At 38.2% G+C, this 66,767-nt stretch overlaps 2 protein-coding genes and 1 non-coding gene across 3 annotated transcripts; 1 reads left to right on the top strand and 2 right to left on the bottom strand.

The window, feature by feature from the left end:
• Positions 1–6,967: 6,967 nt before the first annotated feature.
• On the bottom strand, positions 6,968–7,070 carry LOC145767726 (U6 spliceosomal RNA). Its single transcript, XR_014288877.1, has one exon. It is a non-coding gene; the product is annotated as a U6 spliceosomal RNA (small nuclear RNA).
• Positions 7,071–26,038: 18,968 nt separating this feature from the next.
• LOC145767076 (1-acyl-sn-glycerol-3-phosphate acyltransferase delta-like) lies at positions 26,039–33,361 on the bottom strand. Its single transcript, XM_082578823.1, has 8 exons — positions 32,930–33,361; positions 31,669–31,838; positions 30,062–30,223; positions 29,501–29,654; positions 28,523–28,698; positions 27,611–27,714; positions 26,892–27,016; positions 26,039–26,234 (listed from the first exon to the last, which is right to left on the bottom strand). The coding sequence occupies exons 1-8, from the start codon at positions 33,114–33,116 to the stop codon at positions 26,173–26,175; spliced, it is 1,140 nt and encodes a 379-aa protein (XP_082434949.1). The 5' UTR covers positions 33,117–33,361; the 3' UTR covers positions 26,039–26,172.
• An 18,906-nt stretch (positions 33,362–52,267) lies between these two features.
• On the top strand, positions 52,268–64,704 carry LOC145766838 (uncharacterized). The gene is made up of 10 exons (XM_082578541.1): positions 52,268–52,322; positions 52,783–52,962; positions 53,304–53,360; positions 54,733–54,840; positions 55,929–56,761; positions 57,270–57,420; positions 57,568–57,774; positions 58,431–58,564; positions 62,717–62,948; positions 64,099–64,704. Exons 1-10 carry the CDS (start codon positions 52,268–52,270, stop codon positions 64,119–64,121), a joined length of 1,980 nt encoding a protein of 659 aa, XP_082434667.1. The 3' UTR covers positions 64,122–64,704.
• The last annotated feature ends 2,063 nt before the right edge of the window (positions 64,705–66,767 follow it).

Raw genomic sequence — 66,767 nt, 5'->3', positions numbered from 1 at the left:
CAATTTTTTTGAAAAATTGAAGCAGTCGTTTATTATCATGTAAAACATATTTAGTGACTGATCATAGCCTAAATTATCCATAAATCATTTAAAAATCCAGCTTTCTAACAAATAGTTGTGTCTGTTGGTTGCTGTGATTGGTTTGATGGATGGAACCTTGTAATTCTCATTTTACCAGGTGCTGTTGAAAAAGATAAGATGTGAGTAAAGAAGAAGTCCATTTGCCAATTATTGTTCATGGTTACAGACGAGGTGCCTTTACGGCACCAACCAAGACACGCAGACCTTCCTTTTCGGGTAAATAATCAGTTATTCCAAATTATTTTATTGCTGCATGTGTTGCTTCTGGATTTACGACATGTCATAAAGTTGTCTTCTTACTTATAATGTTCACGTCTTTGTTATTGTCTTCTCCGTAATAAGTTGGTATTTTTCCTTTGCCAGGTCTCTTTTTGTTACCTGCCACGCATGAAAGATTGTTTGACAATAAGCCTATCAACTAATTTTATACAGCAAGTATATAAACCCGAAACGGCTTCAGTTTGTTCTATAGTGTGTCACTAACATATGAAGCAAGTAAAACATAGTTTGACGTACCATTTATTCAACTCAAAATGTACAAAAGCACAAAAAATATTTTTGATTTTTATGCAGCTTTGTGTGACTCTGTAATGTAGATGTAAGGCTGTTAAGAAGATAACTTAGGCCCGGTACCAATTAATGACATCCTCGGGCGCCAAATCAAAACTCGTCTAAAAAAGGCCCAAATCCAGAGAGTAAGGGGTGGTTTCTTCAAGTTTCGGGGCCTCTTGGGATGTTTATATGCCCTTAAAGTCATCCCGGTACCGAGTTGAACATTACCTACTAGACCCCTTTAACGCTACTGTGTAGATGTAAGTGTAACTTGACGTGTAGCTTGAAAAACATTTTGCGACTTACCTGGCCAGGTGGCAAAAGGGGGAACGTATACAGTGGTACGTTTGCGATCGTTTGTCACTGTGAGTGTGACTAAGTCTGGATCAGTTCGTTTCGTAGGCACAGACCCTGGAGGAATGAGGGAGGAACTAGGTATCACCACTGGCCTGAAAAGTAACTTTGCGATGAAGCTTAATTCGTCAACGGACTATCAAATTGGACTGCGTCCATTTTTGGTGTTTAACTAACTTTGCTTTGCCCTTTTACCAAAGGAGCTTGGCTATTTTCAAGAAGTTTGTCTTCAAAAGTCTATTGCATGTATTTTTTGCCTAATGCACACCTTACGTTGGTGCGAAAATAATGTTTTTAAAGCTTGCCTTTTGGAAAAAAATTATTTTGGTATTCCAACAATAATAAAATTTTCCTTTTTATACAAAATCTTTTTACCTTTAAATTATGTTCAAAAAAGCATAGTTAACTTACGAGCCAGGTGTTTCTGTAGTGGTCTTTGGAGTGGAAGGGGAAGTTGACGAGATGGGTGAAGCATCGGTCGGTCTCAAATTGCGTAATCGACGCGCTATCTCGCGGTTATCCAATGAATATTGGCCGTGATTGATCCAGTCGCTTGGTCGCACTATAGAGCAAAATAACAGTCAATAAAAAATGTTCTACTTAAATTTAATTATTTCATTTTTTTGACAGAAACGTGTCTGAGACAAACAAGATAGTAGCCTGCTAACTACAATAAACGTTGAACCAGCTCGTTAATGAATAAAAAAAGGAGCAAAATCATGAGGAGTTTACTTCTTCGAAGCGATAAAGTTGTGTCTGTATCTGTAGAGTATATAGACAACTGTGAAAAAACTAAGGTGATTGACAAAATTATTCCTACTGTTCAAGTTAAAGTAACTTTACAGTAAGATCACAGTGATAAGTTTAGTGCAATCAAACGCAAAGATAAACATTTAAGGACTTACTTTCTGGGTTTGGAGCTTCTAAAGTTTCTCGAAAAACGAAAGCAAATCCTCGGTAGTTTTCGGAAGATTGCGGAATCTCCGATTGTAATTGAACCATGACGAGATTACCTGAAGAACAAAAGTGTGATTGTATTGTCTTTTTAAATAGACGGGGTCCAGCCAAACACGTTTGCAGCTTTTTTTATTTTAACATAACAAATATCGTGTTATTGCTATGTTTCTGTTGCTTATGATTAAATAAGGTGATCTGATAAAACCAGCAACCCGGCAACGTTTGAAACAACAAGTAGATTATAGCCTATTGCAGTATTTTAAAAAAGGGCAATAAGATATGTGCCAAAGACCTTTTTAGACAAAGGCCATAATAGATTATCCAGTGGCGTTCTTACAAACAGTGGAGTTGACAGGAGGGTACAGGGGTATAATTGGACCGGACCCGGCATAATTTTATGATTTTGTAACTTTCCCAAATGGACCGGATACTTAAGAAACTAAAGCGTATTCATTGATTTTTGGATATAATGCGTTTTCCAATTTAAGCTTATTTGCAGTGTACCTGCAGATACAATTGTCGGGATTCCTGAATTTCCACAAAATCTTCCCATGGAATGGCCGGTTATGGGAGAGATGATTTTTACGTATTGATCCATACATTGCCCGGAAGGGCCAGGACCGATTAAGTAGAAGTCGCGGAACTCCAGCCGCACTTGGTAGCCAGGTCGACATTGGACGCTAAAATTGAATTGAAAAGCTTATTTGCATTGTCATAAGAATGCGGGAGCTCAAATGCTTTGTTCATACTCTCATTCATGGACCCAATTCGCTAGAATACTTTAACTAGTGTAATTTTGCGTGATATTCATGCTATTTAGACTATTGAAATACATCACAGTTGTATTTTAGTACTTAACGATGATTACCAGGTATTTATCCAAAAGTTGAAGACGTAGCTTTTTCTCTAAACCTTGAAAACAGGTCTCTGCCTTCATTATGGCTAAGTAAGCCTAAATAATTTTAATAACTATTTTTCACGTTAGGCTACATAGAAATGGGCAATGACCTCTACTCCTCCAGTATAAGTCAAATTACAACCCTTGAGTGTAATTGCCGTGCAGAAAGACCACACCCCTAAAGCAATGGTCCCCAACCTTTTTTAATCACGGGACCTTTTTCAAAGGCCTATGAATGTAAAACTTCCTTCGAGAAGTGACCATAAACGTATTTTTTAAAGTTATATTGTTTTTGTAAAGTTTTTTTAAAGCACAAATGGAATTTACTGCTTAATTTTATTATATTTTAAAAAGAAATTCATTCATGGACCATTTTTAAACTTTTTAAAAACTAGAAAAGAAGTTCTGTGGAATCCAGGTTGGAATCCACGTCCTTCAATGTACAGTACTCCGGGAGAGGTGCTTTAAATATTTTTTTCTATTTTGGATCTTTTCCATATGTGCCCAAGCCTTATCTCACCTCCACAAGCACATTCTTCCAATTGGAAAACGACTGGGAAAGCCTGGACTGAATGACAACTGGATTCGATTGGTTGCGTACAATGACGTCATGGCGCAATCAGTCCGCGATGCGAGGGGATCGAGAGCACAGCAAGTGTCAGGTTCTGAAATGCATTGGTTCAATATCGTTACTTGAAAAGCATTTGAGGTCAGAAAAATGCAATAGAACTGTTTGAAGAAAATTGTTAATCGTGAAACGTTCAAAAAATTTAAAATGGATTCTATTTAAATAAGCTTTACTGACGATATCATCATCATCAGGAAAAAATACGGAGATTTGTCTACGTGGCCGCTTCTTTAGAAGGTTTGCCCGTGGTGGAAAAAGAAGAACAATTTGTCAAGATTTCCACAAAATAAATAAATTAACCGCACAAGGCTACTTTTGGACAGTGCATGACAATGGGAACGCTGGCAGAATTGGCGAGCTTAGCATATAGTTTCTCACTGGCCGCATCGGTTATGATACTTAGCCTAGGATGTCGACGACTGACGATGGTCCCATTAATTGAAATCGATTTATGACTTGACATTATGAACAAAGTAGCCACAAAGAAAACAAATTGGTTTGTGTTGGAAGGTTAGTTGGTCTTTTTAAATCTTTATCCTCGGACTGACAAAGCCTAGAGCCGGGCGCGAGCTAACGAGACTCGGGGCGGACATGGTATGGTATGGCGCAGAGTCGCTTGTGTCGAGCCTACTGTAGCTTTCTGATGAGTTTTCTACTTTGAAACAATAATCCACTGCAGGGCCGTTGAGAAGATATCGTGAACCTGGTACCAATGAGATTATTGGGCCCAAATCAAGATACCTACTTCTCAGAAAAACGTACAATAACAAAAAAACGCGCTGAATTTTTCCAGTTTTTGAGCCCTTTAGAAAAGTTGCTCGAAATAAAACGTTCTATGCCGTATTGTTAAGTTCAGTTTATTTTTATTTCTGACCACCACAACGAGAAACGATATATGAGCAGAGGTCTAGAAAAAGGCAGAAGCGACAAAACGCAAACGCTATAAGCGTATGGTAGCACATCTTACTTTTCATGTAGGTGTTTCCAACCCTTGTATATGTAGCACGGCAAGATTCCGCAAACAAAAGTACAGACAAAATTAAGTGCAGCTTTTTAAGTTGCATTATTCTGCAGCAAGTGTGCAACTTCATCATAGCAATGTCTGCAAAATATGCTTTTAATGCTTCAATATAGGCTACTTTTTATTGTTATAAATAATAGGTTATGTAAGCTAAGTTTAGGTCTAATTTAAAAGACAGCTATTCTATTAGTTTCTTACAGGGATTTCTAGAAGTAGGCTAATAAAAATCCTTGGTGTCCTATTTTAGCAAAATTCAACTTTGAAGGTTTGCAACATTTTCTGAAAAAGTAAAAAAGATAATTTTTACCGTATAGGTCAAATGCAGTCGGTTAAGTGCCGACGAAGTGACGGCAAGATTAAGCAACAGGGGTTCGACTCTCGGGGTGTGCGCTTGAGCAACGCACTTCCAGGACAGCTTTCTGTTGAGCGGCACCTCGTGGATGTGCATTAGCAGTATGCGTAATTGCGTAGTGCGACAAAAATAAAAAACAATAGCCCAATAGAAAAAAAAGCATGGAATATCACATGGATGAAAACAAGTTTATCACAGAGCACTCACCTAACATGTGTGAAGTAGGCTAAAAGCTCTATATTATAAACTTGTTTTCATCAATTAATTGTGTGACATACTCTATTTCAACATTTCACTCTGGCAGAGTGGTAAAAACTACTGACAGATGTTCTAAAGTCATTCGGTTTGACACCCTCCGAAAGCATGTGCCCGTGTCTTGGCAAGCTACTAAATCAGTAGTTATCCAAAAAGCAGGTCCAGAGAGTAGGTTTACATTAGGACACGATATTTATTTGAGAGGTCGGAATATTTCTCGGGGGCCGGGAACGAAAAAAATGCGTAGTGTATTGTTTATTGTCTCATTGTTTTCCTTTGAGATGCCTATTGTTTGGGGCTTCAAGAAAATGAAGTATCTTCTGACAGGTGTCAAACCCACAACCCTTAACCACTTAACCCTTAACTGAACACTTAACCCTTAACTGAAGCAGTGGCGTATATTCAGGGTGTTTAAGATGTGCACTGAACACCCCAAGAAATCCAGAAAAAAAAGAAAACTTCCATCGGTTGTCGATGTTCTTTACTTTCATGATATTCTAACATCTTGGTGCATGCTGATTGCTTTCTTTTCAATTGCAAAGCTCGTCCCCTTCTAATTTTAATACTCCAACGTTTGAGGTCATTGCCTTTAATTTTTTTCGGTCATTACCTTTAAGCTGGGTGTGCACTGACAGCTTGGCGAGTGCTATTTAAAATAAACAATTAAGAAAAATGACGTCACAAGGCAGCGAAAACAGCAATGGTTTTAGGTCAGCCAGGCTGTGCACTCGCTGATCTGCACACCTTGGCGCGTCATTGGGGGAATCCCAGGCAATAGCAAGTTTTAGCTTGTTGGATTAGAGTTTGAGGTGATCAGAGTTGGAAACAAGATAAGATAAAATGTTTTTTATGCACCAAGTGCCAGTAAATTAGGACTAGCTTGTCTGAATCTGCAACAAAGCTTATGGCAACAGCCAATATCATTGATGCACCATTCTAAAACAACACATCTAATCGTTTTGTAATTAGAGTGTTTGTGTGTTACTGGTATTGTACCTTATTGCTGAAACACCTTAATTATGTAGCAGGTGCCAGCTGACTCAAAGTCGCTTTCTGTGTCTCCTGGTTTGTCTCACATTAATTATTGCCTATGTTTGTTTCGTCTTGGGTGTACCACCGGTACGGTATATAATATATTATATATATTAAAATGTGAAGCCAATGAACAAAATGATACCGGTACTGATAATAAAAAAATTGGCTAGTGACTAAAGCTGCGTTTAGACTACATCCGTTTTTACTACATGTTTGTTTTTAATTCGCTTGTACATTTCTCAAGGTGTTGCGACCGTGCCTAATCCTCGCATGAAGTAAAATTCAGGGGTCACCAAATGGCGGCCCGCGGGCCGCATGCGGCCCGCCACGCTGTATCGCTGCGGCCCGCGGAAGGTATCAGCGTACAACTATAACCAAAAATACTTTTCTTGAGGAGTTAAAGAGCACGAAGGCAAAAAATACTTTTCGGGAAGCATATTTTCGCTTTGCATACGATTCCACCGACCGACCAAGCAAATTATAGTTCTAGGTGGGGGTTGCTTAAAGCTATTCCAATGCGATGTCCAGCCACACTGTCCCAGTGGTTGATTAAAACGTCTGTTCTCGAATTTCGAAAATGTCGAGCATAGGGTTGCTTATTTTAAGTTTGCAAATGTCATGTAAACACTAGTGTGCGCTTCACCGTTATTGTGTTTCACGATCAGTGTTCTCTTTATGCAAGTTTTTGTTGGCAAAATAGGTCGGTGTGCCAACTCAATTTATAATAAATTGGCAAAATATTATATATAAATTTAAAGACTTTTTCTGATTGTAGCCTATTATGAAAATATTTAGCTTAGTACTGCAAAATGTTTTTTTTTCTTCTTTTTTTAAAGAAATATAGAACGCTTCATGATTTCGCGTGTTATCCTTGCGCAGGGGCCATGCTAATCTTCTCTGTATCGTTCCAATTTTAGTATATCTACTGCCGAAGCAAGTTCTGCAAAATGTTATTAATCAACAAATTCTTGCCACGCTGATAAGCATCGCAAGTAACAGTTGTCTATAACAAAAGAAAGAAGGTTTTATAGACTCTCACAAAAAGGATGAAAAACCAACTCATTGCTTTTTTAAAGGGAAGACTGTTCATGAATTACGATAGAATTACGATTTTTGGGTGATTTCTACAAGCATTTGTTTCATGGTGCCTGGTTTCTTTTTCCCTGTTATTGGAGCCTATTTTTCGCTGATATGTTTGTAGGTCACTATTGTTGCCTGTATTGTAATGTGTCAAACATTTCCTTGTTTACTAAAATTGTTAATTGCAAGATATCATTTGTGAAGCAAAGTGACAACACCACTCTTGCTTGGCGATGAATATTCTGATGAAACCGCTCGCCTCGCTATAAGTGCGCAAAACAAGTGGCCTCGTTTATTAGGCATTGTTAAAAAAAGTCAAAAGTGTTATAAAAGGAGCTTGGCCTGGCAGTAGCGTTGTTCGATTCATTTTGTTGCTGCGGTATTCTAACATAAATATGAACAACATGTAACGCTGGATACTGGGTACGAAATACGTTCTTTTTTAGCATAAGAGTCAACCTACCTAACATTTTATTAGTGCGGCCCGCCACAGCTCTCCTTAGTGCCAAAGTGGCCCGCATGCAAAAAAGGTTGGTGACCCCTGAAGTAAATCATTTCCATCTCGAGCACGCTTTAACTTTCGCGTTTTTCAGACTCCTGCTGTGTTATGGCAAGTAATATTAATCGTTTTGATGGTCGGAAATAAAAACTGAACTGAAGTATGTGACTTTAGAAATGCAACTTAATGTTTGATATTATTAAGTCTTTCATTCAATAGGTGCTGTCAAATAAATATCTATTTTGTATTCTTCTCCATTCCGACAACATTATTTTTGTCAGTTCTGTTCATGTTCAGAATTTGTGCTGAAAATGCTCTCAGAACGCACCAAATTCAATGTTAATTTTAAAATTTTCTGGCAGAGGCCCCCCAGACCCCCCGCTGATGCTTTGCCGTCACTGAACACCCTGTCAAAGTGGTCACGGTACGCCACTGAACTGAAGATGATCTAGCTTCCAGCTGATCGAAATCGATTTTTAGCTATATATGATTGAACTGACTGGTAGCCACTTTAACAAGTCGAAATTCTGCCACTAAAAATGACTAGAATGAAAACGCCAACCAATCATAAGCCACGGTTTCCGTTTTTTTTATTGGCATCAGGCACAAATTATTCTCTTAACAGTTCTACACTTATTCATTCACTGAATTCACCAGAAGCAATAAAAAACTGTCTGTTTTATTCTAACGATAGATGAGAAACTCTTAATTGTAATTGCATTCTAGGTAACCATTTCCTACGAAGAAGATACACAAATTAGGAAAATGTGAAGTAAACCAATAATAATATCATGGCTTGTATATTGTAGTTCTACAACCGTTAAGGTTTCAGCAACAGAACTCATTTTAAATTTTGCTTCATATTTGAAATGTCATCACATTATTACCCGACTTATTCTTACTGCGTTATGCAAGGAAGAACACAATCGGTACCGTTTTTAAAGTCTTCGGTATGACCCGACTGAAATCGATTTTAGATCTACCCGCACCAGAGCCGAAGACAATAACCACTCGGCCACTGAGTTGGTCGTGAAACGCACCAGAGCACCACCAGAGCACCACCAGATGAAACACACCACACTATGCTATTCGCTCTGAAGATGACCATTGAAACGACTGCGAGGAATGAAGAAATTACAAGAGCAAACCAGGAGCAGTAATCGCAAGTGTGTCAACCAGCAATCTGCTGTACAGTTTTTTACATTGATTTAAAATCTGCAGACGTTAGACCAATACAAAAGATACAGATCCTGCTCGCTGACTTCAAACTTTTATTGCTCAGATGACATCAACTAACATCATTGAAAACCATCAGCCACGTAGAAGCACATGACTAGGAAACTGTGTTCCGAAAGCTAGTGCAATTTGCTATTACCACAGCATCAGGCTAAAACAGGTCGTTAATATCTTCATTGTAAAGTAAATAAGTGAAACCTTGTACTGCTCTGTTCCTAGCTGCTTCAAAGCGATCGGTCGCGACTCAGCATTGAAAGCCACTCACAGTTGAATTCCGAACAGCGCAATGCAACTACCATTGTGAAGCTGCAGAATACAATACAAGCATTATTATTAACAATGACTTGGTGTTTGCTTTAACGCTTTCGCTTTCTTCTGTTTCTTCGTTTCCTCTTTTGCGCTCCTGGGCGAGCGGTATTTCTACTCCTGCTGTGATGCGTGTAGCGCTGCTTCTTCCCAGGAAGCTCTTCATCAGAAGAATAACTGGACTCTTTGTATTCATATTCTGGAGCTGCGACTGGAAAATGATTTGGTGGGGGATTTGTATAAGGGGCTGGGCATGAGGGTTGAGTTGGTGATGCGAGGGATTGTTGTGGGGCAGGATTGAGGGGATGTTGATAGTATAACCCAGTATTTGGTTCACATAGAAACAAAGGGCTAACTGGTTGAGTGTAAGGTTGAGGCATGCACTGCCCAGAGTTAAAGTAAAATTGTTGATTAGGAAGCGCCACTGGATTAGGTCCATGAGTAGTCTCCATTGTTTCAAGTTGGGGTTGGCCGGCGTTGGGCATGGTAGCGTAAGCGGGTGGATAAGGAAATTCCTGCTGCACATAGTAACCAGGAATATATCCTTGATTAGTGTTTTGACCGTCATATCCTTGATTAGTGTACTGCTCAGGCAAAGGTTGGCTTTTCTCTGGCTTTTGCGTCACAGCCGTGGTTGGCGCCAAATCTACCATCTGTACTGGTTGACCTGAAACACCAAGTGGATACATAAACAGTGATAGAAGCGTTGCAGATAGCCGCTAGATGTCACTCAAATAATTTTAACATAATTCTTTTCAATTTGTTTTTATTCTTGAACATCATAGCAAAAACAATACATGCCAAAAGAGCAGATGTTAAGACAAAGGTAGAAGCAACAAAACGGATTGATATTTATAATTTTGTTTGGTTGATGGTTGTGTCGATCTCTAACCGAGTGTGAGTTTATTACATTTTTTACCTCCAGTAGTCGTTGCTTGAGTCAGATTTCTATGGTTGCGAATCCTCTTCTTTCTCCTTTGATGGATCTTACATCCGATGAGAATGCAAAGCAAGATGAAGCAAAATCCTCCTGCTGCAATCCCAACTAAAGCTTCGATGGAAAGAGGAAGATTTGATGTTTTCTTTGTGTCTGAAAAAGAATGTTGTTTTTATTTTAAAAAAATCATGCAATTTTTTTGAAAAATTGAAGCAGTCGTTTATTATCATGTAAAACATATTTAGTGACTGATCATAGCCTAAATTATCCATAAATCATTTAAAAATCCAGCTTTCTAACAAATAGTTGTGTCTGTTGGTTGCTGTGATTGGTTTGATGGATGGAACCTTGTAATTCTCATTTTACCAGGTGCTGTTGAAAAAGATAAGATGTGAGTAAAGGAGAAGTCCATTTGCCAATTATTGTTCATGCTTACAGACGAGGTACCTTTACGGCACCAACCAAAACACGCAGACCTTCCTTTTCGGGTAAATAATCAGTTATTCCAAATTATTTTATTGCTGCATGTGTTGCTTCTGGATTTACGACATGTCATAAAGTTGTCTTCTTACTTATAATGTTCACGTCTTTGTTATTGTCTTCTCCGTAATAAGTTGGTATTTTTCCTTTTCCAGGTCTCTTTTTGTTACCTGCCACGCATGAAAGATTGTTTGACAATAAGCCCATCAACTAATTTTATACAGCAAGTATATAAACCCGAAACGGCTTCAGTTTGTTGTATAGTGTGTCACTAACATATGAAGCAAGTAAAACATAGTTTGACGTACCATTCATTCAACTCAAAATGTACAAAAGCACAAAAAATATTTTTGATTTTTATGCAGCTTTGTGTGACTCTGTAATGTAGATGTAAGGCTGTTAAGAAGATTATTTAGGCCCGGTACCAATTAATGACATCCTCGGGCGCCAAATCAAAACTCGTCTAAAAAAGGCCCAAATCCAGAGAGTAAGGGGTGGTTTCTTCAAGTTCCCTGGCCTCTTGGGATGTTTATATGCCCTTAAAGTCATCCCGGTACCGAGTTGAACATTACCTACTAGACCCTCTTAACGCTACTGTGTAGATGTAAGTGTAACTTGACGTGTAGCTTGAAAAACATTTTGCGACTTACCTGGCCAGGTGGCAAAAGGGGGAACGTATACAGTGGGACGTTTGCGATCGTTTGTCACTGTGAGTGTGACTAAGTCTGGATCAGTTCGTTTCGTAGGCACAGACCCTGGAGGAATGAGGGAGGAACTAGGTATCACCACTGGCCTGAAAAGTAACTTTGCGATGAAGCTTAATTCGTCAACGGACTATCAAATTGGACTGCGTCCATTTTTGGTGTTTAACTAACTTTGCTTTGCTCTTTTACCAAAGGAGCTTGGCTATTTTCAAGAAGTTTGTCTTCAAAAGTCTATTGCATGTATTTTTTGCCTAATGCACACCTTACGTTGGTGCGAAAATAATGTTTTTAAAGCTTGCCTTTTGGAAAAAAATTATTTTGGTTTTCCAACAATAATAAAATTTTCCTTTTTATACAAAATCTTTTTACCTTTAAATTATGTTCAAAAAAGCATAGTTAACTTACGAGCCAGGTGTTTCTGTAGTGGTCTTTGGAGTGGAAGGGGAAGTTGACGAGATGGGTGAAGCATCGGTCGGTCTCAAATTGCGTAACCGACGCGCTATCTCGCGGTTATCCAATGAATATTGGCCGTGATTGATCCAGTCGCTTGGTCGCACTATAGAGCAAAATAACAGTCAATAAAAAGTGTTCCACTTAAATTTTATTATTTCACTTTTTTGACAGAAACGCAGCCTGCCATTCTAGTTAGCAGGCTACTATCTTGTCTGAGACAAACAAGATAGTAGCCTGCTAACTAGAATAAACGTTGAACCAACTAACCAGCTCGTTAATGAATAAAAAAAGGAGCAAAACCATGAAGAATTTACTTCTTCGAAGCGATAAAGTTGTGTCTGTATCTGTAGAGTGTGTAGACAACTGTGAAAAAACTAAGGTGATTGACAAAATTATTCCTACTGTTCAAGTTAAAGTAACTTTACACTAAGATCACAGTGATAACTTTAGTGCAATCAAACGCAAAGATAAACATTTAAGGACTTACTTTCTGGGTTTGGAGCTTCTAAAGTTTCTCGGAAAACGAAAGCAAATCCTCGGTAGTTTTCGGAAGATTGCGGAATCTCCGATTGTAATTGAACCATGACGAGATTACCTGAAGAACAAAAGTGTGATTATATTGTCTTTTTAAATAGACGGGGTACAGCCAAAAACGTTTGCAGCTTTTTTTATTTAAACATAACAAATATCGTGTTATTGCTATGTTTCTGTTGCTTATGATTAAATAAGGTGATCTGATAAAACAAGCAACCCGGTAACGTTGAAAACAACAAGTAACTTAGATTATAGCCTATTGCAGTATTTAAAAAAAGGACAATAAGATATGTGCCAAAGACCTTTTTAGACAAAGGCCATAATAGAGTATCCAGTGGCGTTCTTACAAACAGTGGAGTTGACAGGAGGGTCAAGGGTGTATTTGACTCGGGCCCGGCATGATTTTATGATTTCGTAACTGTTCCAAATGGACCGGATACTTAAAACATCAAAGCGTATTCTTTGGAAATAGTGCGTTTTCCAATTTAAGCTCATTTGCAGTGTACCTGCAGATACAATTGTCGGGATTCCTGAATTTCCACAAAATCTTCCCATAGAATGGCCGGTTATGGGAGAGATGATTTTTACATATTGATCCATACACTGCCCTGAGGGTCCCGGTCCGATCAAGTAGAAGTCGCGGAACTCCAGCCGCACTTGATAGCCAGGTCGACATTGGACGCTAAAATTAAATTGAAAAGCTTATTTGCATTGTCATAAGAATGCGGGAACTCTTAAATGCTTTGTTCATACTCACATTCATGGACCCAATTCGCTAGAATACTTTAACTAGTGTAACTTTGCGTGATATTCATGCTATTGAAATACATCACAGTTGCATTTTAGTACTTAATGATGATTACCAGGTATTTATCCAAAAGTTGAAGACGTAGCTTTTTCTCTAAACCTTGAAAACAGGTCTCTGCCTTCATTATGGCTAAGTAAGCCTAAATAATTTTAATAACTATTTTTCACGTTACATAGAAATGGGCAATGACCTCTACTCCTCCGGTATAAGTCAAATTACAACCCTTGAGTGTAATTGCCGTGCAGAAAGACCACACCCCTAAGGCAATGGTCCCCCAACCTTTTTTAATCACGGGGCCTTTTTCAAAGGCCTATGAATATAAAACTTCCTTCGAGAAGTGACCATAAATATATTTTTTAAAGTTATATTGTTTTTATAAAGTTTTGTTAAAGCACAAATGGAATTTACTGCTTAATTTTATTATATTTTAAAAAGAAATTCATTCATGGACCATTTTAAAACTTTTTAAAAACTAGAAAAGGAGTTCTGTGGAATCCAGGTTGGAATCCACGTCCTTCAATGTACAGTACTCCGGGAGAGGTGCTTTAAATATTTTTTTCTATTTTGAATCTTTTCCATATGCGCCCAAGCCTTATCTCACCTCCACAAGCACATTCTTCCAATTGGAAAACGACTTGGAAAGCCTGGACTGAATGACAACTGGATTCGATTGGTTGCGTACAATGACGTCATGGCGCAGTCAGTCCGCGATGCGAGGGGATCGAGAGCACAGCAAGTGTCAGGTTCTGAAATGCATTGGTTCAATATTGTTACTTGAAAAGCATTTGAGGTCAGAAAAATGCAATAGAACTGTTTGAAGAAAATTGTTAATCATGAAACGTTCAAAAATTTTCAAATAGATTCTATTTGAATAAGCTTTACTGACGATATCATCATCATCATCAGGAAAAAATACGGAGATTTGTCTACGTGGCCGCTTCTTTGGAAGATTTGCCCGCGGTGGACAAAGAACAACATTTTGTCAAGATTTCAATTACATAAAGCCATTAACCGCACAAGACCACTTTGGAACAGTGCACGACGATGAGAACTCTGGCAAAATTAACGAGCTTAACATATAGTTTCTCAGTGGCTGCATCGGTTATGATACTTAGCCCAGGATGACGACGACTAACGATGGTCCCATTAACGATGGTCCCATTAACGACTAACGATGGTCATTAATTGAAATCGATTTATGATTTGACATTATGAACAAAGTAGCCACAAAGAAAAACAAATTGGTTTGTGTTCGACGCGGTATAGAGCAGAGTCGCTTGTCTAGCTTACTGTAGCTTTCTGATCAGTTTTCCACTTTGAAACAACAATCCACTGCAGGGCCGTTGAGAAGATATTGTGGGCCTGGTGGCCTACCCAGGGTATTTTTTAAGGTTTGGTTTGGGTGACCGCTAAGTAATTTTAAGAGACCGCAAGTGTTTTATTTAAATACCAAAAAATAGCCATATTTGCTTAAGACATAGCGAGAAATAACCATTACTTTTCTACTGTAGTTGCAATTCCAAATTTTGGGAAACTGCTGGAGAAATTTGGGGGACCGTTTCGGTCCCCCAAAACACCTTAAAAAAAACACTGGGCCTACCAATGACATTATTGGGCCCAAGTTAAGATACTTCTCAGAAAAACGTACAATAGCAAAAAAAGTTTTCGAGCCCTTTAGAAAGGTTGCCCGAAATAAAACGTTCCATGCCGTATTGTTAAGTTCAGTTTGATTTTTATTTCTGAACACCACAACGAGAAACAATATATGAGCAGAGATAAAGAAAAAGGCAGAAGCGACAAAACGCGAACGCTATAAGCGTTTGGTAATGGTAGCACATCTTACTTTTCATGTAGGTGTTTCCAACCCTTGTATAAGTAGCACGGCAAGTTCCCACAAACAGAAGTACAGACAAAATTAAGTGCAGCTTTTTAAGTTGCATTATTCTGCAGCACGTGTACAACTTTATCGAAGCTATGTCTGCAAAATATGCTTTTAATGCTTCAATATAGCTATTGTTATAAATAATAGGCTATGTAGGCTAAGTCTAGGTCTAATTAAAAAAACAGCTATCCTATTAGTTCCTTACAGGGACTTCTAGAAGTAATAGAAATCCTTGGTGTCCTAGTTTAGCAAAATTCAACTTTGAAGGTTTGCAACATTTTCTGAAAAAGCGAAAAAGATAATTTTTACCGTATAGGTCAAATGCAGTCGGTTAAGTGCCGACGAAGTGACGGCAAGATTAAGCAACAGGGGTTCGACTCTCGGGGTGTGTGCTTGCGAGTAACGCACTTCCAGGACAGCTTTCCGTTTAGCGGCACCTCGTGGATGAAATAGTCTACAGGCAACAACATTTCAACTATAAGCCCGAAATTTATAGTTTGTTAATCTCGTTGACCGGTCATAGAATACATTTCTGATTAGTTGTCAACTCGGCTCTTTAAAACGAGTACCGTAGGTCTGTTGCTTATTCGAAATGATTTTTTTCACAAAACTATAGGGCAAAGTGGGGCGTGTTGTCACAGGGGCGTGTTGTCACAGCACGATTTCCATGTGATAACCCAAGCGTATAACCACGAGTTTTCAATGGAAGGCATAGTTTTCAGTTCTCTTTCGTACAAGCAGTGAAGATTAATAACTTTGTCACCACAGCAGAAATTATGAGGAGTACCATTGAATTTTGGGCAAAATCAGGTTTTTTAACTAAACTAAAAAATGGTCTGGCAAACTAAGGTATGATCATAACTGATCAGCAAAGATACCATTCGTTAGCTTTAAGCCTGCTCTTTTCATCATACCAAACAGATAAGACATGCAAGTAGAGATGTACACATGGTTGTTGAAACCACGTGATTTCATACCACGGGGCGTGTTGTCACAGCTGTGACTACACGCCTCGTGGTGTGCATTTTTAATATTAAGAAACATGAAAAATTACACTGGTCTACAAATTTCAACTTTTTTTTTCAGGTTTGGGTTTTGACAACTGATTTTGGCTAATTTTGGGGCGCTGAATCCGAAAATGAACTCAGATTTTCTCTATCACATCAAGTTTTTTTTCTATCGTTGCCATTATTTTGTGAAATTGACCAATTTTGCCCTTTTTAGTGCAGTAAAATGTCAAATATAATTATTTTCTGACAGCTATAAACTTTCAAACATAGAGATATTTTTACACTAAATTCATAAATTGGTTCAGATTTCCTCTAAAATAAAAAAAATTCCTGTTATGATAATCGTAATAGGACATAGTAAAGATTGGTAGCGTTGAGTTTTTCCATGCTGGCTTGAACTCCCTGTCTTGGCTTCTCAGGCGTTATCTGTGGGTCAGCTGCTATCTCTGTGCACTGTGCAGATGGAATATCGTAGGAAGACAGCTGGTGGGAGTAGATTTGACTTAGTAATAAATTCTTGCTTAGTAAAGAAGATTTATTTTAAAGTTTCATAAAGCACATGTACATTGTACAGACCAACATCAGAGTTCAAGGTGAAAAGTGGTTTGTAGAAGGAAAAGGTATTTTCATACTTTATAAGTTTGAGTTCAAGTCGGTTAGAGTTTTTGGTATAGTGGTGTTTCTGTGGAAAAACTTGCTCTTAGAAAACTACTAACAAAGAAAGGTTATATTTGATCTCAAGCTATGTCTGCTTCCAGCAAAAGAAGAAAATGTTGTAATGATCCGGATATATTTCGTTACATTTGTGGATGCTTCATGTTGAAGTCTCAACAATGCAATATTACCACGTTTGTAAAAAGGGCATATCTTGCTTACTTTAAAGTCAAGTTGAGGGACCAGGACAAAAACTGGGCTCCTCATAAAGTGTGCAAGACCTGAGTTGAATGTCTGAGAAGTTGGTCGCAAGGAAAAGGTTCACAAATGAAATTTGGAATACCCATGATTTGGCGAGAGCAACGAAATCATTTTGACGATTGTTATTTTTGTCTTGTTGGTGTGAAAGGGTATAACAAAAAGAGTAAACATCGTTTGAAATATCCAAATCTGGATTTGGAATTGCGCCCAGTTCCTCACAGTGATGAAAAGCCACTGCCAGTATTTACATCACTTCCAGAACTACACGAAGAGGCTATTTCTTTTTCAGAAGCATCGTTTAGTGAAGGAGAAAGTGAAATTTTTTAACCAGCACCCGAGGATCTGTCAGACAAGCCTTCCCAGTTTAATCAGATGGAATTAAATGATTTAGTGAGAGATTTGTATTTGCCTAAGCAATCTGCGGAGTTATTGGCATCAAGGCTACAGGAAAGGAAACTTCTCAAAGCTGGTACAAGCGTGACATTTTATCGCAAACGAGAAGAACTGGAGACAAAAATATCATACGTGATCAGTTAGTTGATATCAAAAAGATCCTCTTGCCTCCTCTTCACATCAAACTTGGTCTCATGAAACAATATGTAAAAGCTTTGGATCATGAAGGAGAGTGTTTTAAGTATATATGTTATGCTTTTCCTGGTCTCAGTGAAGAGAAAAAAAGAGCTGGGATTTTCAATGGACCACAAATCAGGCAATTGTTAAAAGATGAAAACTTTGTAAAATCAATGTTGCCATTCGAGGCTAGAGCTTGGAATGCTTTCGGTGCTGTTGTGAGAAATTTTTTGGGAAACAGAAAAGCAGAAAATTATAAAGATCTCTTAAGGGAGCTACTGCTTAGTTTTGAAGATTTGGGATGCAGGATGAGCATCAAAGTTCACTATTTGAAGAGCCATGCGGATGAGTTTCCAGAAAACCTTGGGAAAGTTAGTGAAGAACAAGGTGAACGTTTCCACCAGGATATTAAAATTATGGAGGAACGTTATCAAGGTCGGTGGGATTGTCATATGATGGCCAACTATTGCTGGAGTTTTAAAAGAAAAATTCTAGATGCTGCTCATAAAAGAAAGTCCCTCAAAAGAGCATTTTTAAGCTTATAAGTGAAGAATTCATATTTTATGAAAGCTCTTTTTTGACTGTTTCTGAACTCGCCCTGCCCAAGTCCCTTTGAGTCAATCTTTATTTTGGCACTTTGCTATTTCTGTGTGTGTCTTCAGAATTTCTGCACTCCATTGGAATGTCTGTGTGCATATTGTGTGAACTGTAGGCTATAATTCAGATAATACCTTGTCACTGTCCTATTGACATGTTCGTCAGCATAATGTAACGTTTGATGTTATTATGGTTGCTCTTTTGCATGCCTATGTTTTACTCCAAGGCATGAAATTTTAATAAAGACAACGCAAATTTGTGTGAATATAATATAGAATGCTTGTTTGCTAATTAAAGCTAGATTATTGCAGGTAAAACAGTGTTTATTGCATCAGAATTCCTTGTTTTGACAATAAAAGGGTAACAAAAATTAGGGATATTTCATATCTCAAAAACGTGATGTGATAGAGAAAATCTGAGTTCATTTTCGGATTCAGCACCCCAAAATTAGCTAAAATGAGTTGTCAAAGCCCAAACCTGAAATTTTGTGTAGACCAGTGTTATTTATGCTTATACAACGAGGTAATATGCGTATTTGTTAAAATACAACGCTTTTTTAGGAAATAAAAATTAACATTAGATAATGATACACACATATATTCGATAGTGACACATAATTCTCAAGATGACATTTTTATTGTTTTTGATAATGGGCATAAAATTTTTACCAATATGTTGTAAATTAATTTTTTTTGCATTTCGCACATTTTCTTATTCGTTCAGCCTGTATTAAAACCATTTTTTGTTGGTTTCTGTCATATTTTAGTCATAAAGCATGTGCAGAAATTTTGTGACAACACGCCCATGCTCTGTGACAACACGCCCCGGGGTGGGGCGTGTTGTCACAGTCCATTCACTTGCATTAAACATGCATTTATGTAAAAACAAAATAATCCAGAAAAACTTTAGCTGTATCTAAAAGAAGTCGAATGATACCTCTTTCAATTGCACTATCTAGCATTTCGATACCATTGGTACAGAACGAGATATATGCTGATTTGTAAAAATTGTGACAACACGCCCCACTTTGCCTTAATTTCAAACGAAAGCAGCTGATTCAAGATCAAGCAGCTCTGGCTCGACTCTCGGGGTGTGCGCTTGAGCAATGCATTCTGAGGACTGCTCTCCATTCAGCAGCATCTGATGGAGGGAATGATTCCCCGACAACAAGACTTCAACAATCGGAAACTTCACTAGCTGTCAATCTCGGTGACCGGGCCTGCGTCAGTGGTTCAAAGCCTCTAGTCTACAAGTATATGAAACTGTCAGGATTAAGCTCTCAAAGAAGCTTTCCCAGTCCGAGGATAAAGATTCAACCAATCAATTAAATGAAATCAAACAAAACTGCTTTACGTTTGAAGTGAATTCCAAGCAATGAGTTATGCCTCTATATTATTCTTTCAAAAAACAAGTCTATTAGCTAACACCTTTCGTTAAAGACTGCCTAGGCTATGGTAGTTTTCAATAAGAATGTTTTTTTATTCACATGAGTAGGCCTACCATGGCTTTAGTTAGCGCTATAAAAACTAGCCCAATTTATCAAGAATGTCATTTGTAGCCCATATTTCGCATTACTGACTTCTTCACCCACAGTCCAACTAAGTTTTATGCTTGATCAGTTGCTGCTTTCTTCACGCGTAGGCTATTCCACAGAAAGTAACACTCAGCATATTTATTTAGTCAGATTATTCTTTTAATTACATAATTAAATACCCTGAACTCACTTGTGTTTAGTTATATTTGTCTAGATGTATTGTAATTGCGTCCTTGTCTTATCATCATGGTCTTTATTCGTTGGTTAAGCTGCAATTTTGACAAAGTCGTGCAAAACAGTGAGGAAGTTGGTTGCCTGAGGCAATTATGGACGTTGAACGGTCAAACCGGTTGTTAGCTTCGTGTAGTGAAGTTTTTGCGATATTACCTTTTTATTTGTCTGCCAAGCGGCTAGCACTGTAGCCCACGTGCTTGGTGCTTTTTAAACCTTTTTTTTCAATAGCCTCTTGGATGAAATTGTTGACTGTCACATGCCTCTTCCATAACGTACAAACCTGCCAGCCCCGACAGCTCAGTTGGATAGCGCATGATTTTGTGAACGAAGAAGCTTCAAGATTAAGCGGCGCTGGTTCGACTCTCGGGGTGTGCGCTTGAGCAATGCATTCTAGTGATGCAAGCCGCGCCGCGCCGCGCCGCGTACGCGGCCGCTTTTGACTTTTTCGCCGCGTGCCGCGCCGCGCCGCGTGGAAGGTTGAAATGACAAAGCCGCGCCGCGCCGCTTGCCGCGTAAACTTTCAAGAAATTAATTTTTCGTAAACGTAAACTTTCAAGAAATTAAACTTTCGTAAACGTAAACTTTCAACTTTTCAAGAATCAGCTATGAAACTTCAAATTTAAATTGGAAACACGGATCAGTTATTTTTCCCTTCGGAAACCCTAAGATGGAAAGCTATGCAAATGCAAATTGCAAATGGCTTGCAGTTGACAGGGTTTTAGGGCTTGCTTGTCAGGGAAGCTGTACGAATGTTTTTGGTTAGTAGCCTAGCTGATAAGCTCAGTTACCAGGCTATAGGCCTAGCGCAACTACCGCATTATTTACTATATCAGTTAGCCCAGTGAGTTCAGGCTATAAGTTTTACTCTTGTGTGTGTAGTTCATATAGCCACTGGCATTATAATTGCATTATTGCTTACAAAAAGTGTTCAAAAGTCCTGATACTGGATCCAGGAACATTCTATTTGTCTTAGTTTGTATTATGTCTTAGAACTTAGATGCATTGCTGATAAGAGAATATGATCTGGTTAGCCTGGCCAATTAGTGCACAACTGTATTGGTACTAGGTTACCAGTTATATGCCATTGATGCTTTTTCCTACAATTGACTTTCTAAACAATAACTCGTTAAAATATTTTTTTTTAATTTTGTAATTTGCGGTGTGCGGTGCGGTGCAGTGTCAAAGTTCCAGATAAATTGCGGTGTGCGGTGCGGTGCGCGGATAGATGAGTCAGTTGCGGTGCGGTGTGCGGATAAAAATTTTGGGTTCGCTGCATCTCTAATGCATTCTAAGAACTGCTCTCCATTCAGCGGCACCTAATGAATGGAATAACTCCCCGGCAACGAAACTTCACTCTGTCACTCTCGCTAACCGGCCTTGTGTCAAGAGCCTCTACATTCTACAAGTATGCGAAACTACCTGGAATAATAACCTATCAAGGCTTTGTCAGTCCGAGAATAAAGATTCAAAAACCAAACAAAAAGCTGATGTATCATTCATTCGGCTGTACAGCAAAGTGGTGAGTGTTTTTCGTTTTACTCCCAAAAGAGCGTCTATTCGACACCGCTCAAGAGCAAAATTTGCGAGGCACTTCATGGCACACGTGAAGGTACAAACGAATATTGGCTTTCCATCCTTATAATTTATTTCTAAAGACCACATGATGCATGCTTAAAAAGTGCAAATTGTAAACAAGGCTGCAAGCACGCTGCGCCACGTGTGAACTGGACAAATAAATGATAAAAACTTTGACCTAATTACAGTCGAAGGCTAAAGCTATTTTTCTTTGATTTGTTTCTGTGGTCAGAAGGATTGCTGTATGAGGCCTGTCGCTTTCATTTCTCTAAAGCAGTGGTTCCCAACCTTTTTGTTGTCACGGACGCCTTTAGACAAATTATTAATTCTGCAGACCCCTACCTAAATTTTTCCTGAAACTCAATTGACATACTATTGACTATTGCAAAGAAATTTATTTTCACACGAGTCAGTTCAATCGCAGTAGGCTACTAAGGCAAACCGGGGCGTGTTGTCACAGGTTTGGGTTTTTTCGATTTGTGCTTTTGCTATATACAAAATACAATGCAAGAGATTTGGTTATATCATTCGTACGCTGTCCACTTACACTTCCTTTTGCCACTAGTTAAACTTTTTAACCGCAAAAGGATTTCAAGAAAATCAAATTTTTGTAAAAAAAAAATTTGTGACAACCCACCCCAGCACGGGGCGTGTTGTCACAAAGCATGGGGCGTGTTGCCACAATTTTGTTTAATTTTTACAAAAATTTAATTTTCTTGAAATTTATTTGCGATTAAAAAGTTTAACTATAGTGGCAAAAGGAAGTGTAAGTGGACAGTGTACGAATGATATAACCTAATCACTTGCATTGTATATGGCAAAAGCACAAATCGAAAAACCCCAAACCTGTGACAACACGCCCCGGTTTGCCTTACAAAATCAAGTTTTATTACGTGGAATTTACACTTATAAACAAATTGAAATTAATTCAACAACTGCTTTGGGTCTTGTTTCCTTGCCTTCATATATCAACCAAGGGTTCGGTAGCTTATGCCAAGTTTTGCTTCTGCTTCTTGTAAGCTGTGACCATCATCACAGCTGTGACAACTCGCCCCGACGTACCCAGTCAGACATAAGTTTTAATGGCGGCTAGAAAAGGCACGCTATTAACTTCTAAAGTGTCAGCTATATTCCTAACATAATAAGCTATAAAACTGATTTCATACTTGCGGTCAGACTGTTCTTACGAAAGCGTCACACAATCTTGAAAAGTTAGTGAAATTTACATCGATGACCAAATTTTTGATAATAATTTAATTTAAGCTAAACCTGCTGTCTTTTCTTGACTTTGCTAACCTCAAAATGAAGATGACTCTTAACGAAGCACGTGCTACAAATATAGACTCGAAGTAGTCAGTGCAAGTACAAAAAAAAATTGCTGTGACAACACGCCCCGGTTGCAACTTTTGAAAAGGTACCATTATAAAATCCCCTTTCAACTTTGTTTGGTGATTGCAAAGAAAAGAGAGCAACAGCAGTGGTGGGAATCAAACCCACGTCATTGTAATGACTACCACCGCCCTAACCCAATGCGCCAAGCCAGCCGATGGGGAACCAATGATTAAACTGAACTAGAATATACGTTTTCTTTTGTTGCTCAAAGGGGATTTTTTTATGGTACCTTTTCAAAAGTTGCGCCCCGGTTTGCCTTATTGACTATTGTAATAATTATGCTACTCAACTACTGTACGATGTCATATTGCATTGCCGCTGTGATTCCTGCGGCGAATATCAGGTCAAACAGTTGCTCAAATAAGAAAATAAATGGATTTTTCAAGAAATGTCAGCAGTATTTGAATATTAAGGTGACCCAAAGTACCATGCCGAAACTTTTTCAACGTAAGCAAATTTACTGAGATGGTTGTTGTTGCCTTTCCTGAACTAAACGACTGAACTGCGGTTGAGTTTTTGACAATGCGACACGCATGTCATCTTCAACGTCCAGGCGATTTCGATGTTGTTTTTATTGTAACAAGAGCTGAGAATCCTGCCTCGCAAAGGTTAAGTGGTTATGAATGGTAACAAAACAATAATCCCTTGCTTTGCCAAGAATGGGTAGGTTTGCAGTTGTGAGCACCAAAATTCTTCCACAGTTTTTGAATGAAACTCAATGCGTAATAACTCTTTTGATCACAAATCAATTACAGTAGGTCATCTTTACTGAGATCGTCATCGCTAATGTTGTTCAAGTCAAAAAGAAAAGGATTTCGAATCCATGTTTCAACTTCGTTCAGCAGGTGTTCACCACATTCACAGGAGGAGGAAAAGGCCATTCCCCATTGGTGCTTGGTTAAGCGGAAAAGCCTGACGCCCGTACGAAGACGGTTGAGGCGCACCCATGCCTGTCTTGGTAGTGTTAGGCCGATGGGGCGTGTGTCGGCGTCGGGGATAAACGAATAGAGTCTGGTGGCGCTTGACTTCCATTCAGAACTCCATTTATGATCCGCCTAAGCAGCCGCAGAGATGTCCTGTACATTAGCTTCGTTGATAAGAAGTTGTGCGGCTGGCACGAATGGGTGTCTTGATTTCAGTCGACGGGGATGCTCGTTTGGGAGAGCAGAGATCTTGTGGTGGAGAAGGTGGTTAGGCTCCAGTGCCCGTCGACCGAGGGACAAAGTGGCTTCTTCGCGACGAAGCTCAGCGGGTTGGATGCCAGCGAGAATGGGGAGATTGTCCAATGGTGTAGGACGTAGGCATCCGGTCACTGTGCGCAGGGCGCTGTTTATGGCAGTGTCGATGTAATGGCAGTGAGCACTGCGGCACCAAACAGGTGCACAGTACTCTTCAGAAGAGTAGACAATAAGGGCTAAGGCTGCTATACGCAAAGTGTCAGACCTCGCCCCCCAGCTAGAGCCTGCCAGGCGCTTGAGTAGCGCAGCGCGGATGTGAGTTTCTTGCGCAGTGACCACCAAATGGTGGCGGTATGTGAGCAATCTGTCCAGTGTTAGCCTACCCCAAGATATCTTGGTTCGGGGCAGAAGGACAGAGATTTTCCGTTGTTCTGGACGTGTAGCTCACGATCAGCTCCCCGATTACGGAGGTGGAAAGCTGCTGCCACAGTTTTGGTTTCGCTGAGTTTTAGTCGCCAGTTCTGGAGATAGGCTGAGAGAGTTTTCATGTCCTGGCTCAAGGTGTCTTCTAGATTTTCCAACGACTTTGTGGAGAATTGCCAGGTCATCCGCATAAGCGTATTTTGCTGAGACCGTAGTTGGCAGGTCGTGGGTGTAGATGTTGAAAAGAAGTGGAGCCAGCTGCATCAATTATTGTCACAATAGAACAAAGTTGTTTTTTTCTTCTAAAATTCATCAAGATAATCACGGACCCCCAAGGGGTCCACGAACCCCAGGTTGGGAACCACTGCTCTAAAGGAATAAATTCAACTCAGTAAATTTGGAGAATGTCGAAACGGTCCGTGTCTTGGATGCCACTGCTCTTTATTTCTAACTGCAAAGTTACGTTATGTAACGTTTCAGCAAACTACTTTTAGAATAATTATCCTGTTTCGAGCCTTTGCTATTCCACGCGCGCAGCAGTCTAAGTAAATCCAGTGGTGATTACGAAGGGACAACTTCTATAGTAGGCTATTGTTCAAACGTGTATTGAGCAAATACACCTAAGCTGCTGTGTAAAGCCGTGTTTGCAATGATGGAAAGTAGGCTTGCTGCATAAATTATAGGCTATAGTATCTAACGTTTCACCCAGGGATATCTAACATTTCACCCAGGGATATCTAACGTTTCACCCAGGGATATCTAACATTTCACCCAGGGATATCTAACATTTCACCCAGGGATATCTAACGTTTCACCCAGGGATATCTAAATATATCCGTGGTTTCGCTTTTATGACTTGAATCAGTACAAACCTAATTCACAGCCTATCCTCCTTAATAGCTCAGTAGATAATTATTCGGTATTTCGACAAAATCCAACAACAATGATTCGATTCTCGGAGTGTGCGCTTGAGGCCTAACGTATTTTAAAGATACAGTAGCTCTCCTTGTCTACCGCAAACGCATGTCCTTGTCTACCGCATGTCCTCCTTGTCTACCGCAAAGGCATGTCTACCGCAAACGCGGAATTGAACACTCGGCAATGATGGGGCGATTTCCTGGTCAGAGGCACCGGGGACGTCCACGTTTCGAAATCTTCAAAAATCTTTCAACATGGACAAACCAAAATTTTGAAAACCTAATTAGAAGTATGGACAATCGATCGTTGTGGAGACTCACGGTAGCTGACGCCTTATTCAGGCATGGCCGATGATGATGATGAGCTCTCCTTTTAGTGGCACCTAGTGGATAAAATAATTTACAGAAAACAACACTTCGATAATAATTGTAAACTTCACTCTGTCAATCTCGGTGATCGAACCTGCGTCAGTGGTTCGAAGCTTTTACAAGTAGATATCAAAATCAAAAGACTAAACTGCAACTGACTGTTTTTCTAGTAACCTATCGTTGCTTGTGGCAGGGTAGCCTACGTTTCTCAACAGAATCTCTTCACTTAAAAGCTTCTAAAGCAGAACATCACATTCTTGGCAATTGTTTTTTTTTTTTTAGTTAAAACAATCAAATATTTACTTTAATGCGACAAAAAATATCGTAATCATAATAAAGCGATTTGAAGAAACGGAAAAAAATTAAAAATTTTATTGCAAATCACTGCGGAACTCGGGGTGTCAAATCACTTTCCATAAGTCGATTGAGGCTTCGTCGTTTGCAACATCAAATAAAAAATTGCGCCAACTGAAAAAAAAACACGTCAGGTCAAACTTGAAGTGAGAAGCAAACGCTGAAGCGACAAATCGGTCTGCTGTAACTTATATCAACAACCATGAAAGAAAACCCCCGCTAAAAAGAACAAGGCAGAAAACCTGACGCCCAAATGATGGAAACCTTCTTTTGCTCCACACTTAAAGGCATGCCTGAAGGTGGACACAAAAATTGGCTTCCTGGCCTTCCCGTTCACTTAGGCTAAATCTTAAAGTACCGGGCGTAAGCTTGGATACGACAAAAATTATCACGATAGTGATAAAAATCTTGCACCTCTTTCAGAGGTAAAATGCACCACTCCACGCAATCCGGTCAACAGGTTAAAGAAAGAACATTGATCTACAAGCAGAAACGTGGCGATGGCAACCTCAGCCACAGAGCCTGGAATGGAGATGGTGGAAATACGCACAACTGCAAGGGTCATGTCAGGTTGAAAAAAATATGTCTTTGAAGTTCCAATATAACTCGTCTGAGGACAAGAATTTCCAAAATTGAATTGAATTGCAAAGTCTAACCTTTTTTTAGTTTGGCCAGTAGGTCGTTTAGCGTTGGTATAAAAACGAACTTAATCTTAAGCAGGCACAGCTAATAAACTTACATCTATCGAAGCTAATAAAATTAAACACTCACCAAGCCCGGCTAGGCCGACCAGGATGGCAATTTGAGTGGAGGATCCGGACACTAAGGTGGCGTAGACGTAATAAAGAAGCGGAATCATCGTCACCAAACTCCAGAATAAAATTATGAACAATGTTCTGTGGCACATAAAGTGGAATATTGCTAATATCATTTCTTTGTAAAAAAAAAATTGACGTTTGTAAAAAGATCTAAAACAAGCCCATAATGTGCGGAAAGAAACATTTAAGGTGTTGCGACCGTGTAACCGTGTTGTTCAACTTCTTAGGCTATAAATATTGAGTGAGACTGTTCACCAGCCATTTATTAACTTGATACGTTCTTCAGGTGTAAATTAAGTTAAACCATCACGAGATGTTCCAGATGATACTGTGCGTTCATTCCGATGGTTCGTCAATCAGACACGACTGATTTCTTTAGGGAACTAGATCAGTTAATGGCCACCTGTCTAGCATAACAGAACAGAGGACCATGATGCTGTAAACCAATTACTGTAAATAGTAAACATGCTATCTTATTTCAGTTTCAAGCATGTCTTAACCATGGACTTCTAAATAGTAGCACTATTTAGAAGTCCATGTCTTAACTTTCGAGTTTTGTCACTCTCAACCTTTTTCTAGACCTCTGCGAGCAAGTATGTTTTTGCTAGAATGGTCAAAAATATAAACAAACTAAACTGGGATAAAACTTGTCAACAAAAAGCAATAACTTACATGGGGTTTTTATGGATTTTTCTTTTCACAAGATCTTTATACTTGGGGTTACCGTCCCCAAATGGAAAGGTTTGGTGCTCCAGGTAGTATTCGCATATCTCGTCCTGGGGGTCAAATTAATAAGATTAAATATTGTAAGAATACATTTTAAACTTTACACTGCGAGCCACATATGCAACTCAACAGGCAGTTGGAAGCAGCGAAGGCATATGTACTCATCGGGTTAATTGCTCCAAATATTTTAGCATGCCGTCAAGTATCTTGTAGACACGCCATACGTTCTAGAGCGGTGTCGAACCGAAGTTCTTTGAAGCGTCGCGCAAACGTTTCAACATTCGACCACGTAACACCGTGGATGGAATAAATTCACAGATAACTTCAACAACGGAAACTTTGCTCTGTCAAACTCGGTGACCGACCCTGCGTCAGTGGCTTCAAGCCTCTACAAGTAAGCGAAACTTCGATAAAGCTCCAAAAAACTGGAGATAGGCTGAGAGAGTTTTCATGTACTGGCTCAAGGTGTCTTCTAGATTTTCCAACGACTTTGTGGAGAATTGCCAGGTCATCCGCATAAGCGTATTTTGCAGAGACCGTAGTTGGCAGGTCGTGGGTGTAGATGTTGAAAAGAAGTGGAGCCAGCTGCATCAATTATTGTCACAATAGAACAAGTTGTTTTTTTTTCTTCCAAAATTCATCTCAGACTTTCTCAGTCTGAAGGTAAAGACTCAATCAATCAAACCTCACATCTTTCGTAGCACTGCAGCTGTGAAGCGTTGATAATAATTGAAAAAACTTTTAACACATGGCACACCATGACGATTGACAGAGCCAGCTGTGAAACCAGACAGTGCCAACAAACCCAGCTGTTGATTTGTGTGGAACTGTAAACTTCTATCACGAGGACAGAATCACCTTTTCATGGTACATGTCATGAACATATTGCGCGCACTCTTTCTCATCGGATGGCACATCTGATATTGGAACTCTTCTGATTAGAAAGTCGGCAACGCATGGCTTTCCTTCTATCATGTCTTGGAAGGTCGGCTCTTCTCCACGGAAGTTGACAGTAGCATCGTACAAGGTATCAACTGGAAGGTAAATGCAATGAGCAACAGACAAAGCTATTTTTCATTTAAGAGTAACTTAATGTATGTGATACATTACCCAGCCAGCAAATCATTTCTTTTTTAATTGATGTTGTATTTGAAAACGTTAAATCAATGTGAAAAAGAAGTTAGGAAAGCTAAATCACAAGATACGAAAAAGTCAGTCCTGTCTGATTGACAATACGTCGGAATTAATGCAGATTATCACCTGATACATCTTGTGATAGTTTAGCTTAATTTGCACCAGAACGCAACTTGTTCTTTAACTAAATGCCAGGTGAACAGCCTCATACAGTTTTTAGACAGTAAGGTAGTGTGTTGATGCGCTTTACCTTTGTAATTGTTACCTGAATAAGACTGGGAAGAAGTGGAAATACTCTAGAATGCTTCCTGGCGGTCGTTGTTGCATAACGAAAACAGCACAGAGCCGGTTGAAAGTTTTATTGCGCACGAACCGCTAAGCCGATGGTATCAAAACTTTTCATTACGCAGCAGCCGCAGCAAATAGGATAAGCAATTAGCACGCAATGTAGGAAAAATACGGATACATAGTCAAGTGTTCCGGTAATCAGGTTACATGAGCCGTATCTTTTCACTTATACTATTAATACCGTATTGTAACATAGCAGATGATATTCAAGCTGTCTCAGGCGTGATAGTGAAATTGAGAGATAATAGCATCGTATGATCTTGCATGTCGATATGGAGATGTTATGGCGTTTGGGGACGACTGGTCTAAATGGGATTGAACCAGTTTAAAAATGATACAGATATGATGATGTACCTGTTTCCCTGAGACCTTCGCTGACAAGATAAAATCCTTTCGTTCGCGGTGTAAGGTGATGCTTTAAAGGTTTTAAACCATTTTTCAAAGCAAACTCAACGCTTCGTTTGTGCTTCTCCGGAGTAAAGCGGGTCCCTTCGCAGAATATCAGCATCTGGTAATCACCAACAACGTGGAGTGATTATACGACTCAAAATGCACAACTTAACCACCCCCGCTGAAAACACCCTTCCATTGATCAACTTTGCTCATGGAAACATAGCGAATCCCCAGACAGCAAATCAATCGATTTTTACATTGATTCAATGTCTGCAGGCATTGAATCAATGTAAAATACGATTGATTTGTTGTCTGGGTCTGGATTGGTAAAAGGATAGACCCTCGGCCTCAGATCCTCATACGACGACGACCGGCAAATAAGCTACAAACTTCAACCGCAATGCTTCACAACATTGTGTACAAGATGTATTCGTCTACACCTGTTTTCCTTACTAGTTGACGGTCCGGTTGTTAGTATTAGCGATTAATCGCATGTTTGTCCGCAAACAAAAGCAACCTTACCCAAAAGTTTTCCAAGAAACAAGAAAGAGCTTTGAAACCATTATCCAAAGTCGCTCGATCGTGTTCAATTTTCCTCTTTAAGAAGATGTACTCCCCAAACCAGAATCCCCATCCAATGATGGGAACATAACGGAGGGATTGCTTCACGAGACACTTTGCGTTCTGAATAAAGTATGAACCTCCTGTTAAGTGTGAAACTGTGAATGTTGTAGTATTTGTTTTGGAATATTATCCTTTACTTATAAAATCTCAAACCAGAAGTTCAACCCTTGAGTGGTTAATAGTAATTGGGTGTTCGAATGCTCGATAATGGCTGACACGGTGCATATCTGAAAACGCTTATATTACATGAAATGCTTACGTTAAGTCAGTGGTTCTCAACCTTTTTGTCTTGGTGGACCCCTTTTGGTGCCTTCAAAGAGGTCGCGGACCCCTAAAAATTTATATTTGAAGTTTTGGTATATCGCGTCTCCTTATGGAATCAAATGTTTCATAAGTTTCGAAGCAACACACTTAGAAGAATTTGCCGAATTCGCAACGCACTTGACGATTGATGAAATTACTTTATGAGCTATATGTTGGCACACAGGATCAAACATCAGTAATTTATATGCTCATTTGATGTTTTTCTATAAATTTCATCAAAAGTTAATAGAATACTTGCGACCGTTACAAAGAATTTCTCCCTTTTTTAATTTGTAATCAATATTAATTCGTTATAATCGCAGTCATTGCAAAACTGTGAGTGGTGATAGACTGCTGACTAACGTTTGCATTTCTAAGTAAATCATTGATCGATAATCTGCTGTCTCAAAAGAATTAAGTTGAACATTGATTGATTGATTGAATCTTTATCCTCGGACTGGGAAAGCTTCTTGCAGAGCTTAATCCTGGCAGTTTCGCATACTTGTAGAGGCTTTGAATCACTGACGCAGGCCCGGTCACCGAGATTGACAGAGTGAAGTTTCCGATTGTTGAAGTCTTGTTGCTGAGGAATTATTCCATCCATTAGATGCCGCTGAATGGAGAGCAGTCCTTAACGTGCGTTGCTTAAGCGCACACCCCGAGAGTCGAGCCAGCGCCGCTGTTGATCTTGAAGTTTCTTCGTTCCAGAAGTGACGCGCTAACCAATTGAGCTATCGGGGCGGCCTTATTAAACATAACCTTATTAAAGAGTTTAAATCATTTATATGATATTTGTAGTTAAGAAACCAAACCTTTGTGCCATGTCCTTTGCAATTTTAAACGACGCACCAGTGCGTTGCAACGTACAGTTTGAGAATCACTGTAGGCTAATACGTAAACAAAGCACAAACAATTTTTAAATTTCGTAATTTATCAATCATGCTGAAAACTCGGAAACTTTCGCGGACCCCCTGAAATCGCTTCACGGACCCCTTGGGGTCCGCGGACCCCCGGTTGAGAACCACTGCGTTAAGTTGTTGCTTGTTTGTTTTCAGCTTATGGTTCAACAAAATTACCATTCTACAAAATTTGTATTCTGGTCAATAGGTTCGCAAATAGATTGAGCAATTTAAGAAATACGTAAATTATATCAGGCTCATATCCAAAAGATCTCTTTAAAAATTAACAACGACCAAACTTACTCCAAGTATCGTACAATAATCAGAAACAACCCAGCTAATGACCCAATCCATCTGTGCTTTGTGGTTCAAAACGCAAATTGTCTTTTCACGGCCAAATGCTTTGAAATCCTCGGGCTTGGCGTACATGTAAACCTCAACGCCTGCCCACCATTGGGCTATTCCAGGAACCACTAAAAAATTAATGATAAATATCATAAAAGAATTTATCAGGTCTTTTTTTTAACTTATCCAATTGGCAATACCTTCTAGACTACACTGAAAGGTAAACTATAAAGCAGGAGCAGCCAGTTTTTGGTCTCACCCAAGGCAAGCAGAGCATTTGATCAAATAATAGTAATAAATGATGAATGGTATCACATCATATCAATCCTAACCAGGGTTAATAAACCAAAGGTGATTTACCACATCTTTCTTTAAATCATGTTCCACAGGCTAAGTAAGCACATGAAATAGTAACCTTAATTACAACAGGTTACAGTTCACTTAGGATGTACTGTGCAAATTCAAGTGAGTTCAAAGTCCATTTCAGCAAACAAGCTAGTGATGAATCATGGCAGGTAACTTTGCCTGAGTCAGCAAAGGACGAAATGTGATGCAAGCATTTGAGGAAATCCAACAAAACTGACTGTGGTCAAGTCATTAAAAACTAATAAAAGTTTAATCTGTTAATTTTCCAAAAGTCCCATGTTGTCTAAACAGTTTTGATTTTATGGAATGCATTTCTACAGCCATGTATACAATAAACTTTTTTAACAAAACAGCAAGAAGGCACACACTTTTATTAAAACATAATCCTAATTCCTAGAGGTGTGATTGACCTCTGATAAAAAGTTTCCAGTTAGATACAAAAATTGTCTTTGAATTACAGTTAGTTACCAGCTTCAAAATCCTCAATAATTTTATTTCTCCACTTTTCTACCACATTATACCGTGTAATATACCGTACAATGTAATAATTTTCTTGAAAAGTTAAATTTTAGTGATGCTGCCAATGTTAAGTTAAAAAATAGTATGAAAACTGTGAAAAGTTGTCACAAACTTCTTAGCACCTCAAAAGTGCAAAATGGCATTCAGTTAAGCACCAAAATCGTTGATTTACATGAAAATGTTTTGTCGGGATTGAAAACAGTGTCTAGTTAGCCAGGTGAGTTATAAACAGAAATGTAGGTGTTCTGCTGGGAAAAAAACGAACCAAGTTCAAAGGCAAAATGTCGAGGTAAGCAGGTTCGAGTGTGTCTCAATTGTAAAAGACAATACTTACAGCACCAGCTGAGATAATTCAGTTTGCATATTAGATATCTGTATGTTGTTCTGTAGTTGAGGTACCAGAGTGGTAAAACGAGTAATTGCAGAAAATTGACAATCAATCCGCTAGTTAAAAATATATAAGCTAAGCAAAGCCGAGTGAAAAAGTTTGACTTTATCTTAGATGCAAGAGATTTCTCCATTGTACAATACACACCACCTATGAAGTAAGAATGGATAAAATTAAATGAAGCATCAACGATGTTCGATAGAAGCAGGTATGCATGCAACTCAGGTGCATGCAGACCTGATAATACACACAAGCCTTATTCCAAAATACAACTTTGTCACAAAACTCTTCAAAATCTCCTTCCTTGAATTTTATCAGTGATACAAATGAATGCGCAGTGTGATAATCAAAGAAATAGATAGTATCACACTGTATTACTAAATTCAAATTTATTGAAATGGTTTACTCATCGTGACGCTCACAGCCCCACACGTTAGCATGACCTGTGTTGAATTACAATAAATTTGAACTGATCAATCTAGTGTAGCACTCTTTATTTCTTTGAATATTAAACTACTTCAACATCCATAAAAAATGGTAAGCAATATCATTGTATTGATTATTATATAACAGAAACATTTTTGGCTATACATCTACTCTTTGAAAAGTATGTCACTTAAATAGTGATTTACATTTATACAATATCCTGAAGAAATGCCAGAGAGAATAGATCACGTAACAACATGAACTAAAGCACAACACTTTTAATTGAATTAAAGGCTGAGGTTTCATTATGTCACTTGAGCCTCAAGCATGATATCATGTGCTCAAGAGTACATTATATATGTTCATGCATGCAGCACAAACAACAAACTGGGCATTAATGAAAGAAAAAAATAGCAAAATTGAAAAGTCCAAAGTCTATATTGATAAAATCCATTTGTGGAGGATTGCAGTATGCACTAATAACCCCATAGAAATGGGCATAAAGCCAGAAAACGTATCATAAGTTTATACAAGTAACAAACCTACTGTCTTGTTGACACTGAAACTGCATTGCGCACAATCAGTCATTCACATATGATCAGTCAAAAAAAAAATCATTCATCAAAACTAGATTAGTAAATAACTAGCCTTTACTAAAACATTAACTAAAACTTTAAAAAATAAGTGAACTAAAAAGTGAACTAAAGCAAACAATTGTGCAGACCAAATAGTGTTATGCAGTTTCATTCCACAAGCACTGCCATCATCATATCCCCTTAAATATGTCTGGTTACACTGATACGCTTGAAAAATGGTATTTGGAGGCACCCCTAAATTTTATCAAAATTGACCAAGGGATGTATATAGCGATGCATATAGGCTACTGGTGCTCTGGTTGTCTTTTCATTAACATACATATATAGGCTGGGGTTTTTTTTTCGCTGAGACTTTTCGATCATTTGTTCGAAATGACTTGAAAAAATTCGGTCATTTTTTATTTATTTCGGTCATTTTTTCTGATGAAAATATTTCTTTTTAAGTAGCTGATAAAAACCAAAATTTGCACTTCAGCTACAAATATTATTTTTTCGGACACTTTGACCAAATTGACCATAATTTTTTTTTGGATATTTTGATCGAATTGACTATATTTTTTTCGGACATTTTGCTAAAAAATTGGTCAATGACCGATAAATGATCGAAAAAACCCCCAGGTATATAGGTAACCTCCGAATTAACCTAGCAAAATACCTAGCCTTCACTATTTCAATAGCCTAGGGCAGTGCTCTTCAACCTTTTTGTCCGTGGTACACCTTTTTTCAATTTTTAATAACTTCGTATACCTCACAAATAGCAATGTTACTAATCGTGCACACAAAGTAAAAAAAAACTAATAATTAATTAATTGTTTGTTAAAGTGATTATAGTAGTCTTGAACTGGGCACAAGAAACTACGCATGCAAAAGTGCAAAAAACGTCAAAATTGAAGTTGATTTAATGGCTAGCTTGTTGTTGCATTGTTTCGGCAAGTTGGACATAACGTGGTGTGAGCTCTTTCTCTATTCCTCTCCGTATTAATAAAGAATCAATGTCAAGTATCGAGTTTCGTTTGTTTGACTTGATCTCAACAAGACTGGAAAATCCTTCTTCACGCAAATAAGTGGTAGGCATCTGCACCAAGACATCAATCAATCAAGTTTACTTCGGCATAGCTCCACATTCATTTTCAATGTACACATCACGAGATATAACAAATCGCTTTTTTTAATATGGAAACTACACCATGGAGGCACCGAAAAAAACAAGCGGTTATCTAAGTCAAGGTGCCCCCACATGGGATGTTTTACTGGATACAATATATAATTGGATTAATAGTAGGCCTACGGATCAATGGCTTTTTGCGCGAGATTTTTGTATTTGGGAAATTCAAGAAGAGAAACCCAACATTCTGTGTAATCCACTTCTCGGAATGAGTATTTTTGATTTAAATCAGCCCGTAGTTCCAATAATTCCTCATCCTCAGTTGGTTCTTCATTAAGTGGTTGAATAATTCACGAGTTTGCTTCCAGACATTGGTCGTTATCTTCAGGAAAATACATAGCAGTATTTCCAAGTAATAAGAAAAATGTCTGACAATAGGCGGACACACGCCCGTACTTGCGCATTAATGACGCAACAATCCCAAAGTCAAATGCGAACCACACGCATTCAAAATGAGCGTATCTGTTTCAAAAGCACAAAGCAGGTTGGCGAGGAATAACCGCATACCAGTAGGTCTGGTTAAAAGTTTACAAATATGCCAATTGCTGTCTCTGTTGTGACTTCCACTATCACAGATCTAAGCTGTATACCCTTCTCCAGCTGTACCGGTATACTCTAGTTTTGATCTGATATACACTTGGGCATATAGTATACCCGGTTGAAAAGCACTGGCCTAGGGTATGTACGATAACATATTAACTTACAAAAACACAACTATCCTGGCATAAATAAGTTCAGTTGTATAATGTTTAACAATATCCTGTGACTAATCAATAATTTACAACTTCAATAAAAAAGTTCTCTACTAAGAAAACTTCGCAACAGACTGAAAAGAGCTGACTGTGTGCTTAGAGCAAACAAACCTTCATATGTATGATCAATTATTTTCATCACCTAAGCATTAGACCCACGCCTACCTGTTATACCGCTCTGCCGGACGTGAGCCTATTACAACTTGTGTCAGCAGCGCAATAATTTACTGACATTACCCAGCTTTAAAACACTTCTTCAACTTGCAGCAATGAAAAGCAAGATTTCAACCTTGAAACAACGTTTTATATTGGTCGCGTGAATGTTGCATATCCATAACAACGTTGCCAGATAGAAAATTTCAATTTACTATTAAGTAGTGTCCAAAAAAACTGTCTCAACGGTTGGTTTCAAAACCAAACCAATGTTGGCTTCAAATGGTTAGTTTCAAAATCAAAACTTTAAACACAGTTTGGTGTTTTTTGTATTTGATGTCCAAAAAAATTGTCTCAATCGTTGGTTTGATTTTGAAACCTGTCTCAATGGTTGGTTTCAAAACCAAACCAACCATTGAGAGAGAAACCTTTTATTGAAACCATTGAGACAGTTTTTTGGACAATAAATACAAAAAAACACCAAACTGTGTTTAAAGTTTTTCTTTCTTTTAGCTATGCTTACAAAAGGTTTCAAATGGCTTTGATAGCTCAGTTGGTTAGCACATGACTTAAACAATCGGAAACTTCACTCTGTCAATCTCGGTAACTGGCCCTGCGTCAAAAGCCTCTACAAGTATGTGAAACTGCCCGGAATAACCAATCAAGGCTTTGTCAGTCCGAGGATGAAGATGCAAAAACCAAAAGGAAACTATTATAATTCTGATTTTTGTTGAATCCACGAGCATCTCAGAATCAGTTTATTTGTCATACAACACAAACATAAAAATAATAAGAGATGTGTCATAAACTGTTGTGTGCCATTTAACGAGGTGACAGTGAAAAGAGCAGTTGGCTTTGTCATCGAGTCAGCTGCCACCTCTCCAGAAACGATGTAGGCTAAGAACTAAGATGTTGCATTTTATTCTTCCTTGATGGTTCTTATATCTTTTTTGAGCACTATTTCAAATAGTTTTCTTATAAAATATTTCAAAACAGTACTGAAACCTTCTGAACCGTCTTAGCCTATATAGGCCTACAAGTCGTCACAAAGCAAAAACTTTTCAACTGTTCAACTTCAAATCTATAAATTTGGAGGTGGCAATTTGCAATTTTCATAATTCGATATAATTTGGCTTGATTTTTCATAATTGATATTATAGTGCGGATTGGGGTCGTTTTACTGAGGGTTGGACTTACCCGAGACACGCAAAAGTAGAGAGCACTGCGTTGTTCTGAAAGTCGGGATCACCATTTCGGGGGTGGGTGACTAGTCCTCACACCCTGTTGTGGTTCGTGCGTCACTTAGCGGAAAAGTGTTTCAAAGCTGACCTAATGGTTTAATTAGTTGGTTGGTTTTGAATCTTCATCTTCGGACTGACAAAGCCTTGATTGGTTATTTCTGGCAGTTGCGCAAACTTGTAAAGGCTTTGACTAACTCTAACTGACACAGATCCAACTACCAAAACCGATAGAATAGAGTTTCTATAATTGTTGAAATGTTGTTGTCTGTGAGCTATTACATCCACTAGGTGCCGCTGAATGGAGAGCAGTCCTAAAATCCGTTGCTCAAGCTCATACCTCGAGGGCCGTACCAGCGCCGCTTGATCTTGAGTCGAGTGCTTTACCACTAAGCTAGCTATAGAATAGTCATAGATTTAACAAACAAAAGCATAAACGGGAACAGAAAAACGTGTGTGGTTTATGAAAAAAAAATGAGGAGAGAGTAAAAAAACACTTTTTTAAATAAAAACAGAGAGAGACTGTTCACCAGGCATTTGGTAATAAAATTAATTTGCGTTCTTCTGGTGACTATTTACTAGGTTACCTCGTGATGTTAAAGATGATAACTAGCTTTTGTATTTCCGACCTTTCGTCAGTTCCCGGACTACACTGGAAGGCTGCTAGAGAGCAGCCAGTCTTCAGTTTCATCATCCATGACGCGCAGACCTTCCACTCATCCGTTAGGTAGCTTGAAGATGGTACAGTCATTGATGATGTGGTCTACGGTCTGTTCTTCGGCACCACATTCACAAGAGGAGGAAGAAGCCATTCCCCATTGGTGCATGGTCAGGGCCGGATTTACCAATAGGCTAGGCAGGCTGAAGCCTAGGGCCTCAACGTCCAGGGGCCTCGAAATTCGGTTTCGAAGTTTGTAATTCTTTTAAAAACTTGACAAGTTTAAACCCTACCTAAAGTAAGTTATATAACTTATATATAAAGCTTTCTTGCATCAACCTCTGACAGAAGCAACAGGTGCTGGCAGTGAAGTAGGTGCCTTGACGCTGGCACAAGAAAATCAGTGTGACGAAGCTGATCAGCCAACTACTAGCATTCAACCAGAAGAAAGTCTTACAGAAAAAGCAATGCAGGACGTTGAACAACAACCTGGTAATGAGGAAGGAGCCATGCCTAGTGAAAATGAAAATACAAGTAGGCTATATTTCAGAACTCAGTTGCTGCAAAGCGAAGGGAAAAGGAAACACATCAAAGTAGTGGAGATACTCAAAATTTTCAATTCACACCTGGTGAAGTAGATCAATCCCAAGGTATTACAGATATTTATGCAGGTGATGCCGAACATAGATCTACACATTGGCTACACTGAATTTAAAGGACGCTGGTTTGTGGAAAGAATTATCAAATGAAGAAATAGCCTACTGGATAGAGAGAGGCCCTTCTGAAGTTCAGCGCAGTTGTGGTCCATTTTCTAGTTCCAAACGAGTGTACAAAAAGCATGGTGAAATCCCTGGGTGAAACATACAGTATAGCAGAAAGTGGCTTGTATTGTATATTCCCCCGCAAAAGCACGCGTATATTGCTTTGTTTGTAAACTCTTTCCAAATCATGCATCTTCTTCGGCTTTAGCTTCTGATGGTTTTGATGACTGGCACAACTCTTATCTTATCCAAGCTCATGAAAACTCAGAAAAACACACAAATGCCATGTTAATCTACCTAACAAGGAAGCGAGGATATACGCTTACTTCAAAGCTGGAGGAGCAAATAAAAGCAGAACAGCAGTATTGGTGGCATGTAGGAGAAGGCGGGGCAAGTTGAGCAGGTTTTTTTTTAAATCTATTTTTTTTTTCACTAACTTTTTCGAAGACTCAAGTATTGCATTTCAAAAACATGCTAGTAAGCCAAGTTTTTAGACAAAAACTGGTTGGTTTTATTTATTATTTTGCACTGTATTCAAGTTTAAGTAACGATTGAACAGCTTGCCCCGGATTATTTTTCCGGGGCAAGTTGTGCAGCACCATGGGGCAAGCTGTGTAGCACCATGGAGTAGGTTGAGCAACAACAATCGTTCGTTTTGACTAGGGGCAAGTTGAGCAACATATTACGGCCAGCAAAAGTACGGACAATAACAAATCAGCTATTTTTACATTTATTCACTAGTCATTTTTTACATTCATTCACGTGGAAGACTTTGAAACTATGTAAAAATGGCTAATAGGCTAGAACATTTGTAAACTAACAAAGGCGGTTTACAGGAACAGTTGCAAAACTTGCCCCGTCATCAATGGCACCACTTGCTCCATTCACACTTTTTTTAAAGAACAAAAAATTTCAAGAAAACTGACAAATGTACGAAAAAATTTTACCTGCGAAAATACAACTACATCATATGTCTACTGACCCCTACTGCTACAGTTTGACTAGTTCTACTGTGCATCCAAAAAATCAAAATTTTGTTTGCATCCGAATTTAGATTCTAAGACCTAAACACCTTATATGGTTGATCAAGCCTAACCTGCCCAAAAAACTGATAACTGCGATTCACTTGCTTCAAAGGCATTATAGGTAAAATATAATAATGGCGTTAAAGATTCATTACGCTATTTATTTCCTTTCAAACGGGGACTTGCACAACTTACCCCGTTGCACAACGTGCCCCGCCTTCCCCTAATGGAAAGAATCACCGCTGTAATTTGTACTCTTGCAGAACGAGGCTTGCCTTTTAGAAGGGACAATGAACGATTTGGATCTCCCAATAACGGCAATTATCTTGGACTTTTAGAACTAGTTGCCAAATTTGATCCATTTTTACTTGCTCATATCAATCGCTATGGAAATTCAGGATCAGGAAATCCCTCTTATTTGTCAAAAACTATTTGCGAAGAGATGATTCAGCACATGGCCAAAAAAGTTAGAGTCAATTGTGGCTGACGTGAAAAAATCGAGATATTTCAGCTTTTCTGTGGATTCTACTCCCAATATTTCACATAGGCTACCGATCAGTTAACTTTGATTATCAGATATGTGTCTCCTGTAAACGGTTTACCAAGTGAGAGATTTATAACTTTCCTTGAGCTGAGAAATTTTCCTTTAACTAAATTTTTATTCTTTTAATTAAAAATTTGCACCAATGAATGTGGAAAATGAAAAGAACTAAGAGTTTAATGCACTCGTATTTTTAATGTTTAATATTTAAGCAATGACATGTGATGTTGTTTAGAGAGAAATTGTGAGCTCAAAAATAGGGAGGGGCCTCACAAATAGAATAGCCTGGGGCCTTTCATGGTCTAAATCCGGCCCTGTGCATGGTTGAGCGGAAAAGGCCGACGCCCGTACGGAGACGGTTGAGGCGCACCTATGCCTGTCTCTGTAATGTCAGGCCGATGTCAGGCGTGTGTCTCTGTAATGTCAGGCGTGTGTCGGCGTCGGGGATGAATGAATGGAGTCTGGTGGTGCTTGACCTCCATTCAGAATTCCATTTATGGTCCGCCCAAGTAGCCGCAGAGATGTCTTGTTCATCAGCTTCGTTGATCAGAAGCCGAGCGGCTGGCACGAATGGGTGTCTTGATTTCAGTCGGCGGGGGTGCTCGTTTGGGAAGGTAGAGATCTTGTGGTGGAGAAGATGGTTAGGCTCCAATGCCCGTCGACCGAGGGACAGAGTGGCTTCTTCGCGACGAAGCTCAGCAAGCAGGTTGGATGCCAGCGAGAATGGGGAGATTGTCCAATGGTGTGGGACGCAGGCATCCGGTCACTGTGCGCAGGGCGCTGTTTATGGCAGTGTCGATGTTGTGGCAGTGAACACTGCGGCACCAGACAGGTGCACAGTACTCTTCAGAAGAGTAGACAAGGGCTAAGGCTGCTATTCGCAAAGTGTCAGACCTCGCCCCCCAGCTAGAGCCTACCAGGCGCTTCAGTAGTGCAGCGCGGGATGTCAGTTTCTTGCGCAGTGACACCAAATGGTGGCGGTATGTGAGCGATCTGTCTAGTGTCACCCCAAGATACCTTGGCTCGGGGCAGAAGGACAGAAGTTTTCCGTTGTTGTGGACGTGTAGCTCACGATCAGCTTCCCGATTGTGTAGGTGGAAAGCCGCCGCCACAGTTTTGGTTTCGCTAAGTTTCAGTCGCCAGTTCTGGCCAAATCAATCAGTGTATTGTGTGAGCAAACGTTTAATCAGCTGCAGCTTTAATGCAACTTTCATGTTTAAACATTCAAAAAAGCTACTTCCCACAACATTCAATGATATAATTATGTGTAAACAATCAAGTAGCCTAACAACAAGAAGTAACTCTCCTTTTATTCCTATATATTGCAGAATTAACACTTGCAAACAATCATTACGGTACATGGGCCAACAGTTTGGAACAAGCTTCCAACTGCTATAAGAAATGAATGTAAAACTGTAAAAGGCTTTAAATCAAAAATGAACAAGCTAAATCTTCCTTGAAATAATCCTATCTAAGTATTACATACACCAAACATACTAATATATGCATTTTTTTTTGCCCAGCAAAGATAGACCAATGCGTGTAGATTTATTAGCAAAATAGTAAGGTTGTAAATACTCCTACTGGCTTTCTGGTTCTTGTGTTTTTTGTCCACAGAAGTTCTACAGAGTCTGCAAAAGTTTTTCCATCCTATTTGACCAATCGCCATCTTTCGGTGAAGCGGTGGCCATGTGCTCCAACCAGTTGTTTTATATCAATATCTTGGACTGGATCGTCATGCTATTGTCTGTTTGTTTATCTATTTTTTCTAACGTAATATGTCGAATTTTTTTTTCACTTCTATTATGGTTTAACGTGTAAAACATATGGTAACCCAAATTTATCATAATACTGTGACATGCCACTACTACATCCCAGGTAGCGATGCCTGTCATTTTTGCATTAATTCAACGTTTGCCAACGTTGAATCGGTGTGGAGGTGACGAGTTTAGCTGACTGGGGTATAAAATTATCGCTTTATCAACGCAACATTATATCAAAGCACGCTTGATATCTTCAAGACATAACTTCCCTGGGTATAATTGAATTTCCGCAAGATGATGATGTTTATTTGTTTTTGTCATTGATTCGTATCGCCAAGTTGTATCTATTTTGTGATTCGTGCAAGGCCTGCTGGTGCGTTGCGCTTGAAATGGCTTTGCCCGTGGTAGGATTTCTTTGTGGGGTTTTCTTTGTCTGCCTTGCTCTTCTTTACTATGAGCTAAACGCATCAAGACGTGTTCCTCTCACGACCATCAGCACTCTTGATAACGCACCATGGCCGATCTTCATAGCAACTGTCCATACAAATCTTAAATATATCAGCTAATGCTATTTGGGCTAATAAAACTATATAGCCTAAATATGTGTTGTTTTTTTATTTTTTTGTAACAGTTTCTTTTTTTTATTTTCCTTTTATATCTTAAATTTTTCTGATGGTGTTGCGACCGTGCCAAATTTCTCAACTCAATAACTTACTTCGGTCACAAGCACGTTTTAACGTTCACGTTTTGTCGCTTCTACCTTTTTCTCGACCTTTGCTATGTTGACGCGTATTGTTTTTGATATGATGGTCAGAAATAAAAAACAACTGAACTGAACTGAACTGAACCATCAACATTTTTTCGAAAATTATTTTTTGTTTATACTTTAAAAGTTTTCGGCGATTGGAAGGCTAGTGAAAACGTTTAGAGATGAATGACCATATTAAGATATTTACATGGGGTTAGCTATTTCATGGTTGTGATGGGGTCAATATTTAAGAAGTTATAAAGTTACCAAAAGTCACTTTTTGTTGTTTTAGATTAATTTTCATTTGTTAGGTCACTTTATTTTGCATAATTTTTGGTTAATTTCCATATTTATTTATCTTTCATTGCTACTGGAGAGATGAATTTACATTCTATGTAATGCCAAGACTTTTAATATATCTTCTGCTATGGTACGGATTTTAGGTTTGCACCAGCCCATGCTTGTTCGTATCGCGTGTATTCCCGAAAACTCGTAAAGTAATTTTTTCCATAAAACAAATTGTGTTAACTATATTTAACCAATTGTTTTCCCTGCAACAGCTACAGTGTTTGATTGACAGAAACTTCTTGTCAGAGAATGTAAAACATTACATATGTGTATTTATGATTTTAGTACAAATTGAAACTAATTTAGATCCTTTTTATGTTGAATTGCTACCATTTCTTTCGCTTTCTTGTTTTCGTTGAATAAAGTTACTTTTTCGTTACTTTTTCGCAAAATTAAAGTCAACGTTTTGAGTTTTTTAAAGGTTACACATTAACTTATGAAAGTGCGGTACGCACAGCTCATGGTCGAGAACAATGGCGCATTGTATCCAACCCTCCATACGAGGAAGGAACAAAATGATGATGATGATGAGGTTACAAAAAGTCGCCCTAATCATAACGTACTTGCATTTGTTCGAGCGGTGAACTCGAACATGAATGGAATAAGTTAGGTTAGTAGGGTATAGCCGGGGCCATTGAGGCGGTGTTTTGGGACCAGTACCAATGAGATTCTTGAGCATCAAATCAAGACATTGTGTAAGAAAAACGCACTGATGATGCCCAAAGAATTCGCTGTGGTTTCTTCATGTTCCAGGACCCCTAGAAAAGGTTTCAGACCTCTAAAATTATCTCGGTCCAAAAGTACTCCTTAGGGCCTAGGCCCCCTATCAACGCTAATGAGTATAGTCTGTTAGTCATTCTTGATTGAGTTAGATTTGGTTAATTTAGTAACTTTAGAAATTACCATAAGTTGCTTTAACTTTAATATTCAATCTCTGGCCTGGCCACTTCAACAGTTTTATTGGCTGCAGGTTAAGAAATCTTGTAATAAATTCAGAACCGAGGTTCGTTCGTGATTGCAATCTATCTGTTTTCACATTATGATGTAGGCTTCCTATAGCTTATTATTTTATGGACTTTGTGTCTGATGAAAATGAATAAATAAAATAAAAAGTAAACCAACTATTATCGGTGTCTTATCTGCATCGTTTTAAGTAAGAAACAATTTAATTTGATTGAATCTTTATCCTCGGACTGGGAAAGCTTCTTGCAGAGCTTAATCCTGGCAATTTGGCATACTTGTAGAGGCTTTGAACCACTGACGCAGGCCGGTCACCGAGATTGACAAAGTGAAGTTTCTGATTGTTGAAGTGTTGTTGCCGGAGAAGCATTCCATCCATTAGGTGCCGTTAAATGAAGAGCAGTCCTGAGCATGCGTTGCTCAAGCGCACACCCCGAGAGTCGAACCAGCACCGCTGTTAATCTTGAAGTTTCTTCGTTCAAGAAGTCACGTGCTAACCAACTGAGCTATCCGGGCGGACGGTTCAAAACAGACCATTTTACAGTAAACCAACTGGGAATCGAACTAGCCCTATCAGAAGCAGTAGAGAGAACTGAGAAAAGTAAAGCCTGCATTGTGGAGATTGCAGTCAAACTTTTGACCTTGCATCAATTCATGTAACTATTGCTCAAAAACAACCACTGTTGCATGAAAGGTGGCCTTATTTTTGCACGCATTTGCAGCAGCAACAGCAGCAGCAGTTGCAAATAACATATTGTCTTAAGAAAACGTGTTTTTCACGTCATTGGGGTTACATTGCACCTTCGTCCGGAAATATTACTTTACCGTAACAAGCTTCATCGCTACGCAAGTTGACATTTCAATTCCAAAAGAACTAAGATTTCTATAGTGATTTGAAATGATGTCATTTGACTTCAGTAGTTTCCTACAATTCATAGAGGTTTCTTATTTCAATTCAATTTCAATTCTAGGATGCTTCCAAAGTGAATTAAGTTGACAGCACTGGACGGCACAAGCCTAATACCAAAGCAAAGACACACAACCAATCGAACAATGCGTAAAAAGCTTCAACTGATGAGGTTTGCAGCTGTAATCTTAACCAACCAATAAAACTGTGTTTTGAGAGTTACCGGCAGGCTAAAGCTAAAAGTTATCAACAGCAACCTGAGTTTAGTTGTTCATTTGCTAAATTGAAGATTTTGTAACATAAATCGAGCAAGATAAGTCGTGGCTGGCATTAGCAAGGAATAGAATAAGAAAATATTTGTGGCCCAGTGGCGGCTCGTGGTCTCAAAACATGGGGGGGCTGCATCAACCAGTAGGCTAACCTAATATAAATAATTATAAACCTGTACCGGACTGAGTTAGGGTTAGTAACACAGTAACATGTTCTTTCAATTGGCTGTCGTTTAATGTTTTTATCATTTAAAGTAAACTTTTGATAATGGCTTGAATTTGGTCAAGTTTAGGTGGTCACCAGATGGAGCTAGTATTATTTTGGGACTTAGTATTAACTTAGTTGGTTAGATCTATGCTTGTGCTTTCCAACGATAGCAAATTAGTTGAAATTGAACAACAAATGAATAAATGGGAGACAATTTCCTTCAGGTGTTTTTCAGTGCATTTCCACCCCGTACTTCCTCCTTTATAATAGTTCATTCTACCTTGGGTGACGTCTCATGACGTCATCATCCCAAAAGGACGAATTGTAAAAGAGCACCAATAATTACAGTAATTGGCTTTACTTCACATCAAAACTAGTCTGTCTCAGTGACTTCTCAAAACACAGATCAAGTAAAGTAACCTACGATCTCTTCACCTAATCACCGATAGCTTCCACACGCTTACCCTAAAGATTTACGAGAACCAAAGTTGGAATCCTTGACCAGGGTCTGTTCTATTTGCAGTCCCTACAGCGCTTGTTCAGTGACGCTAGAAAATTTTTTTCTGAAAAACCTACGTCATAAAAGAAAGAACAAGCAACACCGGACCTGCAGAATTTGCAGACCCAGAATTGCCAATTAATTTTTGTAACACAAATATTTTTTTTACAAAAAAAATTAATATTAAGAGTTTTTTTAATTCTTCAAGCGAAATAAATTGAAAAAAACATGGCAAAACTATCTATATGTAATATAATTCACATATGCACAAAAAAGCTGGGGGGGGGGGGGGGGGCTGCAGTCCCGCAGTCCCTTATGACGAGCCGCCACTGTTGTGGCCAATTGGCGCTAGAAATAAACACGATCTTTTTCATAAAATGTTCGACTTATAACTTATTTCTAAGGGTTGAGCACGTGTAAAAGTTACCAAGCTCGCAAAGGAGGATTCAATAATCTAAATTCCGTAATGCAACAAAGGGTCACTTCATACAAAACACATTATTCCCCTATGTGGTCTTGTCCAATGATTGTATGGAAGTAAGTTAATCGAAGCTATTGTAGTTAGATATAGCTCAGGCGACCGATTACTGTAATTTCAATTGTCTTCAACGCAATGTTGCTGCAGCATACTTCTGCTAATGGTACAAACAAGTAAATTTTAATTTCAAAGTCTTCTTCTTTCGTAGCTAATAGTCGGACACATTGTTCAAAACTCAGGCAAGTGATAGAAAGCCAGATCAGAGTATATAGACCGAGAGCCAGGTCGATTTATTTGACTGTCTGGGTCAGTAAGGTTTGACAAGTGTTTCTAGACTGAAATTTTGTGTAGATTTCAAAAATAAACCTCTTACTTGCACTAGCCTGACCGTTTTTGTTATATTAAGCATTTTCCGAGATGATACCTGTCAATATCGCTATATCCGACTAAGGGTGCACCATTTTCCCCGACCTTTAGCAAAAAGCCTGAACTTTTTTTTGCTTATGAGGTTATCTTAGAAAACAACTTTTGCAAAGTTTCATTTTGATTGGACAAAGTTTAACCCCCCCACCCGGCCATTTTCTAAGGAGACTAACGGCATTTTCTTCACATTATCGCCACTAGATGGAGCTGCTTACAAGATGCAACTGCATATTTACTTTGGAAACATACTCCTCTTGATTCTGCATAATTTAAAAAAAATTATCTGAATTGGCCAATGGGAAGCAGAAATATGGGCAGTTTTGTACTCTCCCCTAGCGCAATACTGCCTCTAGTGGCAAAAACTTAACAACAATTATCTCCTTAAATGTCCATCCAATTGAAGCAAAACTGGTGTCTAACCCTCCATTTTCAAGAGTGGTGAAAATGGAGGGTTAAAGGTTTCAAGAGTTGTTCATTTTTGCTGCTAGTTTTAAAGATTCTATCCACTAGGTGGCAGAAAACTTGCTTTTCATAAGTTTAAGCTAAAGTAACCGCTTGGACTTGACTTCAAATATGCAAAGTTTCAACAAATGCAACTCATTGAGATGTATATCATTGAAAACAAACAAAGAAAGAACAGTCCAACATCTATTGTAATTGTGATAGATATTGTACAGCAATAACCTTACACGAATTTCACATCATAAAGGTCACACAGGTAATGAAACAGTAAACTCGCAATTAGATTGTCAGATACCATGACGCTGAATCTATTTTCCTATTTCTATGGTTTGGTAATTTTTTTCGGGAATTCTCTACTAGCCTACTTGTAAAATGTTTTGGTATCGTTCTTCCTTGAGAGCAGTCCCATGAAAATCCTGGACCAGTTTGACTCCTCGCTCTGCTGTATCATTAACTACACTGATGTTATTCACAATTGTTTTTGCAATTTTGTAAGTCTCATTGTCATCCCAGCTTTCGATAGGTTCACTTAAAAATGCTGAGTCAATTTTTAAGATTTTAAAAAATGACCAAGAGTCTTCTCCAATATAGTCCTGGAGATCCCTGGATGTGTCTGCTGGGAGTTCAGGGAAACAAGGTTTTCCAAATCCAGAGCCAAACCTTTTGTGCACACACCGCCATTTTTAACTTAGATCATTTTTTGTGCCATCAGTTCTTTGGTTGAAGTTTTCACACTCTGACTGAAAAAAGCCAACGGTACAAGCTCTTCTGTCAGATATCACATATCTTTCCAAAACTTTTCAGAGCTACACCCGCAATGACACCATCAATTGCTTGATAATTAAGGAAGAAGTCAATGAACAGTTGGTCATTTTTTGAAGCAGTTGATGGTTCAGGAGCAGTTAGCCACGACGGGATAAAACAAAATACAACAAATTTCACAAAGCGGCGAAGTTTCAACAATTTTCTTCTGCTGCTTCTGCTGTGTTGCATGCAGTCATCGATACAGCAGATGGTGATATGTCAAAAGTAAACTTAAGTTGCACTACCACTGAGAGATATCGGGTTGAAGCAGTTCAAACAATCTCTGAAAGGATTGCAGGAAATTGGAAACCTCCATCAGTTGCCAACATCCCTTGGGATGCTAAGCTTATGGATACATTAGAAGGGAATGAGAAAGTAGAAAGACTGCCAATCCTTTTGTCAGGGGTTGGAGGTACGAAGTTGCTAGGGGTACGAGCTATCCAGCTACCCAGCTATCCAGGTATCAGGGGTACACAAACCTTCTGACCCCGTAGGTGAGCTCATTGCAAAAGCATCCAATGAGTTCATAAAGGTATGGGACTGTTTTGGAAGATATGTAAAGTTTTGGAAAGATATGTGGTATCTGACAGAAGAGCTTGTACCGTTGGCTTTTTTCAGTCAGAGTGTGAAAACTTCAACCAAAGAACTGATGACACAAAAAATGATCTTAGTTAAAAATGGCGGTGTGTGTGCACAAAAGGTTTGGCTCTGGATTTGGAAAACCTTGTTTCCCTGAACTCCCAGCAGACACATCCAGGGATCTCCAGGACTATATTGGAGAAGACTCTTGGTCATTTTTTAAAATCTTAAAAATTGACTCAGCATTTTTAAGTGAACCTATCGAAAGCTGGGGTGACAATGAGACTTACAAAATTGCAAAAACAATTGTGAATAACATCAGTGTGGTTAATGATACAGCAGAGCGAGGAGTCAAACTGGTCCAGGATTTTCATGGGACTGCTCTCAAGGAAGAACGATACCAAAACATTTTACAAGTAGGCTAGTAGAGAATTCCCGAAAAAAATTACCAAACCATAGAAATAGGAAAATAGATTCAGCGTCATGGTATCTGACAATCTAATTGCGAGTTTACTGTTTCATTACCTGTGTGACCTTTATGATGTGAAATTCGTGTAAGGTTATTGCTGTACAATATCTATCACAATTACAATAGATGTTGGACTGTTCTTTCTTTGTTTGTTTTCAATGATATACATCTCAATGAGTTGCATTTGTTGAAACTTTGCATATTTGAAGTCAAGTCCAAGCGGTTACTTTAGCTTAAACTTATGAAAAGCAAGTTTTCTGCCAGGTAGATGTAGGAGTGAAAGTGCCTGTTCAAGTGCTTCATTCGAAATAGAAAATCAATCCTAGTGGATAGTGGATAGAATCTTTAAAACTAGCAGCAAAAATGAACTCACCACTCTTCAAAATGGGGGGTTAGACACCAGTTTTGCTTCAATTGGATGGACATTTAAGGAGATAATTGTTGTTATGTTTTGGCCACTAGAGGCAGTATTGCGCTAGGGGAGAGTACAAAACTGCCCATATTTCTGCTTCCCATTGGCCAATTCAGATAATTTTTTTTTTAAATTATGCAGAATCAAGAGGAGTATGTTTCCAAAGTAAATATGCAGTTGCATCTTGTAAGCAGCTCCATCTAGTGGCGATAATGTGAAGAAAATGCCGTTAGTCTCCTTAGAAAATGGCCGGGTGAGGGAGTTAAACTTTGTCCAATCAAAATGAAACTTTGCAAAAGTTGTTTTCTAAGATAACCTCATAAGCAAAAAAAAGTTCAGGCTTTTTGCTAAAGGTCGGGGCAAATGGTGCACCCTTAGTCGGATATAGCGATATTGACAGGTATCATCTCGGAAAATGCTTAATATAACAAAAACGGTCAGGCTAGTGCAAGTAAGAGGTTTATTTTTGAAATCTACACAAAATTTCAGTCTAGAAACACTTGTCAAACCTTATTGACCCAGACAGTCAAATAAATCGACCTGGCTCTCGCTCTTTAGCTTTATCCAGCAGTAGTGCAAAAAAGAGAGTTCTACTTGTGCTTTGTAGATGAGACACTCACAAATGATATAGCCAACAATTTGCTTTTCAGAATCGTAGTTTTGAAATCACTTTCATCAACAATTCTGTTGCCCTGCGCATTTGGTAATCTAATTTGGAGTAGATCTATCTTGGGCAATGTATAAGAAACAGTAGAGTAGGCCTACGCTATATTTGTATATTTTTAGAGCATTAGTGAACCAAATCTGGGACCGTTATGATCAACTAAATCCAACAACCAAAGTTTCAAACCAAAACTTAGAAGTTATGCTGTAAATTCAAAAATTTTGATAGTAAAATAAAAAGTTCCTTTGGCAAGAGCTAAAGTTCCAGAAATCAGAAGTTCCGATGGTAGAACAAGAAGTTGCGGGCGATCTTAAGTTTGCTCAGAGTTGTTATTTCAAAATAATGTTGTCACTTATATATTTTCCATTGGAACTTTTCAATAATGTTTCCGTTTGATGACGTATTAAATAAACAATGCGTAGGACCAACAGCTCATCTTAGGTGGCGTTGCTGCAGCGTTGAAAAATGCAATTGTAACTTGAAGGTATATTGAAATATGGCCACTGTCTCTACTTCACAGTATAACTGCACGATAAAGGAGCACGTATTTCTTTTATGATAATGACCACTTACGAAGTACTTCTATAATAGAGCCACCAGAACTTAGTATTGCAATAATAACGCAAGAAAGATGAGCCAAAACCAACCGAAGTTTGTTTAATGCAAACGGAACTACTGAAAAAGACAAAACAGATGGCCCACTTTCCATTAGGACTTATTCTGCTACAAATAAAAATCGCAGTAGGCCATAGCCGGCTATAGGGTATACCCTTTACACTCGATTAGTTTTCTCCTGAATACAGATAAAGGCAGCCTAACGTGTTCAAGACAAAGTGAAGAAAAACGAATTCGCAGCACAGCAACACAGTATGACAGGTTGATGGATACAATCTTCTTTTAGTATGAGACGGTTTGTTAAAATTTTAGGGCTGGTGGTGGTAATATATGAATATAATGAAGACCGTACTTTAGATGTGGGAAGAGGATGATAAAATTAGGTCGAAAGATTTGATCTCCACTTCCTCCAATGAATATCGAAAACCTTGATCAGTTTAGTTGCAAGGATTGATTTTCTATTTCGAATGAAGCACTTGAACAGGCACTTTCACTCCTACATCTACCTCATTCTTTAAATATTCCTTTTTCAATGCTTTCAAAATTAATCTCAAAAGAAATAAATCAAAGTAACTTCAGTGGGTTGAACATGATGTATTACATACACAAATATAACATAATTAAAAATAAACTCTAACGTTTTCGACACGTACATGTGTCCTCATCAGGAATTACATGTCTGCAATATAAATAAAATGAAAATTGTAAGGTAAATTTGACTTTGCATTATAACTGTAACTGTATACTAACGACACTCCAGACTGAAAAACACAAACTGAACGAGTGACACAGGAATGATTACAAGTAAATTATACGGTGGAAACAGATCACATGAGGTGTAAACTACAGGCATTTGACAAACAATTAGAACACACACAAGAGGAACGATGAGCCACAGGCGAATAACTGCCGGTTGAGAGACGGATTATTACGTTTGATTCTTAAGGCTTCCATGATCTTAGTCTGAAATTCAAATCTGCCTCGAGAGATGATTTTAAACTGGTCGATCGAGACATTGTCAGTGCACGTTTCACAAGAGGCGAAGTGCTCTATAATTGCACTTTTGGTTGTTAGGTTTGGGTTTAAGTGCTCCCCGGCACCTTAAACCCAAACTTAATCAAAACAAAGGAAGCACTATTCAAGTTAAAGGGATGAAATAGTTTACAAAAAGACTTGGTTTCCTATCTCTGCCAGATACGAACCTTAATCATTATGTCCAGAGCAGCCTTCGGTTAATGCAAGTCCGTATCTTGCTACACCTGTTATCCTTTTTTCTTTATACAGTTTACAGTAAGGGACATTATTTCTTTTTCGTAACAATTGAAAATGTAAATGAAGCTTGCTGTGACGTAATCTCGACAATGGATTCTGATTTGCAGGTTATCCCAGAGAAAGATCAAATAGTGAAGAAAAAAGGTAAAAATGAGCTAAGTTATTGAAATTGGTGAATTTTGCGTGAGCGATGTAATTCAAAAACTTTCATTGAACCCAATTTCAAAATTCAAAAACATTGAAATCAAACCATCAAAACGAAATTTTAGAAACTATTTATTCATTGGTAAGTATATACAAGAATACAAACGGTTCGCTGTCTAAGTATTTGGAATGACTCTGCTGAAACAGACCTAGGAATTCTCAACACAATCGACAGATATTCTAACCGGTTTAATATCACTACAGCTGAAAGTAACTAATCAATACAATCTATGGTCATTATACCATTTATGCAATATGCAAAACAGAATTGAATTGATCGTTTATCTTAGTCAGAAAACCAGCCCTTTATACATTGATTCAATCTCTGCAGACGTTGAATCAATGTATAAAGGGATTGGTTTGCTAGCTGGAATTAAGTAAGAATAGTTCTTGTTTTCAGCTGCGGCAACGCGCCGTCCTCTTCTGACGTCATCAAACAGTAGCGGTTCGAAGCCGTCGCCTCGCACTGCAAGGCCATCAAGATCACTTTTGTTCAAGACTGTTTTAGCTCTCTTCGTCATACTGCTGATAGTCCTGATCGTTGTTGTCGTCGTCTTGAATCTTTCATTGTCATCGTCAAGTAAGAAAGCGTTGTGTTGTTGTATGACGTCATGGAAAGCGTTGTTTGATGATGTCATAAACATTGGACTGACGTTATCCCTGAAGGACGTAGTTGTTTTCAACAGCGTGAGTTAAGGTTCCCACCTGACTTAATTATTTACAAATAGATTATTTAACTCAGACAGCACTGTTCGAAATTTTAAGTAAAAAAAGTACACTCAAATATATTTATCACAAAATTTATTTCGAAACAAAATCATGACAAAAAATTCAAAACAAAACCAACTGTTTGCTTGCCTTTAACCTATTTCTATTAACTTTATGGCAGAAAAATTCACTGCGTCTTTTTTGTTTGTGTAGATTCAATATCTTCTGAATATGATGCATTTTGCAAAGAAGATTATGAACAAATACTCGGTAAGAGAGGTCCTTGCTTTATATTGTGATCGCAGTGGTCAATTTCACCTTTAATCACATGTTTTTTTTAGATAGTGTGATAAAAGTAAACCATAACCTGTAGATCTCATCCATGGGTGGACCCTATGGAATCTCAAAACGTTTAAATCATGTGTTAAAATCATGATAAACTGTTTTGTGGGAATGCGGAATCCCGTGGACCTTATCTGGGTCTGCGTATCTCTTGGATGGCCACGTAATATCTTTAGGGGAATGTATGGGTTATTATTACGGCAATTTTTTGTTACAAAAGTTACTTATTTTTTAGTTGTACCATTAACATAAGAAATGTAAAACCAAAATTTCATGGTTGTAGGGTCAATATTTAAGAAGTTATAAAGTTACCAAAAGTAACTTTTGGTGTTTTTAGGTTACTTTTCATTTGTTAGGTCACTTCATTTTGCATACTTTTTTGCCTAATTTCCTATTTATTTATCTTTCATTTCTACTGCAGAGATGAATTTACACTCTATATGCCAAGACTTTTAATATAGCCCATCTTCTACAATGGTACGGATTTTAGGTTTGCACGAGCCCATGCTTGTTCGTATCACGTGTATTACCGAAAACTCGTTAAATAATTTTTTCGATGAAACAAATTGTGTTAACTATATTTAACCAATTGTTTTCCCTGCAACAGCTAAAGTGTTTGATTGACAGAAACTTCCTGCCAGAGAATGTAAAACATTAGGCCTACATTGTGTAATTTGAATGTGTAATTCTGATTTGAGTACCAATTGAAACTAATTTAGATGTTTTTTTATGTTGAATTGCTACCATTTCTTTCGCTTTCTTTTTTCGTTGAATAAAGTTACTTTTTGAGTCTTTTAGGTTACAAAAAATCGCCCTAGTTAGTAGATAAAGTAGTTTTTATCATTCTTCTTCTTCTTGCGTTTGAGGCCGCCACAGATCACGTTGTTACATCCAGGCGCAGCAGCCAATGGATTGTGTATTCATCGAGCGTTGTTAGGTCCACATGTCTATCTTGTGGTCGGTATACAGGACATTGATAGATAATGTGGTGTGCAGTTTGAAAATCTGAGCCACACGCACAAGATGGTGAATCGGCGAGGCCCCACTGGAACATGTTGCTGCTACAGTTTTTATCATTTAAGCAATAGAATTCATTGATTAAAGTGAAGGGCAAGTTTTAGAATTGTCAACCAGAGTTACATTAAAAAGTATAAAGGCCCGCAGGCCTAATAGTTCTTTGAAAGAAGTCCGTCACTGAAAAAATTGGGGCTCGCTTTTGTAATGTTTGATGGTGTTTTTAGGTTGCTATGGCTTTGTCGACGTACTCGTCGCTTATTTGTTTTCAAACTTTTTGCAACAGATAGTTCTGCATCCCATCACAGGAGATGTAAAAGCAAAATAACTTTGACGACCCAATGTAATGCCACGGATAAGCAAGTTTGGAGATATATTGACAAAAACTCGTCAGGTAAGGTGATGCCATCTTGTGTTTTAAGCTAACAAAAAACCCGAAAATCTTGATTTGTGAACAACTTTGCACGGACTATCTTATGTGATATTCACATTATCAAGTCATTTTACAGTTGCATGCAAGGCCATTGAGAAGATAATTTGGGCCCGGTTCCAATGAGATCCTATAGGACCTTAAAATCAAGATATTTTTAAGAAAAACGTACTGTATCCAAAGAACGCCTTAATTGCTACAAGTTCCCGGGCCCCTTGAAAGTGTTTTAGGCCCCTAAAATCATTCTTGACTGGCGTTGAAAGTACCTCCTGAACCCTCTCACCGCTACTAGTTGCATATCAGTGTTTAAATTTACTCACTACTTATCCAGTCAATCTAAAAATTGAAGGCATATAGCTTTAACACCCTAAACGTAAGTCCTACAGAAAACATATGTAAACTGACTATCGAAATCTCATCATTTTCTGTATTTCAATAAGCATTCCAAAGTATTTTGCATCCATAGTATGAACATTACTATTAATAACGCAGTTGGAGACATTAATTTCACATGGAAGTTCCATAAGATCCTTTCGTGATTTTTAAGCTATAACTAAAAGTATTTCCAAATTGGTGCCTGTTGTGTTGTAACCAACAGGAAGTGCAGTCCATGAACATTAGACAGAGTTAGAATCAAATGATCAATATGTTGAGTTGTCAAATCTTGTCATCGTGTAATCGGCTTCCGAGAAACGTATAGTTTGCTTGTTGTTTTTGCAATTTTCAAGCAAACATTGGATCATTCGATCTTGGATGATAGAGATGCCACTGAACAGGCATCAGTGTGTAACCACAGACTGTGCAGTTTGCGTCACAATCATCGCGCAATCGTGCCCCAGTTTGGCATGTCATTGAGATTGTAGCTAAGACACAGCCTGCTTTTGATTGGTATCGAACAAATTGAGTGTTGGACAGACGCTTTCATCACTCCACCACACAGCCACCAACCCACATTTATGAGTCAATGAATGTTTTAGAAATACTTCATTGTTGCTATAATGTGCTTTCTAATGAACGTGTTCAGTTCCAAAGTTCACATTTCATTTGTTCAGCTTGGAACTTCACATTCAAGTCAATTATTCTGTCTCCTGAGAAGAATGTCTCCTCCATGATCATCTCTCCTCCTTACAGAATCTCTCCTTCCGCTTGCTCGCTCCAGACTTCTTTTGACATTGATGGAATTCCTGGTGCCAAAGTTCTGCTTGTTTCAATGCACGGCAATGTCACCTACGTCACGATGACGACAGACGCGTGTCGGTATGGCATCATCGCAAATCAGGAAATTTTATCACGATTACGTCATTTTTGTGTCGTCATATTGTTGGATTCTTATCTTCCTTCTAAAGAAATTTTCGTCTCTGTGACCTCACATGATTGCTTTCAATACAAAACAATAGAGCACGACCCAAGTGTGGTATCGAACCCACAATTCAGCATCATTCCACGAAGCACCAGAAGTTTGTGTTCTTTGGAATATAATCGCGTAGGCCAAGTAGACTGTGATTGGTTGAGCATTGTTGGAATCGGGAATATGAACTTCACAAGACAAGAGTCGCATTCATGCATCATAGAAGGCGTTTCAAACCAAAAAGACGATGGTTTTAGTTGGTTCTTGGTGCTCAAAGGAACCCGTCAGCACACCAAGGGATACTTAATATCTCCCATAATTGAAGGCGGTTCCTCTCATCTCATATTATCGTTCTGGTACATTGCTCAGTGTAGTGGAGTCAACATCAGTATCTTTGTCATCCAATCTTCCCATGACGTAAAAGGAGTTATCGATGAAGTTCCACCAGTGTTAACAATCGCTGATGATGACGAAAGCTTTAAATGGAAACTTAACGTCACAGAAATTCCCATACCCCCAGAGTATAGTTCGTTTCAAGTAAGTCAAAAAATTCTCTATTTTTGTTTTGTCGTAGTGGTAAGTAAGTTAGTGGACAAATAAGTAGCTCACTTTCTGAGAAGTAATTTGGGAATGTACGCCACAGTACGGCATATCGAGGGCTCGAAACCAGAGCTGGTTATTTCCATTTTTAGAAAAATGAGTTAAGTCCATCAAATTACTTAGTTTACTAGGTACCATTTTGTGCCAGAAGTGGTTATGTCCCATACCTGCCAATGTATGGTTTTATGAACATGAAGTTTTGGTTTTGTCCTTTATTCCTGATTTTATACGATATTTGGAACTTTCAATTGCGATTTGTGAAAAACAATGATTTTGGACATACCCAGTTATGGTTTTGAGCCCTCGATATGTCTCAACATCAGATTTTTATCTTTTTTATTTTTTAGACCACAGATGTTTATCTTGGCATGCTAGTATCTGATATATTCATGACAAAAGTGAAAAAAAATGTTGCTAAATACGTTTGCCTTACTATTTTTCACAGATTGTCATTGAAGGAGCTCTATCCAGTAATGGCACTTGTGAAGGGCACCGCTGTAACACGAACATTGGAGAAATCAAAAACCCAGAATTTCCCCTTTTAGCGCTGGATGAAATCGCGTTTGAAATGCGCAACAATCAATGCATTGTTAACGGTACAATCTTCTTTGTTATTAGAAAATGAAAGCATATGCGATAGAAAAAAGAAATTAGCTTGGAATAAATTAGCTCAAAAAAAAACTAATAATTCATCATCAAAGTTAAAATTATAAAAAATTATAAGACTTTTAAGCACATTGCAGATTCATCCAACACAATTAATATGGACTGCACTTTCCAACTAAACGACAGTTCTGTTACAACATGTTTGTGGAATTCGTCGAAGTCAAATTCGGGTACTATTGCTTTCCCACATATATTTCCAAAACACCATTTTTCTCATTGGAAACCCGAAACGGTTGGTGATGACTTCGAAACAGAACACGGCGCCACTTCCTCCCATCTAGAAGGTGGTTTTAACGTTGTGGCTTTATAAGCTTTTGAAAATTTGAAACGGCTTTATTTATTCTGACACTTCATAAGTTATTCACTTTTTGTGTCAAAGGTTTGACTTTCATCCTTAAATCTTTTTGTTTTTGGTGCCCTAACTTTTGCATCTCTGATAAACTAAAACGTAGTTTGATAAAATAGTTGTAAAGCAACTACACGGCATATAAAATAATACATAAACATGAACATAAACTATAAACTACAAACGTTGAAGAAAGTCACCTCTTTACCAAATTTGTAGTTTTGATAAAATTGATAAATTTCATAACTTGTTGTAAAAGTGAGGAGTGCTTGTTTTTCAAAAACTTGTTAAAGTCGTGAACAACTTCTCATTAAAATTCTGCTAAAAGTACAAAACATTTGTGCGCAGTAGCGTTAACCGGGGGGTCTAGGGGTACTTTTGGGCCCGGGCCAAGGATAGTTTTAGGGGTCCGTAACTTTTTTAGGAGGCCTGGAAACTTGAAGAAACCACCGTGTATTTTTTGGACATAGTGTGTTTATCTTAGATATGTCTTGACTTGGGACCCAAAGATCTCCTTTGCAAAGGCCCAAATTATCCTTTCAAAGACCCTGTTCGTGTGAATTGAATTTTAACCTCAAATGTTTTTTGCCTCAGGTAGAGGTGCTATTCTAACTTTCGATGCCACGGGAAAGGCCAACAACCATGGCTATTTGCGTACTCCAATGTTGATTGGCAATAGCAACTGCACGTGCGTCATGCAATTTCTATATCTTCTTCGTGGACGATTTGTAAGTCACTATTGTAATTGAAATGAATAAAATCAACCAGGTTCGGACAGTTGTATAATCATTTACTGATGAAGTTTTCATACGGAAAAGATGAAAATTAACTGGTAAAATCGACCAAGCGCAGTGCCGAAGTGATTACAATAAGAAATTTTCTACAGTAGCAAGGGCTGCTTATATTGATAGCAGAAAATATTGTAAAACTGCTTAGAAATCAGACCTCAACAAAATTGTGGGAAAATAGGTTGTAGGCTAAAGTTAGTAGCCTAACAAAAATTAGCTCAATAAATCTGAGTGAAAAAACAATCCAAAGTTTAGAAGCTCAATCATTTCTTATCAGTTTTTCGCAAACCACTCTGTTTCCATTTTTATTGAAGTATGATGGAGTTTAGGAGTTATTTGATTATTTGAATTGGTAGCTTGAATTTTGAATATAATTTCGATTGATATCATAGAAGTGAAGGCAGCTAGCCTTTCGAACAACGAATTTACGGTAAGTGAAAAAGACGAAACAAAATTGAAAGTTTTCAGTTATTTAACTAGAATGTTGATAAGTTGACGAAAGCGAATGGAGTGAGGTGGCGTGTTTTGAGAATGGATGAAGATGATGTTTTAAGAAGGGCGCTGGAGTTGCAACTGGAGGGTCGTAGAAAACAAGGAAGACCCAAGAAAACGTGACGTGGAAAAAGCAAGTTGAGGAGGAAAGCATCAAGGTGGGCTTGACAAGAGAGAATGCGTTAGACAGATCAATGTGGAGGCAAGGTGTGAAGGCGATTGCGGCACTTTGAGGTGAATCTGGCCACCTTCGGTAACGGGAACGTCACCGGATTAAAACTGGACAACCACTACTACTACTACTACTACTACTACTACTACTACTACTACTACTGCAAACTAACATATTTGAGCAATAACACAACATTTAACATAATAAAAACAAAATAGCAATATTATGTTAAAATAGTTAAATGTGATGTTGTTGGTTGCTTATGTCTGTTTACAGGTAAAAAAGTAACTTCTCTACCCAAATTGCAACTGTGCTGTATAGAAACAAACTGGTTGAACACCCAAGGTAGAAAGTATACAGTTTGAAGACATTACATAACAACTTGGATAAAATTGAAATTGCATAGCGTCAATAAAAAGTTTAAATTACTTCGTAGCCAAAACATTTATACATTGTAATGATAACGAAATCGTAGAAATTACCCAATTAAAATAGTCGCAAAATCGTGGTTGTGGCATTCTAATTTACTAAGTAAATGGTGATAAAGGCAAGAAAACTTAACTGAAAGATAAATGAAAAAGAACTTACTAGAAAAATCCCAGTTACCTTGCTTTTTCGTCCATTTTTTCTTTTGCTTTGTTGTTGACTGGTTCTATTTGTTGATGCCAAAAACTTGAAATCACGAATGCTGTTGTCTGATAGACTTAAATTGCTATAGGAAACTGCTTCTGTTTTACAGCAAGTAGTTTTGGGCTGCTATATAGTCTACTTGATCAGAAAGTTTTTATATGTTCTTTATGTGGATTCGAAGTAGGGGAGAGTGGGGCACAATTGGACATTGGGTACAATTGGACATCGTATTTTATAGAAAAAATTGGAAACTCTGGAACTCCATGCCTCCGCAAAAAATTAGTTTCACATCAATCGTTGTACTATGAAAATTCTAAGAGTTTGTGTTGGTCGTGTATTGAGTTTGGCGGTGGGAAGTCTTTTAGCAACTGTATAGTATTTTTGTGGATTTTGTATTAATCGTAATTTTTTTATGTAAACTAAAAAAATTTAGTTTCTTTTTCTGTTTAAGCCATATAGCCTACAGTACAGTATCTTTTCATTACGTTTGCTTTGACCTGGCTTTTAGAACAAGTTGTCCCTGCCAACTTTAAATCGATGTTGGTGTGTGGGGCACAATTGGACACAAATTTTGGGGTACAATTGGACAGCAACACACATGGTATAATCATACTGTAAAAATAATTCTTTTAATAGTGTATGGTCTCATGTAATACAATGTCATTTAAACGTTGTAATAACATTAAAAACCCATGTTTTGGGAGACAAAATAACATTTTAAGGGAGGGGGGGGGTAAAATTGCTTTTTTAAGACCCCCCTCCCACGTGGTAACGTCCCTGATTTTACCGCAATAAACAAGTGAAATCTATTTATTCGAGTCATTGTCATTTTCTTGATTACTTTTGTGTTGGTTTAAACTGTTGTTTCTAAACCATTGATAAAATTTGCAAATGTCCAATTGTGCCCCATTACTGGGGTACAATTGGACACAAACAAAATTTTTTTCAATTAAATATAGTATTTAATATGCATTGCCTAAGTGTTGTTTCACTGTCTCATTTTGTTAACAGTGTAATACTTTGTTATTGTGCAAAAGTTGGATTTTGTTAGACTTTTAATAAAGACGGGATTTCAATTTTACTATTTTTTGTCCAACTGTGCCCCACTCTCCCCGAGTTTGTTATAAGATTGTAAAGTGTATATAATACAAATGCAGTGCAATGCGAGTATAACAAGTGATACTTGGGCTGATTCTTGATAACTACACATGAATAATTGTGTGTTACTTGCATGGAACATCAACAAAAACAAAATTTGTTTGTTCCATCCACGATTTTCAGTTTTCAACTGTTACCCTATCTTTTTTTTTTATTGCAACAACTTCAAGTCATCTCGTCAACGTCAATGTACACCGTCTGACCTAGATATATTTGAGGGAAAAGAGGATAGAAAACACCCTCTAAGACAGGGGTTCTTAACCGGGGGTAAATTTACCCCCTGGGGGTAAATTTCACCTACTGAGGGGGTAAATTCACTGAATCATAAACTAAGGCATTAAATTAACTTTATTTTTTTCAGTTATTAAAAAACTGGTAGTGTTGCACTCGATTTTGATTCAAATTTATGCTTATTGTAAGTTTTCGTCTCTTTTATCTCCACGGAAGTAGACTACCAGTTTCATTTCAGCAGCGTATGTGTGCTACATTTTCACTGTACACAACCTAATTAGGACTTCGACCACAAAGAAGAAATTTGAGCTAGTAAGGCAAGAATTAGTCTTCAGCTAGACGAGTCAACTGACTTGTCAAACTGTGCATATTTGTTGGTTTACTGTCGATATGTGCATGCTGGTGAGTTGAAAAAGGAATTCTTGATGTGCGAAAGTTTAGAGACGACTACCAAAGCGGTTATGGTTCTGGAAAAAATAGATAATTTCTTTCAACAAAATAATATATCCTGGAATTATGTGGGTTCACTTTGCACAGACGGTGCCCCTTCTATGCTCGGTGCTAAGTCTGGCTTTACAACTCTGGTGAAAAAACGCGCACCTAACATCATTTCTACTCACTGTGCCCTTCATCGACATGCACTGGCAAGTAAAACCCTTCCAGAATATTTTAAAGCAGTATTGAAGCATATGGTTAAATGTGTGAACTTTATCAGGGCATGTGCTCTTAATCATCGTCTTTTCAAAGTGGCTTGTGATCAGATGGGATCAGAACACTCTGTTCTCCTTTATCACACCGAAGTTTGCCGGCTCTCTGGGGGTCTTGTTTTGTCTGGAGTTTTCGAACTAGCCTACAGGTGAAATCGAGATTTTTCTTCGAGAACGCAAATCCCCGTTGAGTAAGCACTTTGGCGACAACAAATTTATTGGTACATTGGCTTACTTGACAGACATTGTTTTAAGTTTGAACCAGTTCAATATGCAAATGCAAGGAAAAAGCGATACCATTATAGATGTACATGATAAAATTCAGGGCTTTCAGACAAAATTATATCTGTGGAGTAGAAGAGTTCAAAAAGGAATTTATGCAAATTTTCCAACATTTGATGATTGGAAAGTCAGTAGAAGTCGCAACGAGATTACTGACCTCGAAATCTGGACACGAACATCAAGGGGCCAACAAAACGGTGGGGGTAAATTTTAATTTTTTCATTCGGCAAGGGGTAAACGAGACAAAAAGGTTAAGAACCCCTGCTCTAAGACAAACTAAATCCAAAAATTTGGTCTCTTTTGTGTATGTTCTTCGTAAAAATTAAAACATTTATCAAACACACTCGGTCAGTTTATTTGTAATTTGATTTTCAAATTAAACTTTTTATTGTGTTACTGACTATGAGGGTTTCTTTCTAGGCTCCTAGATTGCAAGTTAATCTTGTCTATGAAGTAAAGCAATCGGATCCCCCTGCGTTTCGAGTGGAGCCACAATGGTCGTTGTTCGGTCATCAAAGCGATGAATGGATGATCTCCTCCGTTCCTTTGAATCTTCAGTCTGTAGAACCCTTTCAAGTTGAAATTCGTGCAAAAGAAGTCAGGGACGGGATTGGCGATGTTCACATTGACGACATTTTCTTTCACGAATGTGGTTGGTGTGATTGTTCAGCTTAATCTAGCTAATTCCCTGCTGAAACACCAAAACAAAAAAATACCTCAACAAATACTTTGCATAATGAATTTTATTTTGTCTTTCCCAAGCTTGCAGGTACGCCTATCCAGTCTTATGCACGGTAGTTGAAGATTTAAATTAAGTGGACGGAAAGGCAAGGAAGTCCATCTTCGTTTTCACTTTCAGACGTGCCTAGCGTCCTACCAAACACAGAGACACATGCTTTTCAACGGTGTTAAACTAGCGCCCTTTCTAGCGTCAAACCAAGGCCCTCACAACTCTGCTCTAAACAACTGGCTTTAATTTTTAATATAACATATATCGATGCAATGTAATATCGAAATTCATTTCTAGGATGGACAAACGTATAATTTACTTGCCAGTGCCATGAACATAAAAGAAATCCTGAAAAATTTGGAAGTTCTTCATTGATGAGATGTGTCCGCCCGATAGATTTCATGTGTTCGCCACGATAGCTCAGTTGGTTAGCGCGTGACTTCGTGAGCGAAGAAGCTTCAAGATCAAGCGGCGCTGGTTCGACTCTCGGGATGTGCGCTTGAGCAACGCATTCCAGGACTGCTCTCCATTCAGCGGCACCTAATAGATGGAATAACTCCCGGACAACAAGACTTCAACAAACGAAAAACTTCACTCTGTCAATCTCGATAACCGGCCCTGCGTCGCTAAACTACCAGAAATAACCTACCAAGGCTTTGTCAGTCCGAGGATAAAGATTCAATACCAACTATGTGGTGTCATTTACTAACTAAAATACATTGCTTAATCACAAGGATTCATCACTATTTGGTCACGTCATCCTTTGTGGCAAAATCAACCTTTATTGTTGACTATCAATTTAAAAAAATCAACTTTTACTCCAGCCTTATTTCTGTTCTATGCGACCAAAGTCAATACCCTACCTGCTCAGTTACTGATCATGCGATCCATCGTCTAGTAAACAATTATCTGTCTACCGTGTAGGACACGCTCCAATAACACAATTCTAAAAACGAAGCATTATCTCAGTTGGCAAAATTTCCCTTGTTTAACGTTTAAAAACGTTGCATCAATGTACCAAAGATGGGTTTTTCTGAAGACACCAATCTAACAGTATTGATGTTTATTTCAGATTTTCGGCTCTACTCAACTTGAAGTTTGGTCGTCCTCAAAACAAATTTTGTTTTCTGACGACATAATTGCAGCAAGGTGATACTTCTCGAATCTCTCTCCAGTCCTCATCTAGGAATGACTGACATCCTCATTACATCATTTATATCATAAAAGAATCATTCAACGAAGTGGCATTGTTGTTGTTATTGTGGTTGAAACAGTAATGCTTTTCTTTTCTAATGATTGAGAGAATTATTTTTCTTGGACTGAGAAAGCCTTTACTGAAGCTTTATCTTGAGCACTTCGCATATTGGTAGAGCCTTTCAACCACAGGCCCTGTCATGGGGATTGACAAAGTAAACTTTCCTTCGTTTTTAAAATATTGTTGTCTTTGAATTATTCCATCTACTAAACGCCGCTAACCGGGAAGCTGTCTTTGATGTGCGTTGCTCAAGGGCACATCCTGTGAGTTGAACCAGAGCCTCTTGATCTTGCTATTTCTTTGCTTACAAAGTCAAGCGCTCAACCCACTGTCCTATAGGGGAAAACAATAAGCAAAATCGTTGGACAACAACACATACAGAACGAATTTGTTTTATTTTTTGTAACTTAACATATTCAATGCAATAAACCTTTGAACAACCTTTTTGGTCAATTGTGGAGTATTTTGTACGAAATATAGAGAATAGTTGATAAAGTTGTACTTTAGTACGGTAATACAGTATAGGCTATTTAAAAACTGGTAGTATACAAGCGTACCTGAAGCTTATTCTAGTAAACTACTTCAGCACAATTATTTACTTTAAGCAGGCAATAAAACTAGTAAGTGCTGTAAATTTTAAGAACTGTATTGCAACAGTGCCAACCAAACATTACAGAACTGATGTTAGTGATTTGTATCTATCTGTTTGCAAAATCGTCGAAAAACGTGTAGGCTACTGTGTGCAATGAAATGTTTGTTTTACAGGATAGGCTGCTCTAAGTACAGTATTCAGTATCAGTTCACGACAAATAATAGTAAGTAGCGTTAGCGTGGCTACTATCGATCTTTCCTGAGAAGAAATACAAAAATTATTAATGGAGAAACTTTTGGGCAAATATTTATTGTTTAGTTTGTAGATATTTCCTTTTCATTTGAAAGAATGAGCTTTACTATTTTTACCTCTTTAAACCTTTCAAGTATTTAAATAGCCACATGAATGTGTTGGCCTCTATTGTTCATTGTTGTACAGGACGTATTTTCATTTCACTTTTTCTCAACGAATAATATGTATGTTTCCAAGACCCTCATATCACTCCTGTGCTGTTTATGGTTCCATCCCTCAAGTACTGACCATTTAAATTTGCGGCGTGGCAATTTTTATACCACCAACCGCCGAAGTATTCGGTGGAACAATGGCGTAAGGGATTGTTATCGTTGTCCCGGTCTTTTGTGGACAATTGGAAACCATTGTGATAAATGAATGCATCACCTGAGAATAAAGCGATGTAATGTTCTTCAATCAGTTTAATTAATATTCGATTATCACTCCAACAAATGTATAACACAGTTTGAGCTGTCATCAATACTTGTTGCTTTTTTAGTAAAATGTTAATTTGTCAAAGCGCAAACGTACGAGATTAACTCAGTTGAGGTGCTTGCAAACTATATCGTAGAACAAGGATTCTTAAACTGGGGTCCGTGGATCCCCAAGGGGTCCGCGGACTAGTTTGAAGGGGTCCATAAAGGCCCTTTAAAATTTTCAAAAAACTGAAAAACTTAAAGCTCTTCAGGACAAGTTATCTTTGTGGAAAAGGAGATTGGAGACTAACAACTATTCCAATTTCTCAACGTTGGAAGAATTGATGCTTCAAAATGGAACTGCAGTTTGTAATGCTCCACCATCTTCTCTGCACACAGACATTTGGAAGCATTGCAAAACTCTTTCAGAGGTTACTGCTTAGCCGCAGAGCATATTAAAAATACAGTATGGATATTGGATACGTTACCCTTTTGTCGTTGGACTGGAATCTATTAGTGATGAGGGCCTTGCAAAAGATGAGTTCATTGAACTAAGGGCAATGGAATCATTAAGAATGTCCTTCAATTTGAAAAGTATTGGCGATTTTAGGAGTTCGTTGACGCAAGCATATCCTTTTTTGGTAATGAGAGCCATGGCTGCTATAATCCTTTTTGCGACTACATATTTATGTGAGTCAGGATTTTCATCCTTGGTAACTATTAAAACAAAGAGTCGAAACCGGTTGCAACTTTCCAAAAGGTAAAGAAATCCCCCATGTTGAAACTTCGGAAGATGAAAAGGAAAAATGCAAATCGTAGCTAAATTAAGTCATCGGCTGACTTGGCGCAGAGAGTTAGGGCGATGGTAATCATTTCATTGATGTTGGTTTGATTCTCACCACTGCTATGCCTATTGATGTTTTTTCTTCTGTAATTACCAAACATAGTTCAAAGTAATAAATGTTAAAGTGTCTACCCTACTGATCAGCACGACTCTGATTGGTCAAATTTCAAAGAAGGGACTTTTTTTATGGTACCTTTTAGAAAGTTGCAAACAGGTCGGATGCAAAGGATGGCATGCGTGTTGCCCTATCAAAGACAAAGCCACAATTTCATGTTCTTGTTGAAGACAAACAGCAGCATCCTTCGCATTAATGAAAGTAAATCGAAGACATTGAAAAACAATC

This window comes from Aplidium turbinatum, chromosome 3 (genome assembly GCF_918807975.1).
Source record: "Aplidium turbinatum chromosome 3, kaAplTurb1.1, whole genome shotgun sequence".
In the NCBI taxonomy this organism is placed as follows: Eukaryota; Metazoa; Chordata; class Ascidiacea; order Aplousobranchia; family Polyclinidae; genus Aplidium; species Aplidium turbinatum.
This window is presented reverse-complemented; position numbering and strand designations above follow the sequence as displayed.

What these genes read in the sequence shown, in the direction of transcription:
- LOC145767076 (XM_082578823.1), bottom strand. Translation starts at nt 33,116, where the DNA reads ATGGAGAAATCTCTTGCATCTAAGATAAAGTCAAACTTTTTCACTCGG. An exon ending in CGAAGGTCTCAGGGAAACAG is followed by an intron (nt 28,699 to 29,500) that starts GTACATCATCAT and finishes TTTACCTTCCAG; the next exon opens with TTGATACCTTGTACGATGCT. An exon ending in AAAATCCATAAAAACCCCAT is followed by an intron (nt 27,017 to 27,610) that starts GTAAGTTATTGC and finishes TATGTGCCACAG; the next exon opens with AACATTGTTCATAATTTTAT.
- LOC145766838 (XM_082578541.1), top strand. Translation starts at nt 52,268, where the DNA reads ATGGATTCTGATTTGCAGGTTATCCCAGAGAAAGATCAAATAGTGAAG. An exon ending in TATTGACAAAAACTCGTCAG is followed by an intron (nt 54,841 to 55,928) that starts GTAAGGTGATGC and finishes TCATTTGTTCAG; the next exon opens with CTTGGAACTTCACATTCAAG. An exon ending in CAATCAATGCATTGTTAACG is followed by an intron (nt 57,421 to 57,567) that starts GTACAATCTTCT and finishes AGCACATTGCAG; the next exon opens with ATTCATCCAACACAATTAAT.